At 39.1% G+C, this 72,089-nt stretch overlaps 4 protein-coding genes across 7 annotated transcripts; 1 reads left to right on the top strand and 3 right to left on the bottom strand.

Moving 5' to 3' along the window:
* Positions 1-16,580: 16,580 nt before the first annotated feature.
* Positions 16,581-18,406, bottom strand: LOC145037134 (UDP-glycosyltransferase 83A1-like). Its single transcript, XM_078985719.1, has 2 exons — positions 17,798-18,406; positions 16,581-17,716 (listed from the first exon to the last, which is right to left on the bottom strand). The coding sequence occupies exons 1-2, from the start codon at positions 18,276-18,278 to the stop codon at positions 16,800-16,802; spliced, it is 1,398 nt and encodes a 465-aa protein (XP_078841845.1). The 5' UTR covers positions 18,279-18,406; the 3' UTR covers positions 16,581-16,799.
* A 15,786-nt stretch (positions 18,407-34,192) lies between these two features.
* On the bottom strand, positions 34,193-34,858 carry LOC145035878 (uncharacterized). The gene has a single exon (XM_078984382.1). The coding sequence runs from the start codon at positions 34,856-34,858 to the stop codon at positions 34,193-34,195; it is 666 nt and encodes a 221-aa protein (XP_078840508.1).
* Positions 34,859-39,014: 4,156 nt separating this feature from the next.
* On the top strand, positions 39,015-43,880 carry RIK (RS2-interacting KH protein). 4 transcript variants are annotated; one of them, XM_078985716.1, is made up of 12 exons: positions 39,018-39,186; positions 39,402-39,639; positions 39,705-39,803; positions 39,958-39,992; positions 40,067-40,142; positions 40,248-40,343; positions 40,425-40,511; positions 40,809-40,902; positions 41,000-41,114; positions 42,148-42,532; positions 43,336-43,525; positions 43,603-43,880. In XM_078985716.1, exons 1-12 carry the CDS (start codon positions 39,110-39,112, stop codon positions 43,713-43,715), a joined length of 1,605 nt encoding a protein of 534 aa, XP_078841842.1. In that variant the 5' UTR covers positions 39,018-39,109; the 3' UTR covers positions 43,716-43,880. The 4 variants fall into 4 exon arrangements, with proteins under 4 accessions (XP_078841843.1, XP_078841844.1, XP_078841842.1 ...); XM_078985715.1 differs by having other exon boundaries at positions 40,809-40,905; XM_078985717.1 differs by lacking the exon at positions 43,603-43,880 and having other exon boundaries at positions 39,015-39,186; positions 40,809-40,905; positions 43,121-43,390.
* Positions 43,881-44,291: 411 nt separating this feature from the next.
* On the bottom strand, positions 44,292-46,197 carry LOC145037132 (glycine-rich RNA-binding protein 4, mitochondrial-like). Its single transcript, XM_078985714.1, has 5 exons — positions 46,081-46,197; positions 45,518-45,665; positions 45,362-45,430; positions 45,163-45,269; positions 44,292-44,887 (listed from the first exon to the last, which is right to left on the bottom strand). Exons 2-5 carry the CDS (start codon positions 45,651-45,653, stop codon positions 44,519-44,521), a joined length of 681 nt encoding a protein of 226 aa, XP_078841840.1. The 5' UTR covers positions 45,654-45,665; positions 46,081-46,197; the 3' UTR covers positions 44,292-44,518.
* Between the last annotated feature and the right edge of the window lie 25,892 nt (positions 46,198-72,089).

The raw sequence follows: 72,089 nt of genomic DNA, 5'->3' as shown, positions 1-72,089 counted from the left end.
TTGATAAATACTACAATTTCATCAGCAACATCATTGTTGTTCCTAAAGAACATTACCAATATCAACCTCAAGAACTCATCAACAATCACCAAATGAGCATTTCTTTCCAACAAGGCTTTGTATTGGAAAATGGATGGACTAAGGAAAGTGGTGATTTAGTTAAAGAGCACTGCTTAGATGTAAAGGAGGTCTTGTGTTGTTTTTCATGTTCACATGTAGAGCATAATTTTTCTTTCACAAAACTCACCTTGACGTTTAAATAGGAATGTCTTTTGTGCCGAATTTAATTGAGGGTGGATTGGGATCTAGAAATGAAGCACATCTTCATGGATTTCTCCAATGAAAAAATATCTATGAGTTTGGTGTGTTCTTGAAAGATACTTTTCACTAATGAATCATGAGAAAATATATATCCCTTTAAGTTTGTTTACGCATCCTTATTTTTTTTCACAGTTCTATTAATGATTTGTTGATTACTTGACTCACTAGATTTGACAAAAATAAGATTTATAGCTCTGAACAAGTTCTTGAGAATCAGGTAAACATGGTTCTTCATTAATTTTTCGTATATGTATCATGCCTCATGAATTTATTTCATCAGTTATCTTTATAGCTTGAAATGTTATTTGATCATTTATGATTTTTGTGTCTCTGGTGTGTGAATTTGTCCAATTATTTATGATTTTTTTTATGTTTTCAAAATCCATGACATCTAAATGATTTTCTCAACAATTATTATGTTTAAAAATATTTGATCTTCTACTTTAGCTTGTAGTATTGATATTTCAATAACTTTATCATTTAAGTTAGAAAGCATGTTGTCATGTTTAAAGATCAATATTTTTTTTTTGGTAGGTCTTTTCAAGGTCAATACCCAAATATTAAAACATCATGTTTTTCTCATTGTCAAAGTAATTTACAAATTCTTAAACTTGGTAAATAGAGGATGGATCTCAATCAAGAGAAATGTTATTCTTTTCAGCCTAAGGCAAGTCAGTTTCAAAATAGTGGGAGTGGCTGCTATTCTTTTTCAGCAAAAAGAACCTTTGATTAAAGATAATTCTTCTTCAAACTAGTAACCAAACTATGATATTTTTCCTTTATAAGAAACATCCTTTTTGTTGGGATTGGGGAGTTACGTCATATGGGCTTGTTGTTATAGTTTTGGTTATCCAGTTTGGGTCTATCCAATCGTCATATACGTATTACGGTTAGCGTATATCATATGCATGCATGTATAGTTTTGAGGTTAACGTTTTCATCAATTATGATTGCATTGTAACCCTAAACAACACCTATACAGTCGAAGTTCTTTATCGAGCTATTCTGAGGTGTGAGACATCAATCATTAGACATCTTTTGATCCATTCTCTTGTTCTTTACTTCGTTATTCTTGTTATTCTATTTAGAATCTATCGATTTAATAGCGCAATATACTCAACAATTGGTATCAGCGCGGGAGGCTATGTAATCAATACGCATCTCTTTTGTTTGAAGAATCTTTTAGGGTTTCCGCTTTTATCGAATATAGAGAAGCCGTCATCCTCTAATCGATGGTCTATCGTGTGCTTGATAAAACCCTAAATTCATCTTTACAAGTCTGATTCTAGCAGAGATAAGAAAATAATCATCATGTCTCATGATGACTCTCAATCCAATCCTATCAACATCTCCAATAGCATTGGATCCACTACTAGGATTCTCATTCTCTACACTCAAGACTATGAAGTGTGGGTGCACCACTTTGAAGACTATGTCGTTGGATCTGAAGATAATGGCTACCTTATCTGGGAGGCAATAACAATCGACCCGTTTGTTCACTCTGGAACAAATAGAACAAGCAAGACTCAAAAGGAGCACAATCAACTCTTGATTGACGTAGAAAATATCCCTTGGAACGAAAAAGACAAGGTGATGTGTAATATTAAATCCATGAGGATGATTAGACTTTCTTTGCAGGCCAATACTTTTCGTTTGGTGAGCTTATGCCCTATAGCTAAAGAAATATGGGATAGGTTGAAAGAATTATACTCAACTGATGAAGATCTGGAGCACTCGATTCAAACCTTATTGCTCTCTGAGTTATATGCTTTCGAGCAAAAACCTGAAGAGAAACTCATTCATACATTCGATCGTTTCAACCATCTTCTTAGCAAAATGAGGAAGCGTGGAATTGGAAGGGAGGTGATAGAACAAAAGGTTACCTTTATGAATGGGTTAAGGCCCAAATGGATGGATGTGGTCTCGACTGTAAAGGCACATGAGCAATTCAAGTTCTACTTACTGGCGAAACTAATGGGTATACTTGAATCTCATGAAAGCATGGTGACTAAGGAAGCGAAGATAGTTTCGGGTGTGGGTTCTCTGGCCCTTGTTTCTAAAAGCAAGAACGCAGTTGATGAAGAAGAAGAAGAACCTGATATGTTAGAGTGTGATCTGACTAATGAAGAATATGCAATGATGGTTACAAACCCAAAGAAGTTTGCTCATAAGAAGTTTCCTGCTAATAAGAACCGAAATTCAAGGAAGCTATAGCTCTGAAAAGACGAAGGAGGAGAGCAAGAACACTACTCAGCAGGACGACAAGAAGAATGAGAGCAAGCTTATGGGAGACTTGGGTTATGATTGCAACTTCTGTCATGGCAAGAACAATTTTGTTAAGGATTGCATGCTGAGAAAGATGTCTGAGAAAAGAAAGGGAGAAGATGACGAAGCATACCACATGCAAAAGTTGGAGGAGATAAAGAAGAAGAAAGCAACTAACGTTTCTATGAATGCTTTAATTGTGCAGGAACATGTTGTTGATGAAGAATTTAGTGGAGTAGAGGTCTGGTCTATAGACTCTGAGGATGACAAGGTACGCAGACCCTCGCATGGAAGAGATTATGTTGCAAGAGAAGGAGTTTCTAAGCCGACTGGGAGATGTTTAATGGTGAGAATGGGAGAGTCAACTGAAGGAAAGCATGAGGAAGCGAAACTTAAGGAAGACAAATGTTTCACTGCCAAGCTTGTGAGTGAAAAGATCAGCAATTGCGATCAATTGATCAAAAAGGTATAATCCATCCTTGAATCACATAAGATACCTGTGTCAAACTATGAAACTGAATTAAACGAATTAAAACTCAAGTTTTCTAACTTAAGTGGTAGTCTTATGCAAAATCACTTAGGAAATTCTAACCTAGCCGACCAACTCAGCAGGGAGTCTTCCAAGAGTGAGGAAAGAAGGATATGGGTACAACAAAAGGAGTTAGAGTTAGTAAGGGCTAGGGATGAACTGATTTATGTGCAACGAGACAATTTGAAGTTTTTAAAAGAAATGTTTTATGTTTGATTGCTAAATATTTGTACATTAATATCACCCAGTTGCATCTAGATTATGAGATAGGTAAAAAGATTCACAAAATGATTTTGCCCTTCCTTGAATATAAGGATAACAAAGTTATTACTGAATGTGAATCTATAATATCCTCATATGAGATTTATGTCACCTATAAATATGGACTGGACAAAATTGAATCTTTCATTGAGTCCAAAGAACACAAATGCATGTTAAAGAATTTGCTGGACGAAAATGATAAATTAAAAATAAAGACCGAGACCATATAAAAATTTGACTCATCACATGCCAACTTAAGTTCACAACATAAGATGAACATAGAGAACAGTTCTGAATTTGATGATGACAGTGAGATGAGCGAAATCTCAGAAGAAGATGAGTTCGATTATTCTGAATTTCTTAAAAGCGAAACTAAGTGAATGAAACCACTCATTTCAGAAAATTCTATTGAGTTCGCAAGAACGTCCAAGGACAAGTCCAAAGTTTTCAAAGAAAAGGCGTTTGTCTATCAAAAAGTGCAAACAATACCGAACCAAGTATATGTTGTTACAGGTGTAACAAAGAAACAAACAGTAGAATTAACTTCTTTGGTCGATGAAGACAATGTTGAAGGTTGTGATAACTACTTCTGGTCTGCACCTATCTACAATGCAGACGAAACGGTTAGCATGTTAGAGCGAACCTCACGGAGAGTCAAGGGAAGATACATTGCTGAACCCATAAACAAACCTTCAAGTTTTGATAAGCCAAGTACAAGTAGCACAAAAGAAATACCAAACGACCCAATGGAAGCATTTGGCTCATCTTCAACCTCCACCAAAGCCGCAGAAGAGAAATCAAAACCAAGAGCAAACATCCACAAATCTCATAAATAACTTGCAGAACAGAAAAGCAAGTGGAACAAGAAAGTTAGTGGACATGTGTAGACTCGCCGAGTCGCCTAAGTGCACTAGACAAGTCAGGTCAAAGTTTGACCGTTGCTTTGTGGACTTTTAGGGATTGGTCAACAATGGGATCTTTGAGTCAAGAGAGGGGTAAAATGGTCTTTTACCCATCTGAGGATGCTAAGAGAGGGTTGGGTCTAGTCTCGAGAGTTATATTTATGAGCGTATCTTATTTTATGTGATTAGGCGGAGGCTAGACTATACTGCTATCGAGTCATGGATTTACCGAGACATCTGAGGTGAGTCTTCTCACTATACTTTACCTTGAGTGGTAATTAGAGTTATGTGACAGAGTTATTGTATGCTACTTATGTGTTGTGTTGCACTGCATTATTTCTATGTGATTTATGCCATGTCTATATCAGAGTATATCAGAGATAGAACTGGAAGGTTCACAGAGCTAAGACTAGAGGGTCCACAGAGTTAAGGCCCAAGGGCCCACAGAGTTATAGCCTCGAGTGGCTAGTATGTGTTATGTATGGTGTTTTGGGGAACTTACTAAGCTTTATGCTTACAGTGTTATGTGTTATGTGTTTTAGGTACCAGTGATGATCGCGGGAAGGCACCTGCATGATTCGTACACAGTCATGGGATTTTATGTATTTTGATCTTGGGAAATATTTTGTGAAACGAAGATATGATACAATGAGATTTTGTTAATAAATGTGTTTGAAAATGTGTTTTAAAATGCAAAAAATTTTCATAAATTTTACGGTGTTACAAATACCCAATTAGGTCATTGGATGTGTGCTTTCTGCCTTATTTCCTGTTCCTTGTTTGGTTGTGGGCTTAGGGCAGATTCACCCAATTAATTATCTATTCAATATTAATTTATGTATAGCCAGTATAAACTAAGTAATTATAGAAGTAATCACTGTGGTCACTATTTTACTATAAGAAATAAGAGTTTTCTTAAAGAATCTTTTCATAAAATATAAAGGAACTATTACAACTAACTCCATGAGTAACAAGCGAATACACCAGAGTTATATACAACAAATACCTAACAAACAATGGGATGTGTGCTATCCGCTTTACTTCCTGTTCCTTGTTTGGTTGTGGAATTAGGGCAGAAGCGCACAGTCGATTGTTTGTTTACTCTGAGTTTTATATAACTTGTATTCATTTAGTACTCATAGAAAGGATTGTAGAATCATTTTTATGTATCTTTCATCTAAGTAGTAAATATAGGATTTTCTGGAGGAACAGGCGAACTTTTCTAAACATAATTTACACTTTACATAACTTATAACTTACTACATTTTTCAAATACATTTTACAACTTTCTACAACTTACTTACATCACTAAAATCTTATGAACTCACCAGCTTAATTGCTGACAAACTCTTTTAAATAACTTGTATTCCCAGAAAACTAGTAGATAGGTACTCGCACTGGGAATTCAGAAGATGGAGCAGTATGGCTCCAAGTCTTGTTTTGTTATTTTGCTTATGTACTCTATGTTTTGTGAACACACACATTGTAAACACTTTCTTTCTAATGAAATGGTTATTCATTACTTTGCTTACTATGATGCATGTCTTGTGATACTAAACATGACGTCCTCCAGCCCCGAACGCTTCCGTCGTTCCGGTTATGGGGTGTGACAATATCTTACCATTAGAAGAGATTAGGATGGACGAGGGTAAACATTTATTTGAAGAACCCAAAGAAATCACGGATCATGAAGTCAAGAGTTGATAAGGAAAATGATTGATCTATTTCATGTGTGAAGTAGAAACATTTGACGGGAATAGATATTACGTGGAACATGGAAGATGTGATGAGCAAAAGATACTAGCAATTGACGGGAATAGGGATGTCAAAAAGTCTCGCTAGACCCCGATCCCGCAGGGCCCCCGTCCCATGTGGGAGCATTTGATGAAAATAACCGGGAACGGAGGTGAGGGCGAGGGCAATGTTAACCCCCGTTTTAATTTCGGGGGTGGAGGCGGGGGTAGGTAGTCTCGTCCCGATACCCACGTGGGGTCCTATTAATTAATTATATAAATTGACATATATTAACTATATAAATATAATAAACAATAAAATGATTTTTACATACGAAAATTCAACAAAAAAATATGTTTTTAAGTTATTTGTAACATGTAAAATTAAGTTATAAATATCTATTTGTTACCCAAAATATAGTTTCTTTTAGTCCAAACAAGAACTTCTTTTAGCCTAAATAAGGTAGCCCAAAATCGATCGGGGTGGGGGTTAGAAAGGGAATTCAGGGGTGGGGGGCGGGGTGGAAAGGATGGAGATTTCGTAATTTTAAGCCTTATTTTGATGTATGGATGTTATGTTAAACTTTTATTTTTTTTAGAAACCGCAATTTTAGTCGCATCTAGCTAAGGACTAACACAGCAAGAAGCAAAATTACAAGACATTACATGCATAAATGAGCCAATCAAACAACGTCTATTTTATCAGATGTCCCCGAAGGGACAATAAAATAGGCGTTGTTTGATTGGCTCATTTATGCATGTAATGTCTTCTAATTTTGCTTCTTGCTGTGCTAGTCCCTAGCTAGATGCGACTAAAATTGCGGTTTCTAAAAAAATAAAAGTTTAACATAACATCCATACATCAAAATAAGGCTTAAAATTACGAAATTGGAAAAAATAAGACGTACTTTTCTGTGGGGCGGTTGTGATGATAGAAAGAAAATTCATTGGGTATGCTGGGACAAAGTCCTTGTAGCCATACAAGCCTTAAACATTGGTTTGCTCGCGAAATGGTGGTGGAGGCTGAATAATGAAACTCATTCTTTGTGGGCTAGTGTAATATATGGTATCCATAACTTGTCGAATAAACCGATCGAGTATTTATCCAGACAAAGGTACAGCGGAGTCTGGAATAATATTGCCAGCACCAAAAATATTCTGTGTGATCTTGGACTGGAGATCCATGATATTTTTAATATTAAAATTATGTCAGGGAACAAAACTCTATTTTGGTATGATTATTGGCTAGGTTCTGGCAGTTTAAAGTCAAAATACCCCAACTTATTCGAATTGGAATCAAAGAAAAGGTGCATTGTGTTGGATTAGTGTCTAAGTCCATAACTGTTTTGGTATGTACTTGACCCGATTATGAGCATAGTCCTTTTGGGTTGCCTTCACCATAGCAATATGTAGGATGATTTAAGGAGAGAAAGGTTTAAATATGATTTATTAATATATTATGAGAATAATATATTAAAGGAGAAATCATGTTGTTTAATTAATATTGGTCAAGAATTAATTGATAATTAATTTTGTGGCTAAAAGAGATCAATTAAATTTAGGGGGCTGGACTGCAATTATTGGATAATTGAGTTATTGGGCTAAGGAATGCTAAAGGAATAAGGGGTGAACGAAATTATGATGGAAGCCCATCATATTTTCGTCCATGGCCTTATCCAGAAGGTTCCATGGGCTGCTTAGAGTTTAAGCTGTCCATTAGGGTTTTGACTGAAACCCTAGCAGCCCACACTAGTATATAAAGGACCCCTTAGGCCCCAAAAACGTGGACAACTGATTCTTTAGGGTTTCTAGTCGTTTTTGGGCAGCCTCTTTTCTTCTCCTCTTCATCCAAGTTGCATATGGTGTTTGTGACTCCATTAGAGGTACTACACTTGTGGTACTTGCTTTCAAGAGCTAAGGAAATTCAAGGAACTAGTTGTTATTGCTATATAACAACAAAAGGTATGTATTCTAGCTTTATATATGAATTTCGAAAATTATAGTAGCATACCAGGTTTCTTTTGGTGTTCATAAAGCTGTATAACTAATAGTGAAAACATAGATCCAATACTAGGGTTGCATGCACACATAGGATTGTTTGTATAAAATCCATCAGTGGTATCAGAGCCATTGGTTTTTGTTTTCAATTAGATTTTATTCAAATTTGTGAACTTGACATATTAGGGTTTATGGCTAATAAACCCTAAAGGCTAGGTAATTTTCGCAATTAGGGTTGCAAAACCCTAGATGGCGATTTTTGCTAGGGTTTCCCAAATCCGTTCCTTAGCCTCCAAGATTTTGAAATCTAGGGTTATCCAACCCTTGGATTTCGAAATTACCTCCTTCCCCAAGGTTAGATCCTAAATTTTAGGGATTTGGATAATCCCATATCTTGTAATTATCTTTTAATTGTTAAATATGGTAATTAAAGATCTTGAATTATCCCATCCCTTATTTTCGAGATTTAGAGAGGGGTTCAAGGGATTAGGATATCTTAGATGTATAATTGTTAATTATCCTCATGATCTAGATAATCCCTTGTGATTTAATAATTTAAATTAATTGTTTAATTTATGGTAATTATTAAATCAAGAGTTTTAATATTTAAAATTTTAATTTAAATGTCTTAAATTCGAAAATTTTAAGTGTGATTAAAACCTAATTGTTTTGAAGAGTTTCAAAACTTGCCCTCAAGTTTTGGAATTTAAATTGTTGATTAAAAGTTAATTTTGAAAGTCTAAATTCCAAAACCCTGATTTTGAAAAGTTCAAATTAAACCCTTATGGTTTTATTAAATTAATTAAGTGTATAATTAAAAGAGATTTAATAAATCCATAATGATTTTGGTTAATTAAAAGTATAATTTAAACCACCTAGTATTTTAAAAGTGTAAAATACACCCTTATACTATATATAACATTAAAAGTTTAATATTATATATGTATAACTAAAAATTCAGTCTTACCGTTAGTAGGCCTCATTCACGAAGCTAGTCTATAAGGGGTGTTTAAGGAAATTGCCTATAAAATGGCGATTGAATGGGTATCCACTCTTACCCACCGCACTCTTGACTAGTGGAGGGTCGTTAGCCGAACGGGTAGGATAGGACAGAAACCTTCCATTATAAGTATAATGAAGTACAAAGTAACTAAATGCTTTTTCAAATTCCCAAATCATAGTTACTTTAGGCAAAATGTGAAATTGTATGCTAACCCATGGAATTACACTTCGTACCCTTGTCAAACGTTAGTGGAGCGTGTGTGGTTAACCGGCACACTAATTTGGGGATGACATTGGTGGCAAAGGGTGGCTCGATGCTTATCATAGATCAATGGAGCGTGTGTGGCTAACCGGCACATTGATTAGGTGATAGTAGCATTGGGTGCACCACGTGATTCGTATGGTTATTTACACCTTGTTTGTGATCCTCGGCATCCCAGTCACGAATAGTAGGGCATAATCGAGATTAAACATGCCATTGAAGAGTTCAATGAGTCTCAAAAGATCTAGGAGTTTCAATTCATTTAAAACTTAAACTTCTTTTTCGTTTTTCATGGTGGAAATTGGTAAATCGTCATTTACCTACCTTCAAATATTCTGCAACTAGATTACGGCATCCCTCTTCTAGGTTGTAGAGTATTGTGTTGGATCCTAGCTTGATGTTTCATTTGGGTGTTGCATCAAGAATTCTAATCAACTTAACTTGAATTTTCTCCCGTTTTGTAGATATCTGAATCTTACAATGGTCTTCCCAAATCCTTTGGAACAAGCTTTCCAAATGAAGATGACGTTCCGAGATACGATCAAGAAAATGAGAGTCATGCTTCACTTCCTCCACCTCCTCCAATTATTCTCCCTGACCCACAAGTTCAAAGGCTTGAAAAGTACAAGCTCACTCAAGCCCTTTTGGCAAGTAAACACGAAGATGGGAAACCTGTGTGTGCGCACGTCTTAGAGATGAAGTCATACATTGATAGGTTAAACATGTTGGGTGTCGAGATTTCAAGTGAGTTGGCTGTTGACTGGGTTCTTCAGTCACTTCCTGAATCATATAGTGAGTTCGTTAGAGAGTACTATATGATGGACCACGACGTGACCCTAATTGATCTCACCTATTTGCTTATAGCTGTTGAATCAGCAATGATTTGGCGTGCTGGTCAAGCAAATTTGTCTAGTGAATCAAACTCCCAAACTTCAATGGACACTGGCAACATTGGAAGTCCAGAAAGAACTAAGTCTGTGATTGTCCGATGTGTTGTGCCAAAGGAGTCTATTTGCTTTTATTGCCAAGAGAAGGGGCATTGGAGACGAAGCTGCCCTAATTACCTGAGAGATCTAAGAGATGGGAGAGTCAAGACGTATGGCTCTGCTTCAGGTAAAATCCATTAACTAACTCTTTTAAGTTCCTATTCTAGATTCTTAATACATGATGTGATAATATTACATTTTGATGTTTTGTAGGATCGAAGAAAAGAGAGGAAGCTTGAGAAAAGAAGTGAGCTGAATCTGATCATGAAGAAATGGATTTCGATCGCATTACTTGAAGAATGGATTCTTGAGCTACAACTTGGAGTTAGAATAGATTGTTAACATAGTTTTTCAGTTGAATTGCATTGTAAGGACAAGTTTTTTCCGCAATAAAATAAATTTTGATTTTGTCTTATTTATTTATCCTTACAATGAAATATATGAAAAATTGATGTTCATGTACTTCTATTATTAGCAAAATGGATTTGATTCTTAATTATGGAAATGTCAAAAGTGTACCAAATAGGGAGACTTTCTCATCGCCCAAGTTTCAATTGGACAGAAACTTGGAATCATGCAATGTGTATTGTATGATGAATGGAAAACTTTCACATTTGGGAAACTTAGACTAATTCTTTGGCAAAGTGTCAGTTGAAGGACTAGGAGATCAAGTACACTAGGTTGTGCGTTGATCAAGTCCACCACAAGAGTGACAAAGATATTCGTCATGATTTACTAAAGTTTAGTAAATGTGATTATACTTATAAGATTAAGTGTAATTCTGAGATTGATTGAAAGAGTTTCAATGAATAGTAGAACGAATAAAGAAGAATCGAGTAGGCAGAAAGATAAAAGTTTCTCTTTTCTAAGAAGAAGGGAAAGTACCTTTTATTGTGTTTTATGATAAGTCTTAAAGATTAAGAACCATGTCTCAATAGATCCTCTAAGTGAGTCTTAGTGCAATTGCATGTCTAAGAAGAGGAATCAAGTATTGTAGAAATGGTTAAATCAAGAAGTCAATCATACTTCGTTCCTATATCAAGTCTTAAAGTCAAGATTGTGACATTGAGTGAAAAGTTTTAAGTAGGTTTATAACACTCATCAAATATGGAACTTGGAAAAGTTTTCTTATCCTCGTACATTTGAAATTGGTAAGTTGTGCCGTCTTGGATAAGACAAAGACCAACTAGGACCAATTGTGTGAAGTGTTTTGTCTTGATAAATGCTTCACTAACTCTTGAATATTTGTTTGTCAAGAAATGTTTCTTGACAAGAGAATCTTATATGTCAAGAAGTCAGTGGGAGTCTTAATGGTCTTGAAAAGTTTCAAGAACAAATCAAGAATAAACCTTATCGATCATCACTAGCACACGACTTGAGGTTTACAACCTATCGTGTTGACATTATTTTGATTCTGTGCCAATCCAATCGAGTTAATTATGCATGTGAGTTCTATGAATTCTCATTTGAATGCATAAAAAGCAAGGACCTTGATCAATGAAAGTACATTGATAAGAAAGGGTGAGCTGCTTAACTACTTGGATGACGTGGTGGGCAGCTGTGCTACCATAAGGCAAGAAATCAAGATTAAGAAAGGTTAGTCCATATGAGTTTGAATTTATCATAAACTTTGGTTTTAACAAATTCACATGGATAGGAACAAATACACCATTTAAATCTAAGTGTCATAAGATTTCCTCCTTCATGAAAATGATTGTGAGGAAATGCTTTCACTGAGAAAGATTTTAAGAAGATAGTATTGTAAAATTGCATTCTCGAATTCGATCATGGTTACGGTATCCCTTTCCATAATTTGAATTGTGAGGTTTGGCAATTAGTCTTAATTGTTAAGACACATATATGAACTATCTAAGGCAAAGGTGTATAAGTTCAAGAAGCCTTGATAAAAGATTATCAAAGCACTAAGTATTAGAAACATGGACTTAAGAAATTCAATAGTTATTGTCTTTCTGAAAGTTAAGATGTTTATGAATACATGTCGAAGCTAGTGGGAGCATAAGTGTTATGTTTTATAGTAATCATCATGATAGTGGGAGCATAAAAGTTATGATTGTATGATTATTATGGAAAGTATTGCAAGTTAGCAATATTAATTATAGAAAAACAAAGATTCAATTTGCAAAGTTGCATGGGTTGAAAAGTTGTTTTGCTATAATTAAGGGAGAGAATATTATACTCCGTTTCAAAATCTAAAGCTTAGATTAAGAAATTTTAATATTTTCAGTCAAAGGATACATTGTGTGTTCTTAAAACGATTATGATTACGGCATCCCTCTTCATAGTTCGAATTATGAGAACATGACACATAAAATATTATGGCAAAAGATTGGTAAAGTATCATATCTTTATGTAGGACATTATGCATCGTGTCCCATACGCTTCGGGTATAGGATCGATTGCAAATGCTATAGTATTTTACCATTCTAAAATTTTCCAAATGTCTAGCGCATTTAGAGGGAAAAAAGGGACTAGAATTGGTTTTGACTAAAATAATTAAACAACTATCAAAGGACAATCCAAAGTTCGACGAGGATTGGTCGCTTGTGAGTAGTTGGAAGTATAGTATTGAAAAAAATATGTAAATGTTTCCATATTGGATGGACCATATCGACATCATTACAAATAGAAAAGATTCTATTAAGAATGGGTTGTCATGAGGGTAATATGGAAGCGTGTTCATATTAGGAAGTAAATATTGAAAATCTAGATTAGAAACTTTTATGCAAAAGGATGTTCAAAGGAATGTACTTTGAGTGAGAGACATCATATCTAAGGAATTGTCTTGTAACAATCTCCGATAGAAGACTTTGTAATATCATTGGCAATAGTGCAATGACATTATGAAGGGATCGTTGCATAAAGTGTTAAGATCTAGCATATTCTATAAGTAGCGAGAATTTGATATTCTTACACTTATGAAAATGGATTTGGAGTTGTGAAATGAGAATGATTGGAAATGTGTTCAATTGATCTATTTCACAAAGCATGGACCATAGGAAACACGGTGTGCATGCTTAGAGCATGGGACAATTGTTGTTGTAATTCAAGCAATGAGTTGATTATCCGAAACATTAAATGATAAATAATGAGTAATCAATATGGTGGATAAATAGAAGGGTTTTATTTACTCTCACAAGTTTGGGGCCATATAGGATTAAGTATTGTTGTTATGTTTCAATTTGCATGTTTTGACTTCCAGAATAACTAGGTTATTCAAACATCCACAGTTGGTCATACGTTGGGAGTAGGTATGAATAAAGACTGTCATGAATCTGTCTGTAGATTGTCTGAAGTGTTTAGACATGGCACAAGTTTGCTGCAGAGTTCGTGAGTGCTTTGATAAGATTAAAGTATTGGATTAAACCCACGCTCACTTGGATCACTTCACGGTTTTATCACGAGTGATTAGTGAGACGATAATATTGTATATTCTTGAAACCGAGACGTGTGAGTTGTTATTTGTTGGTCAGTTACACATTGATAATAAGTAAACGCACCAGTAACTTGGTGTTATAAAACTTATTGTTGTGTGTGATTCGATCAGTAAATGCAAGCGAGCATTTGAGTCGAAGTTTATCCATTCCTTTTACCCAAAAGTGGGATAAAAGCGATATATGTGGGCCTCTCGATGATTTAGTGATGACACCTAAGCGCTTGGCCAAGCCGGGACTAAGTTGATGTGTTCAATTGTAGTCTGTTATCAGTCGTCATGAATCGGAAGTCGGGAAATAGTATAGAGAGAATGATTGAAATTCATGTCTTTTGTCTATACGATATCTTGAGAATGGAAGAATATATAATCCCTTATCTAGAGGACACGCTATCTGATAAGATCAGAGTCGACAGCGGCTTTTGAAAGCTACGATTGCTGATCAGGTTCTGAAGTCATACGGAAAATAGTTATTAGACTTATCCAAGTGGGAGACTGTTGGATTAGTGTCTAAGTCCATAACTGTTTTGGTATGTACTTGACCCGATTATGAGCATGGTCCTTTTGGGTTGCCTTCACCATAGCAATATGTAGGATGATTTAAGGAGAGAAAGGTTTAAATATGATTTATTAATATATTATGAGAATAATATATTAAAGGAGAAATCATGTTGTTTAATTAATATTGGTCAAGAATTAATTGATAATTAATTTTGTGGCTAAAAAAGATCAATTAAATTTAGGGAGCTGGACTGCAATTATTGGATAATTGAGTTATTGGGCTAAGGAATGCTAAAGGAATAAGGGGTGAACGAAATTATGATGGAAGCCCATCATATTTTCGTCCATGGCCTTATCCAGAAGGTTCCATGGGCTGCTTAGAGTTTAAGCTGTCCATTAGGGTTTTGACTGAAACCCTAGCAGCCCACACTAGTATATAAAGGACCCCTTAGGCCCCAAAAACGTGGACAACTGATTCTTTAGGGTTTCTAGTCGTTTTTTGGGCAGCCTCTTTTCTTCTCCTCTTCATCCAAGTTGCATATGGTGTTTGTGACTCCATTAGAGGTACTACACTTGTGGTACTTGCTTTCAAGAGCTAAGGAAATTCAAGGAACTAGTTGTTATTGCTATATAACAACAAAAGGTATGTATTATAGCTTTATATATGAATTTCGAAAATTATAGTAGCATACCAGGTTTCTTTTGGTGTTCATAAAGCTGTATAACTAATAGTGAAAACATAGATCCAATACTAGGGTTGCATGCACACATAGGATTGTTTGTATAAAATCCATCACACTGTAGCTGACAGAATTGGTGGCTTGAATCAAAATTGGATGTGGAAATCTAGACCTGCTGCTCGGGGGCTTGAATCTGAAGTAAATGATCTAATTAATGAAGTTTCTAACATTCAACTAAACTCGGGAAGGGACCATTGGAGATGTAAACTCTCGTCGGATGGCATGTTTTCTATTGCATCTATTAGGCGGCTTATTGACAAGCTGAAAGTTAGTACCCCAGTTGCTCCTGTGATTATATGAAGTAAAGTGGTACCGATTAAGGTGTTATGTTTTGTATGGAGAGCAGTACAAAATCGAATCCCAACAGTTATTGCCTTGGAGCGGAGGGGTATTATGGTCAACTCAACATTATGCAGTTCATGCATCGGAAGGCCGGAGTGCACGGATCACATGCTGATTGATTATCTGTTCGCTGCCCGGATAAGGAGTTGCATTTGGAGTTGGTGTGGCATTACAAGTGAGCATGTGCCATTAAAAACCATCATCGACCTGATGCATTTCGCTAGCAATTGAGGGAGTAATCAAGCGAAAAGGAAAAGGTTTGTCGTGATTTGTTATGGCATGTTTTGGAACTTATGGCGATTTAGGAACAAAAGATTATTTCACATGGAGGGTATTTCAATCCATAATGGATCGAAATGCATTAAGTCTATGATCTTTTATTGGTTAAAGTATAGGGGTAATAATGGTATATGTAGTTGGGAGGAGTGGTTGATCTCTCCATTTTCTGGATTGTAATTTTGCACTTAATTATATTTCTTTCTTGTTATGACCCCTCTTCTAGTTCCTTGCTAGTGGAGGGTTACCTTTTTTTAATAAATTTGTGGTTTCCAAAAAAAAAAAACAACGCCTATTTCTATGTGTGATGGCATCAAAATTAAGCTTGTTGCACCTACCAGGGATCTCCCAATGTCAACAACTTCAGAGGAGATCTATAATCACAATCAGAGAAAGGAAAACGACATCAGTGGTTTCCGGAGAGGAGGTCCCAGAAGGATGCTTCCACTTAGCTTCTTAGGGATACGTTATGATCACACACTATTCTTCAACTAATTAGCTTCTTGCACCTTCTTGTAGATATCTTTAATCCGGGCCCGACAACCTGTAAAATCTATCCTCCACCATTCACCGATATTTGTCCATATATGTTAAACTTCTATTATATTATAAAAATTTATTGGAATATTATGTCATATATATATGTCAAAAAATCACTGCATGCTCTTTAGAACATCAACGTACTTTTGTTTTATTACTAGAAACATCAATATATTCGCCCAAATTATACTTTTGTTTTATTACTAGAAATATCAATATATTGGCCGGGATTTTTCTATAGATTTCCCATAATATATTTATATATTTATATTTCTTCCCAAAACATATATCAATCCAAAACATATATTTTTGGAGCGCGAAGTAGCATATATGTATTTTGTATAAAAGACATCAACCTTTGTAGACATGAATGACAACCTAGACAAGAGGGAAAGGCTGTGGAGGATCCATGTTAAGCAGTATCGGTGATGGAGCGCAAAGCAAGAGAAGTAGGATTATTATTAACAAACATGATAGTAAATTTAAGTTGTTTGCATAAAATAAGTTGAACCAATTTTTCATATGCTCCCTTAAATGAGTAAATGGAAACAAAGCAAAGGAAATGAAGCCTCCTTGCATAGATAATATAAATCAACCCATCTCCCCAAATATAATTATACTTTAGAACATCAAACTTGAAATTTAGCTACTAAATTCCCTGCCAACTCCTTTATAGATAATAATATATTGTCAAGTTGAATATTCTTGGGTATCTGTAGATTCCTCTTGTATCCACTCAATGAAATTGCTAAGATTTTTGTGTGAGCCTCCTCCTTTTGCAATAGCGCTTGTAACTTTTTCTTTAGTATCCATGGCCTTCACTCTGAATGTATTGTCTCCAAGCAGCTTCTCTACCTTACTTTTAATTTCTCCACGTGTGATAATACCTCCTTCATCTTTATTAAACCCCAGTCCAGTTTTCCATATGTGACGAATGTAAGTTTCATTATGAAACTGATCCGCAAAATATGGCCAGCACAAGAAAGGGAGTCCATTTGTAACACCCTCTAAAGTAGAATTCCAACCACAATGACTCACAAAACAAGCCACAGAAGGATGAGCTAATACTTTCTGTTGAGGCGCCCAACTCACAATTCTTCCACGAGAGCCTACTCTTTCCACATACCCATCTGGGAAAGAAGCCGTAGTCTCCTTCGTCATGCCTGGTCGCACAACCCACAAGAATGGTCTGTTGCTAAGTTCAAGACCAAGTGCCAATTCCTCAAACTGCGTTTGGTTGAAAATGGTGAAGCTCCCAAACGCTATATAAATGACTGAACATGGTTTCTGTTGATCGAGCCATTCTAAACAGGTGGAGTCTTCTTGCCAAAAGTGACCCGCTTGATCACCAAGTCGGTTGCTTGCGAGCAACGGGCCAATCTGCAACAGTTGTGGATAGAGGCTAAATGCTGCAACTTCCAGCTCAGTTGTTGAGTTGCATATATACCATTTCGTCAATCTACTTGCTTCAACAGCTTCTCTTACAACTTGAAAAACAGCTTCTACAGTTGGCGAATCCTCAAAACACGCCCAGGAGAGGTCAGCAGCTTTTATAGGTGGCATGGTTTCTGAGAGCTGAATCATCTGATCATGGTTTAGAGGCATGCCTGACATAAAAGATTCAACATAATCTTATGTAATAATGTATATATAATTATATATATAACCATGCATGTGTATTGTCTCACCATTGTTGTTAATGATTCCATCATCGATCAATTTCTGATAGCTCAGCACGGAGGCCAGTGTACAAACCGAGGCTGGCCAGAAGGCTGCTCTACTAATTCGCATCTTCTTTGCGACTTTTATGGCCCATCCCATGCAACCATCAGCAATAATACATGTGACTTTATTGTTGTTTTCTTCATTAATCGTGTCTATAAGTTCCTCCAGCTTGTGAGGCATGGTTCTTAATACGGATTTGCTCAACTTACAAAGGTCAGTTCTGTCCTCCCATGGTTCTAATCCATCGGGGATGGAAACCATCTGCATTAGACCTCCAAACGCATCTTTCTCTAGAGAGTTGCTTTTCACAAGCTTGTGAGTGACATCTGTGTTGACAAATGTAACTTTGATACCTTGCATGACTAGGCGTTGAGCAAGCTCCATTATAGGGATTACATGGCCTTGTGCGGGATAAGGTATGACTAGAACGTGAGGTTTTGTCATGATTAATTTCCCAGTGAAGTGTTATTGTGAGCTTCTAGTCAGCGCAGTTTTATAGACAGAAATGACTGAGATTTCAAGGCATTTTTGATTGCAGCTTTGTGCATCATAATACATGTGTTTTCTTGGTGTTTTATGTACTACCTCTCACGTATGTTTTGGCCTTTACTTTAATGAATAGAGATTAGAAACTTCAGGACAGCAGGCAACAAGCAATGACAGCCGTGTTTCTGATTCATTTCCGACTTGACAGGATATGGTTGGCCACTTGTTTGAGTACCAAATAATTGTATTAATGATAGCAAAATACTTCAAATGATAACAAAATGTAACATTATATTCAAATGTAACATTATATGCATTATATGCAAATGTAACATTATATGCATTATATGCAAATGTAACATTATATGCAGCAAAAGGTATTCTCTTCTCTTGGTTTAAAATTTGAAATTTTTAATGGTCACCTCCTTAGTCTTTTGTAGTGAATAATATATATATATATATATATATATATATATATATATATATATATATATATATATATATATACAAAGTGTAATTAATACAACTATATACCAACCCCTAAAACATTTAATAGACTATAAGTTTCTTTTATCGGCTAAATTTTAAATAATAGTTACATATTGTGTTGAGGTATATCAAAAGATACCGTGACCCAAAAACCTATGGGGGTCACCTCTTGATAGTATCTATCGGGTTTCAACCTTAACCTATATAAACCAACTTGGGTAAAACGTGTTATGTAGTTTACCATTGGTTACAAAGAGAAGTGGACAATCTTCTCTTTTCATTGTGGATATTATGTCTGCTGTTTATGTTAGAGTACATGCATAAAAAGTTAGGATGTAACGCTCGATAGAATCTTTAGAATGATGTTCCCTAGTTAAGGCTTCATAAGAACCAGGTTTATCTCCATGTCCTGACTCCTGATGTCAATTGGCAGAACCGTTTGTTTCGTACCCTCTTCACAGGACAATTTAGTCTTGCCGGCCACTCTGCATTTTTCTAGATTTGTTTAATTGTTAACCATTTTTCATCTTTTTCTATTCTAGTGTAGGTAACAAGATGGTTGTTTGCTTGTTTTAATAAAATACGCAATCTTGTTTCATTCAATAACCAAAATATGCAAATATTTTACACGAATATATAACACATGTGTTATGATTGCAAAGCCAATTTAAAGATGTAAGCTTAGCTCATCACCATTATATTATTCATACAATTTTATTCATTAAAACCATTACAAAAAAAATAATAATAATAAAATAACAAAAAAAAGACAACAACAACAACATAAAAAAAAAAAAAAAAAAAAAACAAAATAGTGACATGTATCACCGATAAAAATAAGTGGCAGCTTATCGTCGCTAATGATATGTCACTATTACTCACAAAATCGCCGATTGCATGTCACTGCTAATAAGTTAGTCGTTAGTGATACACCCATCGCAGCTAATAGTGCCGCTGCTATTACGCCTCCTGGCAATTTGAGGCACAAATATAAAAATTTGTGAGAAACACAACACGATATGAATATATCTTGAAAAATGAGATAAAGCTTAATTATTCATCTTTGTGTGTTCATGCCGTGTCAAATTTCTTTATGACACAATAAAACGACACAAATACATGAATTGCCGGTACAATCACCGATCATACATTTATTTATTTATTTATTTTAGAAAAAAGCTCCTTGCATATGCAAAAAAAATCGATACAAAATATTAAAAACATGAAAGATTAATTAAAAAAAACTAATCCAAACATTAAAAAGTTAAGAGTACAACCTAACAAATTAAGTACCAAAAGTGTTCTATAGGTATATGTTATACAAAGTCCAACAAAACATTAAATAAATCATAAACTAATCAGACTTGTAATCATCTTAGTTCCCCTCATTTCATCTAGCATTACTTGGTGGTGGCAACCAAGGAAGTCATGCTTGTAGTGTTGCAGTACACTTCGGGTCGCAAAGCATTGCTTGAATTAACCAACTATCAAACTAACAATAATCAATATATCAAACTATCAACATAAACCAAACTACTAAACTACCACACTAACAAAATAAAAAACAATTACATAATATCAAACTATCAACTTAAACCAAAACTATTAAACTAATAACTACCAAACTATAAGCAAACTATAAATTGCCAACATAAACAAAACCATACACTATAATCAAACTAATAATTACCACAATGTAAGTAAACTACAAATTATCAAACTAATTATTACCTTAATGTAACTAAACTAAAATTTACCAAACTAATTATTACCTTAATGTAACTAAACTAAAAATTACCAAACTAACAAAGTATTTAACATATTCTAAATTGTCAAAATAAGTATTAACAAAGTTCAAAATACCAAAAAACTTATTATCAAAGATTTTAACAAATAATCAACATAAATTAAAACTACCAAACTAACATGATGAGTGTCTCTAATACTCAATCGACGTAAAAGTGGGAGGTTCACGTAGGATGTCTTTAATATAGTCACGTTGAGCATCTAATACTTTTTCAAAGTGGCTCTTTCTTCATTTGGTGTCAGAGTTCTTTCTTTATTTATGCCTTGAGTTTGTTCAATATTAACTCATGATGTATTTTCCAAAAATGATTAATACTATGATATAAATAAACACTTATATGATAAAACTATAATTAAATACTTATGTAATTTTGCTTGGCCAAAAGGATGCCAAATACCCCGTTCTTATCGGTGTGAGATTCATAGAACATATGTACTCTACTCTTGTTATGTTTAACATTAAAAATTAGATTGCATTTTAAATAAACAATTACATATATCGTAACTTAGCTCTTTATAACAAGCAATGTTGTATGAACTTGTCCCCCCACTGTTTGAGTATTTTTGTTGTGTGTGAACTTTTATGCTTACCTCCGAAAGCATTTTAAGTTGGTCTATTTGGAAATACGTAATCGCTTTCTCCCAATTATTTGAATTTGTAACTTTAGGGGGCTGGATAGTGCTCCCAGAATATCATTATGCCCTTCGATTGTCTTAAAGGTTTTTTGCATCATTTTTATGGTCTCTGGAACGTTTTCTTAGAGACTCCTCAAGGTCCTTCAACAACTAGCAATATGTGGATCCAGGGAAACGCGATCCAAACTGAACTTTTGTCTACAAATACAAAAAATAAAAGTTAGTTAAGTAAAAACTAGTCATAATTAAACATATAAAATATTCTTATATAGGTAAATTACATTCATATGTTTGATTGTGGCATCCTTTATGGCGAGGGGAAACATTTTCCCTACTTTTTTTTATCGAAAGGTACGCTCAGCCACATATGTCCTCTCTCACAGAACAAACATATATTTAGGTAGTCCTACCGGGTCAATTGTAAGATCCATATCAAACTCCAAAACTAAAGGATTCCCCCTCCCTCCCCCTCATTTTTTGGTAGTTCATTTGAGAGGTTAAGATTTTTCACCATTCTTCTCGTTATCCGTGGAGGAACTGTAACACCTGTTCCACGTATTACTTAATTTATTTAAGATCTAAGGTTTTAGTGTGTAGACTTGGCGAGTTGGGAGTCCAACTCGTCGAGTAGAGAACATTTCAAGAACGCGGGATCTACACCCTACTCGACGAGTTGGAAGGCCGACTCGACGAGTAGGCGCTATAATGATAAAACTCTAATTTTAAGGTTTGCACCATATATAATCTCCTTATTAGCCTTGAGGCTGACCTCCCATCAGCCTCCAAACCCTAAGAACATATGTGCTAACCCTAATCCCCATTCTCTTCCATTTTGTGAGCTAGAGTGACCTTTGAAGCTTAAGAATAAGGAGATAGTGAGAAGATCCAGCAAACCAAGCACCCATCCTTGAGCTTAGTCATCTTGTGGACTATTGTAAGTCTTCAAGACTCGATTTTTATCAAATAATATGGCTAGATCTTGAGTTTACTCTTCATTTCCTACCCTTCTTGTTGAATGCATTCATGGGATTCATAAGGTTTGCAACTTTATGAATCTCCAGAGCAAAATGGTCCCAAGGCGGGCTAGATCTGTGTAACGACGTAAATTTTCAAAACAAAATTTTCATTTCTTAAACATGTTTTCCTCCAAATCAAGTCATAAAAATCCAATATATCATATCGTCATACAAAACATATAAATCCCAAGATCATAAAATATATCCTCCGCTAGTGTGTACAGATCACGCCGGCGCCTTCCCACGGTCCTCGCTAGGACCTGAAACACATAACACAACAACTGTAAGCATAATTGCTTAGTGAGTTCCCCAAAATACTACTTACACACACATACGCCCTTCCAGGCCCTGATCTTCTGGTCCATGTGTCTCAGGGGACTTCCGTCCCAACCCGGTAAACCTTCCGGTCCTACCAGCGTCAACCTTCCGGTCCTCATCACAATGCCTTCCGGCCCATAACATAACGCCTTTCGGCCCACATCAAGCATAGCATACATAGCACATACAACAGTTAACTTAATCACATACAATGCATACTTCTCATAACATATCCGACCTTCCGGTCACACGTAAATACTCTTCCGAGTACGGTATAGTGAGAAGACTCACCTCAGATATCTCGGTAACTCACTGACTCGGTGGGAAATGCGATCTAGCCTCCGCCTAAACACATAAGGCAAATATTCCCATAACTATGATCGTACTCTATCCTTTTTTAACATCCTCAGAAGGGTAAAAGACCATTTTACCCCTCTTTTGACTCAAAGGCCTCGCTGCTGACCAAACCCTAAAAGCCAACCAAAGTCAGTAGTCAACTTTGACCCGACTCGGCCAGTGCACTTGGGTAACTCAGCGAGTCCACCTGTCTCCACTCAACCCCTTAGTCCAATTAACACATCGAGTCCTTCCTTTTACTCGACGAGTCCCCAGGCATGAATCGCGGGGCTACCTTGACTCAACTCGCCGAATCCCAAGAACAACTCGGCGAGTACATGCCATGCACAGATTCTTTTGACCTCCTAAGGTCAGATCCGTTCCACCATTCCATAGATCTGACCTTTCCAATCAATATAATCACGTAAAGCTCGGAACTTGATGCTTATAAACATACATAATGGCATCAAATGGAGATTTAGTCCCATAAATGGCAACCTAAGTTCAATCACCCCTCAAGGACCCATAAAGCATACTGGATTGAAGCCTCTGAACCTTTTTGAGTCCAGATCCAAAGCATAGACTCGATAATGGACCAATTGCTCCACATAAACATCCTCACAAAAGGTTAGAAAACCCTAATCTCTAGGTTCAATACCAAAACTGAAGAAAAGTCGAATGAATACCTCAAGTTGGAATCTCTGGACTCTGAAACCACTTGAACCACACCTCCTTCAGCCTCCTCTTGCTCTTGATCACCTCCTCTTTTCCAAACCAAGGAAAGAAAGATCAATAAAGGCTTCTCCTTCCTTCCAAACGATATAGATCACTAAGGGAGCTCTCAAGGGACTGGTAGCCGCAATGGGAGGCTAAGAGTACCCTTAAATAGGCTCCAACCTCGGAGGATTTAGGGTTTCATTAAACAGCGTGGACTTGCCGAGTCCACTCATGGACTCGCCGAGTCCAAAGTGAATCCGGATGAACAATCACGACCCTACTCGGCGAGTCTATGCATCAACTCGCCGAGTTCCTTCTCATAATTCAAAAAAATAAATATTAAATATTGTACCTGGGATTCTGGATGTTACAATTCTCCCCCACCAGAATCAGACTTTGCCCTCGAAGTCTCATTCTACAAACAATTTCGGATGCTGCTCCCGCATCTCGCGCTCTGGCTCCCAAGTCAGCTCTGACCCCTTCCTGTGCTGCCACTGTACTTGCACCAAAGGCACTTCCTTGTTCCTTAGAACCTTGATCTTCCAATCCCTAATTGCCACTGGTCTCTCCACATAGTTCAGGCCTGCATCCACCTAAATGTCCTCCAATGGTACTACCGCCGACTCATCAGTAATACACTTCCTCAACTACGACACATGAAAGGTGTCGTGAATCTAACCCAGCTCCGCAGGTAGATCCAAACGGTACGCTACCCTGCCTACTCTCGCGATTACCCTAAAAGGTCCAATATATCGAGGCCCCAACCTGCCCCTCTTCCTGAATCGGATCACTCCTTTCCAAGGAGAGACCTTTAAGAGTACAAGGTCACCAACCTGAAACTCGAGCTCGGACCGGCGCCTGTCCGCATAACTCTTCTGGTGACTCTGAGCGGTCAACAATCTCTACCTGACTTGCTGTATCTGCTCTGTCGTCTGAAGCCCAATCTCCATACTACCCATTACCCGTTGCCCCACCTCTCCCCAGCAAATGGGGGTCCGGTACCTCCTCCCATACAACAGCTCAAAGGGTGGCATACTAATGCTCGAGTGATGGCTGTTGTTGTATGAAAACTCAGCCAAGGGTAGATAGGTGTCCCAGCTCCCTCCAAAATCCAAAACACAAGCTCGAAGCATATCCTCGAGCATCTGAATCGTCCGCTCACTCTGCCCGTCTGTCTGTGAGTGGTATGCGGTACTAAAATGCAGTCTCGTTCCCAACTCCTCGTGAAACTTATTCCAAAATCTAGAAGTAAATCGTACGTCCCGATTTGAAACAATCGACATCGGGACCCCGTGCCGCAATACCACCTCCCTCACATATAACTCTGCCAACCTCCGCAGAATAGCTCTCACTGATAGCAAGAAAATGAGCGCTCTTCGTCAATCTATCCACAATCACCCAAATTGCATCGACCCCCCTCGCAGTCCTTGGCAATTTGGTGATAAAATCCATGGTGATATGTTCCCACTTCCACTCAGGAATCTCCAGCGGCTGCAACTTACCATGCGGACGCTGGTGCTCGGCCTTAACCTGGCGACAAGTCAGGAACCTCTCGATGAACCACGCAACATCCCTCTTCATACAGGGCCACCAATACTCCTTCTTCAGATCCAAATACATCTTAGTAGCCCCGGGATGGATCGAGAACTTCGATCGGTGTGCTTCTTCCATCAAAATGGTACACGTCCCGCCCACAAAACGGTACCCAAATCCGTCCCTGAAATGTCATAAGTCCTCGACTATCAGTAACGAACTTCGATACCTGCCCGACAACCCGCTCCCTCTTTCGGTTTTCTGGTCTCGCAACCTCAGCATGACCCCTCGGATGGTCTCCAATACCAGAGTCATCACCGTCAACCTCATACAAACGTCTCGGATCGGGGCGCTCTTCGCCCTACGGCTCAACGCATCGGCTACGACATTAGCCTTGCCCGGGTGGTATAGGATCTCACAATCATAATCCTTCACCACATCCAACCATCTCCTCTGGCGCATATTCAGGTTTGGCTGATCCATCAAGTACTTCAGACTCTTGTGGTCCGTGTATATGGTACACCGAACCCCATACAGATAGTACTGCCAGATCTTGAGGGCAAACACCACAGCCCCAGCTCCAGATCGTGGGTGGTATATCTCGACTCATGAGGCTTCAGATGCCTCGACGCATATGCTATAACGTGCCCCCTCTGCATAAGCACTACCCCTAACCCAGATATTGATGCATCACAATATACCACAAAATCCTCAATCCCTTCCAGGAATGCGAGCACCAGGGCTTCGCACAACTTCTGGCGAAGTGTCTCAAATGAGGATTGCTGCTCCGGACCCCAAGAAAATGCAACACCCTTCTGGGTCATCTTGGTAAGTGGCACAGCGATCTTAGAGAAATCCCTAATAAACCTCCAATAATAGCCGACCAATCCCAGAAAACTCCTGATCTCAGTGGGTGATCTTGGCACCTCCCATCTCATCACCGCCTCGATTTTGGCCAGATCGACAAATATCCCTTCCTGATAACAAGATGCCCTAGGAACTGGACCTCTCGTAACCAAAAATCGCACTTGGAGAATTTTGCATACAGCATCTCCAATCTCAGAACTCCAAGGATTTCCCTCAAATGCTCCTCGTGCTGCTCTCTAGACCTCGAATATACCAAAATATCATCAATGAATACGATCATCGACCGATCCAACATCGGCCTGCACACCCTGTTCATGAGATCCATGAACTCAGCTGGGGAATTGGTGAGCCGAAAAGGCATCACCACAAACTCGTAATGTCCATAATGAGTTCTAAATGCAGTCTTCTGGATATCTTCATCCCGAACCCTCATCTGATGATAACCCGACCTCAAGTCTATCTTGGAGAACCAAGATGCCCCTTGCAATTGATCGAACAGATCATTGATCCTAGGTAATAAATATCGGTTCTTTACCGTCAACTTCTTCAACTCCCGGTAATCAATGCACATCCGGTATGAACCATCCTTCTTCTTGACAAAAAGAATCGGCGCTCCCCAAGGTGAGCTACTCGGTCGAATAAACCCCTTTCCCAACAGCTCCTGAAGCTGCGAGGATAACTCTTGCATCTCTGGTTGAGCAAGGCGATAAGGCGCCTTGGCGATAGGTGCTGCTCCCGGAACCAGATCGATACGAAACTCCACTTGCCTTTCCGGAGGCACGCCCGGCAGCTCCTTAGGAAACACATCCGGAAACTCGCACACTACCGGTACCTCGTCGACCGAACTTGGCCTCCCCGCGGCCACTCGTGTGTCCATCACATATGCTATGAATCCACTGCAACCCTGCTGTAAACTCTGTCTCGCCCTGGCAGCCGAACAAAACACTGACCCACATCGGGTCCCCTCACCACACACAGTAACCACTCCCCTACAAGGGTCTCGTATGGTCACCAACTGTCTCTTGCAGTCAATGACCGCTCCAAACTTACTCAACCAGTCCATGCCCACGATGAAACAAACATCTCCCATCGCAATACGAACTAGGTCTATAGGGAACTTGACACCAAAAATCTCGAGTACGCATCCTCGAATCACCTCGGTGGCATATACCGCTTTCTCATCAGCTATGGAAACCCTCAGGGGTCGACTCATCACCTCCCAATCAATACCGATGTGCTGACTAAAAGCCAAAAATACAAAAGACCGACTCGCACCCGAGTCAAATAATACCAAGGCAGGTACAGAATTCACAAGAAAAGTACCTACCCATATCATAATATAAGCACAATATCTCAACATGAAAGTAAATACATGAAAGAATACATACCAGCCACAACATTGGGCGTCGCACGGACCTCCTCCACAGTCAACTGAAAAGCTCTCCCACGAGCCTTCGGAGCCTCGGCCTTCGCCGGTCGAATCTCGGTAACCCTAGCAGCAGGCGCAGATCCCTGTGCTGATCCCTGGTAAAGCTGAGGACACTCGGCCTTCCGATGGTCGGTCTGGTTGCAATGAAAGCAAACCATAAATCCTTTGGGGCAATCCCTGGCGATGTGCCCCTCCTTGCCACATTTGTAGCAAGCACCAGATCGACAGGCCCCCTCATGACCCTTACCGCACTTTCCACAAGTGGGCCCTTCTGACCCCCGTCCTTGAATCAGCGGACTTGGTCTGCTTGGCTGCCGGCTGGGGCTGAGCCGGCCGCCGATCCACCTTCTGAGACTCGGCCTCCTCCCTGGCCTGAGTCTCCAACTCGGTCTCCCTATTCCGGGTATTTTCCTGGAGCTCGGCAAATGTCTGGTATGTCGAGTTCGATACGAAATCCCGAATATCCCTCCTCAGAATACCCAAATATTGGCTCATCTGTGCCTGCTCAGAAGACACCTGCTCAGGGCAGAACATCGCCCTCTCATGAAACTTCCGGGTGACCACAGCAACTGAATCATTACCCTGCTTGAGGGTCAAGAACTCCTGAATCAACCTTTCCCTCTCCACCGGGGGAACATACTCGTCTCTGAACATGGTAGTGAATTTCTCCCAAGTCACTGCTGAAATCTCTGCAACAGTGAAGTTCGCCGTTACGAACTTCCACCAATCATTCGCCCCTAGGCGGAGCTGATTCAAAGCAAACCGTACCCTCAGATGCTCCGGACATGAACACGTATAGAAGCATCACTTAATGTCAGAAATCCATCTCATCGCAGCGATCGGATCCTGCATCCCATCAAACTCGGGCGGCTTCGTGTTGCTGAACTCCCGGAATAGCAATGAGTCACCTCCCTGAGGTCTGGCAGCAGCCACAGCTTCCGTAGCTACAACGGCTGCGGCTTCAATCACTGCGGCGTACCGCTCATCGAAAGTCTCCATCAGTGTGGTCTTGATAGACCCAAACATCTCTGGAATCTCGGCCCGGATTGCCGCAGCCACCTCATCGTGGATCATCTGACGAAGCTCCTCGTCACTCACACCGCTCGTCCCAGGTCTGTGGCGTGTCCCAACCATAATGCCTCTGAAATACAACATAATAATGTCAGAGACTCAATCGAGCATACTCGCACTCGATAACGCAACCCTACTCGGCCTCCGATACCCAAAGGATTCTTACTTGGGTTGCCCACTGATCCGGTGTCTTCAGTAGTATGGGCCCTATACTACTGACTACACCGCATCAACATTCACCCCAAGTCCTCCTCCTTGGACCCCAAATCACGAGTACTCTATTCTTGCTATGCACTGGCTACCTACACGCTCCCAAGGCATCTCCTAGCAGCAGGTTTCCCCTAGACTAAGGCATCATGAATCAGGCCACTCTATTCCTAATATGAATACCTAGTCTACTCTAGCATGCATAACATATCATAACATATCTCATAACACATATTGTAAGGGTATTTTGGGGATTTTACCGTTCGGGCGCTGGCTGACCGTACACACTGCTTCTTCTTTGGTTATTACAAAATCTCTTATAAAATTTTATGCTTTTATTATTGAAATTTTATTCTCAAATCCTCGGCTTGAGTTCAGTTACGCCTGAAGGTGTACCCGAATCCCTGAAACCAAGGCTATGATACCAACTTGTAACGATGTAAAATTTCAAAACAAAATTTTCATTTCTTAAACATGTTTTCCTCCAAATCAAGTCATAAAAATCCAATATATCATATCATCATACAAAACATATAAATCCCAAGATCATAAAATATATCCTCCGCTAGTGTGTACAGATCACGTCGGCGCCATCCCACGGTCCTCGCTAGGACCTGAAACACATAACACAACAACTGTAAGCATAATTGCTTAGTGAGTTCCCCAAAATACTACTTACATACACATACGCCCTTCCAGGCCTTGATCTTCCGGTCCATGTGTCTCAGGGGACTTCCGTCCCAACCCGGTAAACCTTCCAGTCCTACCAGCGTCGACCTACCGATCCTCATCACAATGCCTTCCGGCCCATAACATAACGCCTTCCGGCCCACATCAAGCATAGCATACATAGCTCATATAACAGTTAACTTAATCACATACAATGCATACTTCTCATAACATATCCGACCTTCCGGTCACACATAAATACTCTTCCGAGTACAATATAGTGAGAAGACTCACCTCAGATATCTCGGTAACTCACTGACTCGGTGGGAAATGCGATATAGACTCCGCCTAAACACATAAGGCAAATATTCCCATACATATGACCGTACTCTATCCTTTCTTAACATCCTCAGAAGGGTAAAAGACCATTTTACCCCTATTTTGACTCAAAGGCCTCGCTGCTGACCAAACCCTAAAAGCCAACCAAAGTTAACGGTCAACTTCGACCCGACTCGGCCAGTGCACTTGGGTAACTCAGCGAGTCCACCTGTCTCCACTCAACTCCTTAGTCCAATTAACACGTCGAGTCCTTCCCTTTACTCGACGAGTCCCCAGGCATGAATCGCGGGGCTACCTTGACTCAACTCGCCGAGTCCCAAGAACAACTCGGCGAGTACATGCCATGTACAGATTCTTTTGACCTCCTCAGGTCAGCTCCGTTCCACTATTCCATAGATCTGACCTTTCCAATCAATATAATCACGTAAAGCTCGGAACTTGATGCTTATAAACATACATAATGGCATCAAATGGAGATTTAGTCCCATAAATGGCAACCTAAGTTCAGTCACCCCTCAAGGACCCATAAAGCATACTGGATTGAAGCCTCTGAACCTCTTTAAGTCCAGATCCAAAGCATAGACTCGATAAGGTACCAATTGCTCCACATAAACATCCTCACAAAAGGTTAGAAAACCCTAATCTCTAGGTTCAATACCAAAACTGAAGAAAAGTCGAATGAATACCTCAAGTTGGAATCTATGGACTCTGAAACCACTTGAACCACACCTCCTTCGGTCTCCTGTTGCTCTTGATCACCTCCTCTTTGCCATACCAAGGAAAGAAAGATCAATAAAGGCTTCTCCTTCCTTCCAAACGATATAGATCACTAAGGGAGCTCTCAAGGGACTGGTAGCCGCAATGGGAGGCTAAGAGTACCCTTAAATAGGCTCCAACCGCGGAGAATTTAGGGTTTCATTAAACAGCGTGGACTCGTCGAGTCCACTCATGGACTCGCCGAGTCCAAAGTGAATCCGGATGAAGAATCATGACCCTACTCGGCGAGTCTACACATCAACTCGCCGAGTTCCTTCTCATAATTCAAAAAAATAAATATTAAATAATATACCTGGGATTCCGGATGTTACAATCTGGCCTTTGGTTGAGCAAGGACACCATGCAAGGGTTTTAGGGCATATTTCCCTCTTTTTGGCCATTATGACCTAGGGACATGCATTGGACATGCATGTCCATAAAGCCTCCATCTTTGGAACATTTTAAGGACTAGAAACCTTTCTGGAAAGGAGGTATTTCAGATCCTTAGAGTTTTAGACCATATGGCAAAGCTTTGGAGCTTTCCAACCTTTGTTAAGGGCCTTGGAGCATTTAGAACGGTTCTAGAAGGTAAAGTTGGAAACTTTATCCTTCTAGACACCTTAGGGCTTTAGATCTAAGCCCTGGAGTCCCTGGAGTCCCTGGATTCGATGAATCATCACAACAAGCAAAAAGGAAGGGGGAATCGACGAGTTTCTCTAGGAACTCAACGAGTCGAATCGAGTTTCCCCACCTTTTGAATATCAAGTAAACTCGTCGAGTTGATGAAACAACTCGGCGAGTTGGCTAAGGTTTGATCAGGTTGTCTGGACTCGGTAGGAACTCGACGAGTGGCTAGATGCACCCGACGAGTTGAGGTCAAAATGGATTGTTGACTTTGACTTTGACCAGGGTTGACCTTGAGGGTAATTTTGGGATTTTAACAAGTCCGTATTATGATGCTTACAGGCAGTTGAGTCAGAGCAACACGTGGGAGTCTTCTCACTATACCAATAGGTCTAAGGCACCAAGGCCAGCCCATTTTGTGTTATGTGGTACACTAGTGTTTGTAGAGATATGTGGTATATTAGTGATTGTATGTTATTGCATGGAAGACCCCAAGGGGAGCCCGTTGTAATTGGATATAAGACCATGTGGGGTAGCCCATGGCATTCCCAGGTAAAGACAATGTGGGGTTGCCCATGGCACGATGGTGTATCACCATGGGGGGAGACCATGGCATCCTTATAGGTTTATGTATGTGTATATAGTATGTTAGATACTTCTGTGATATAATATGCTAGGTTGCTTATGTATGTTATTGCATGAAAGACCTCAGGGGGAGCCCGTGGCAGTTGGATATAAGACCATGTGGGGTATCCTATGGCATTCCTAGGTAAAGACCATGTAGGGTAGCCCATGACACGAAGATGTAAGACCCTGTGGGGAGCCCACAACATCCTTACAAGTTTATGTATCCATAGCTTATGTGGTGTGTGTAGCTTTATAGCTAATATGATATGTGTATATTGGATTGTGTGCGAGGTATGCTTTGGGCAACTCAGTAAACATTAGCTTACAGGTTGTGGATTTGTTTCAGGTACATTGGATCCCAAGGGCAAGGGCAAGGCGTGATGGCGCGGCGTGCACTCTCACACGTGCACTTTACGGGACACTCTAATATTCATAATACAGTTGTAATGAACGTGGATTTGAAAGCAATTGTTTTGGAATTTCATGGTTTATGGAAATGTATTGGATTAAATAAAATTGAAAATTTTCTTTTGAAAATTGGGTCATTACAAGTTGGTATCAGATCCTTGGTTTGAGGGATTCGGGCACACTCTTGGGTGTGTCAGGACTCAAACAAAGGAAATGGTAAAATTGTTTTAAAAAAATAAAATGAAAAAAACTTTTAAAGAAAGGAAAAGATAAGAGTGCAATGCACGTGATTATCCGAGCCAAGTAAGTAGTTCCCCAATGTGTTAGCCATGTTATACTGATGTTCGAGATTTGTTAATCATATGGAACTTGCTATATGCATGCTTTTAAAATTGTATACGGTTAGGAGCTAATAGCCTCAGAATGATTGTTTTGGCCTTATTTCCTGTTCCTTGTTTGGTTATGGTCCTAGGGTAGAATATTTTATTCGAAATTCTATTTGATCCTTTTCTGTGTATAATTTGCATGCATAAAGGAAACCGGTTATGATTGGTATGGGTAGAGCAAATCTTAGGACAGCCTAGGATTTGAGAGGTGCGGTAGTCTGTGGAATGTGATTTATTTGGAACGAATTAAAGTTGTTAGGTAGAGCATTGGGAAAGGTACATGTAGGTGTGGAAGGTAGTATTGGGCCCGTACTACTAAAAGCATAGGACCTATACCCGAACTAATGTTAGATCTGACGACTCCAAGGAGTACCAGCGTGGGAAGATCCCATGTATAAGTATCATGATTGTTATGATTTATGACATTTTGAGCTCAACATGGTGGTGACATGATTTGGAGCAAGAGGATCAGGATCGGGATCTGGATCCGAGGCTGGATCAGGCGACACGACCAATGTCATCGATGAGAGGTTGCGCGAGCTTATTACAGTCGAGGTTACTAGGGGCATCCTTGACGCTACCCTAGTCATCTTTAGGACGGTCAAGGAGGGTATGGTGGAAATTATGGAGGAGAGGCTCAGGGCATTCAGAGCCGAGATTGTTGTAGGCTAGGTTGGGGCCCAAACTCCCTCATTTTGGGAGTTCAAGGTATGCGGGGTGCTGGAGTTTTTCGGGGTTTGGGACCCCATTGTTAGCCGATATTGGGTGGCAGATATCGAGAACGCCCAACCCACGAGTTCTTGTCTGGATGCGGAAAATGGGATTTTCTTCTTGCATGCTGAGAGACAAAGTCTGAGATATGTCGGGCGAGGTTACTAGCCAGGTGGAAGCAGCCAGTGTGGCTGGGATAACATTGGTTGAGTTTGTTCGGTGATTTGATTTGGATTTTGCACCAACCACTGATGTGCAGAGGATGGTAAGGGAGTTCTAGGAACTCCAGTAGACCACCAAGATTGTGGTGGAAATCACCTCCAAGTTTCGTGAGCAAGCATTGTTGATCCCACGGAATGCTACCGATGAGGATATGCGGAGGACAAGATATCATTCCATGCTGAGGGATGATATCCAAGAGTTTGTGAGCTTTACAGGGTGCAAAACCCTGAATGAGATGGTGGAGAAGGCCCGGGAACGGGAAATGGAGTTAGACTTCCACACCAAGCGGAAGCCAGAGCAGACACAGGCAGTGGTGGGTCAGGCTAAGAAGCCTAAGACTTCAGACACTTCCAGCAGGGCTGGGGCCGATGTTCCAGGTGCGGTAAATCACACAGTGGAGCATATCAGACAACAAAGATATCAAGATGTTACTCTTGTGGTCAGCAGGGCCATTTGAGTAGGTGCGGTAAATCACACAGTGGGGCTTATTGGTTTTGTAATTGCTAAAATACTTTCAACATCTTCCCAGAGCTCTTCACTTCTTATGGTGTCAACAATTGTGGCTCCAGTAACTCTAGTGTTTTCATTTACATTTTTTACCTAATCTCTCCAAGAATTTAAGGCAATGATTGTAGCAAGAGCCTCTATAAAATCCATTAAACTTTTCAATAAAATGTAATGGGACGCAAATCTTGTCTTGGCCACTCATAACAATTCTAACTGTGAGTTGTCTCTAAAAATGGTCAAAGCTTGATTGTGGTTTAGGAAATAGTTAACAATCACTTTTCCTCTCCTATATGTGTTGAACAACCAATAAAACTCTTTGGCAAGGTCTTTAAAAATCAAGTTTAATGTATGAACACAACAAGGAGACCAGAAAATGTGCTTGTGTACCTTTTCAATTTCCCTTCCAGCAGCTTTGCAATTCGCTACATTATCTGTAACAACTTGAAGGGCATTGTTTGGTCCTACTTTTTCAATAGCACTAAGCAAGTATTCTGCTATCGCCACACCTATTTTTTCCAGACCAGAGAAATCCTCTGCATACATGAACATTGCCCCACGACTGTTCACTGCAAGAACATTAATAAGAGGTTTGTGTTTCATATTTGTCCACCCATCGGATACAATGGAAATACCTTGGGAATACCATGTGTCCTTGATTGGAGTTAAATCTTTTTCAACATCTCTGCGGCATTCATCAAGCAAAACAGTCCTTGCTTTTTCACTTGATGGTGGTTTGTAACCAGAGGGTGCTTTGTTGATTGCTCTAACCATCTCAAGAAATTGCGAATTTCCTAAAATATTGAAAGGAATGCCATTAGCACATAATCCTCTCATAATCTTCAGGTCCACCATGTTTCTTTCCATTTTGCCAAATGATTCTTCAATGAGTTTCTTAGGCAGTGTTAGTTTTTTGTCTGCAGATCTACATGGCCTCTTCTGTCTACGCCGCGCAGACCACGCGCAGACATTATCCTTTGCAGACTGTTTGTTTTTTGAAGACTGTTGACCTAAAAATGTCTGCGCGCTCTCTTCTTGACGCAAATGTGGACCAGAGTCTTCTAACATCTTCTAGCCTAAAAAATATATATATCTTAATTTTTTTAAAGTTTTATTTTTTAATTTATAATTTTTCTAACTTTATTAATGATAAACAATTTGAAAATATTTTTACAAAACTTAAAAAAAAGCGTTCGACGATACAAACATGATATTTTTGACACATTTATAAATAAAGATTTATTACAATAATAGTCGTTGAAGTTGTTTATATAAATATGAAAAAAAAATCATAATATATTCTTTTTTTTTTTTTGCCAAATTTTATAAAACATTATTTAATACAATATCGTCAATTTCTCGAGAAAATATTTATGGTATGTTTTTAATGAATTTAATTGAAAAAATCGAAGTTTATTTCCATCCATTTATGTATCAAATTCTTTGATCACTAATTATAATGTTTAGTTATAACTTTGCAACCAAAGTTGTTGGTTTTTATCAAATGTATACGTTAATTCACACAATTTTTTATTTTATTTTTTGTACAATAGTACATAAAAGTTGACCTCGATTCGTTAATTATTTATAACAAAGTCATAAAAATATTAAAAAGTCACTTTGAAGTTTCAAAAAATCAGTTTATTTAGATTTCAGTTTATTTTAGTAGCCCACAAATGTTAAAAAACAAACAGTCTTTTTTTTTTGGTCCACCTCTTCTACTGCAGAGGTCTACATATGTGGTCCGCAGACTGCAGACATTTTGTCTAAGAAAAAACAAACAACACCTTTGACAAAGAAGAAGATGCAGTCTTGTTACTGAATACATAACTTTTCAAAGCACGAGAAACACCTACCTTTTCAGCAACTTTCAATTTATTCATCAACCTTTGATACTTCTCCCGATCTTTTAATATTGCACTGCACCTTTTAATCTGTGCTTTTTTCCCATCAGTAGCACCAAAAAAGTGAACATAAATTCTGGTGTAAGAACTTGTAAACTTTTGCTTGCAATGCTCAGATTCCCAAACCTTTGAACCCCTTGCATTTTTGCTATCTGCAGATTTAGTTATGGTGACTTCTTGCATAAGTGGTTTGTCATCATTCATTTCTTTGTTATGAACTTCATTTTATCCTCTACAAATGTGTCTTCTTCGATGCTATCTTCATTCTCAGACAACACAATGTGGTCTGTTGTAGCATGTGCATTGTTTTGAGCAGAAGTAGACCCCCTTTTACCAAAAGCCATTATTACAATAATAGAGTATTATGTTACTGTAAAGAGAGAATGAAGAAAATTGTGTATTGGTGTTATTGTGAAAGAGAAGAGTGAATTGTGAAGTTTATCGTGGGTGTAATGTTGTATATATAAGTATAGGAATTCACACTATTATGATTTATGAAATCAATTAAATCAATGTGAAATCATATAATTGATCCACCGATATCAATTAAATCAATTACAGAATGTGAGAATAGCTACTTAAATAAAAAAAACATAATCAATTGAAAATCCATCGTATCACATAAATAGAAAAAATCGGGATGTCAATTATACCAGTTGGAGACCCAATTGATTTCCTTCTCGTACCAACGATCGATCCCAATACACCAATTCGCGCTCCCAATTTCATCAATTCGTGTTCCATCGACGATTAATTCGCGATCATATTGAAGCAGATACTGTAACACCGTAAATTTTCAAACCAAAATTTTCAATTCAAAATTTACAAACATCAGATATAATAACTTTCAAAATCTGAAGTGTCGATTTCAATCGAGTCGCCGCCTTCCCCACAATCCTGATAAGAACCTGAAACACATAACATATAACACGGTAAGCACGAAGCTTAGTGAGTTCCTCAAAATACCACATACACATACTAGCCACTCGAGGCTATAACTCTGTAGGACCCTCCGGTCCAATGTGTCTCAGCAGGACCCTCCAGTCCCATAGCTCGTTGGACCCTCTAGTCTGGTCTAGCTTGTTGGACCCTCCAGTTCGGTCTGGTTGAGGACCCTCTGGCCTCATAAATCGTTGGACCCTCTGGTCTGGTCTGTAGAACTCTGCATGGCATAAGTCACAAAGAAATATTGCACAACATAAAACATAAGGCAGGATAACATAATACTCAATGTAAATACATAAGACCTTCCGGTCACACATAAATACCACTCAAGGTAAAGTATAGTGAGAAGACTCACATCGGATGAAGAATGGCTCCTATAACTGCTGTCACTGCACACCAGCCTCTAACATTGTGCCAAACCTACAGTTAACTCAATTAGGATATAAGACCATACCTTTACTCATCAGGTTTGAAAAAGGGTCCACCAACTCGGTCCACAAATAACCCAAACCCATTGGGCCCAACGAAGCCCAAAACTAAGTGGGCCCACCCAAGGCCCAACTCGTAACTCAAGTCAAGAAGGCAAACCCAACACAAGGGCCCACTAATAGCCCAATCTTCCCAATTGGGCCCAACCTTAAATGGACCTAACCCTCAAGCCCAATAATCCTTTACTAAATCCCAGGAGGGTGAAAAGACCATTTTGCCCCTTAATATTCACATTTGCTCGAAACACTAAAAAGTCACTGAAAGTCAGCACTTGCCACGTACACTGGGCGTACGTCTTTCTACGTTGGGCGTACGCTTAGCCATGCACGCAACGGGGCGACTCGGTGCTACGTTGAGTGTAGCTGGGAGTACATTCGGCGTACGTCCCAGACTTGCTTATCCCACTCAAGTGGTCTTAACCCGTTAAGACAAAGGTTACCATCTCAGATCTCGATCAAATGAAGTCTCTTATAACATAAAGTTGGTGACTTTAAGCTCTATCAAGGCTGAACAAGTCAAGATCTCATAAACTCTCACTTTTTCCATCATAAAATCCACATATCTCATATATTGGGAGATCTTGACCACCAAGACTCCATTTTTATGAACTTATACCATCTAAAGACATCAAAGGGGATAAGTACAAGGTTCTTGGGTTGACCAACTCAAAAAGCTTCAAGCTTTGGGGACATAAACCCTAAAATGGACCATTAAATGAACCATGCAAAAGAAGAGAAAACTTTTGAGCTTGATACCTCTGAATGATGCTCCATCCTCCAGTAAACTCAGATCCAAGAGCTCGAATGACAACTCTTCTTCCTTCAAAGTTCTTTCTTCTCAAAAGAATCCCCCAAGATCACTTTATAAACCTCCAATGCTCACATAAGCCAAGAAACAAGATTTAGGGTTTTGTAGGAAGTAAGATGCTAAAATGGTGGATGAACATGAGGGCATATTGTTCCTTAAATAGGGATACTCCAAGACATTAGGGTTTTCTTCCAGGACCTAGTACGTTGGGCGTACTACGTGGCCTTCGCGTTTCTTCCACGCATATGAGTATGCCGAGCGTATACATAATTACGCCCTACATACTCGATTGCCACACATCTCAAAATAAAGACTTAACTTGCCAAATCTTCAAACTTTCATTGCTTCCTCGACATAACCCCGATTCCCATGAACCTCTTACCCTCGGATAGGTGACGAGATGCCCTAAGCTCCTAGCAGCTCGTCACAACCCTGAGAATCCATCATGCCCAGATGTAGCCCATGAACCCTAATCATGGATGATTAGAAACAAAGATGTTACAAATATGAAATCAGGATCGACCAATATGACGATCCAGGTCGCGATCCAATTGCGTTCGGTACGAAAGTGTACCACGAACCGGAACGCACGACCCAAAACGAAAATCAAAGGCAATTTGACGTTCCTGGTAACTATGGAGGAACAGACGAATGCCACAACGACGAAATCCTACCGGCTCCAAACCACTTGGTATTTGAGCCGACTCCAAACTTGTTCCTATTCATAATCCGCAACAGCTTTTAAAATGTATAATAATCACCTTAAAAAAGACACTTATCATCAACTTATCTTCTGTTGCTTTTGGGGTTCCTAGTGTACGTTCTAAAAATATGGGGAGGATTTGTGTAAATTTAACGGAAAGACATTAATCTAACCGTAAAAGCCAATGGGTACCCAGTGTTCAGAATCTCTTCGTATCGGAGTCTGTGAAACCCCAAAAGATAAAGCAAACCTCAATCAAGCCACGACAGCATGACAGAAGACGATTGCGCTAGGGTTTCGATGCCTGACTCCACGCCTGCGTCCGATTCATCCAACACGAAGCAAAGGTGTCAGATTTCCTACATTATAAACCCTAGTTTTATGCATTCTTAATCGTCTAATTTCTCAAAATTTTCCATCAAAAGCTTGTTTTCTTATCTTACTAATAGAATTACATCTAATTCCGATTGTTTATGCTCGTCATTTATCCTAATTGGTAAATTTGTGATAGCGATTTAGGGTTTACATCATGTTTATGGTTTTGCAAATTACTTTTTTTCAGGAAAAAGAGGAAATGGGATCAGCCAGCTGAGTCCTTGGTGACAGCCGGAGTAGCAGTCCCTGGAGTCCTTCCTTTGCTCAACATGGGATCATTTGTTGGGATCACACATCCTGGTGTTCCTCCAGCTTCTGGCGCTTCTTTGATAAATCCTCTTACTTCTAGTTATGGACATTTACAGCAGCTTTTTCCAGCACCCTCAATGCAGCAGCATGCTACTGCATTGGCCCAAAAGATTCAAGTAAGATACCATGGAGACATTTGATTTTTGTTCTTTTTGTCATTAACTGCACATCCTTCTTGTAGCCAAAGATTCAAGAGGAGTTAATAGCTAGAGAAATTGTCATAAATGATGCAGAGTCTTCCATACGTTACAAGCTTACAAAACGCCAAACGCAAGAAGAGGTGAATTAAACTCCACATTCTTCTATCTCTTTAGTTATTAATGTCCAAGAAAGCAGCTGAGATACACATAAGACATGTTGTTTTTTGGGGTAGAAGTGAATTTTAAAGTTTGTTGCTTAACATTAATAGGGTGTTGGTGTTCTAACTTTTGCAGATTCAGAAATGCACTGGTGCCATAGTGATAACTAGGCAAGTAGCTCACCTCAGATCTCATGCCTTTTTCCTTATTGTTGCTTTATAAAGATACTGAAGGAATTCTGTAGGGGTAAATATCGTCCTCCAAACGCACCTTCTGATGGTGAAAAACCATTATATCTTCATGTTTCAGCTGGCACCCATGTAAGTTTCTTTGTGCTTTCTGTATCAAAGAATTCATACATTTAACCTATGATGATAACTCTGATGAAAACATGTAAAAAATACTTATTTTCTTTTCTGCTGTAGTTGGAAACAACAGCAGACAGGATAAAAGCAGTTGATCAAGCAGCTGCCATGATAGAGGAAATCATGAAGCAAGGTGTTTTAACCAATGGATTGAAGGTGAAAAATGTGAAATGCCAATTAATCAAATTTTGAAATTTTCCCAAATTATAACATTCGGAAACTTTTAATTTTGATCAGGTGGTTCACCCTTTTAGCACATGTGTGTTCTTGGGCTTTGAACCAGATCCATCTTTGAACATTATTGCCCGTATTCGTGGACCAAATGTGAGCTTCTCTCTCTCTCTCTCTCTCTCTCTCTCTCTCTCTCTCTCTCACACACACACACACACACACACACACAGTATAGGATTAATATCAAGGAATGAGAACCAAGTATCCATTTTTTTCTACTCTAGATCAATAAACTTGTAATCCATTTTTTTGAATGTGTTGAGTGTAATTTAATAATGTTAGCATTACTGATGAAGATGAAAGATTCTAATTTCTAAGCTTTCCCTAACATCTCCATACGATTGGGGGAGTTCTTTTTGTGTTGCTTGTGGTTGGGTTTTGAAAATGCAGGATCAGTATGTAAATCACATTATGAATGAAACAGGATCAACAGTTTTACTAAAAGGGCGTGGTTCAGGAAACCCTGGAATTTCTAATTCCGAAGGTAGTAGTATATTATGTAACTCTATATATGTTGATTGTGTAATATCTTTTTGTGTTTCTACTTTTTAAATTGTAAATTTCGTATTTTTTGCTTGCAGAACAACAATCACTACATCTTTTTTTGTCAAGTAGTAATCCAAAAAGCCTTGAACATGCAAAGCTTCTGGCTGAGAATCTTCTGGATACAATATGTGCAGAATGTGGTGCCTCTAGGTAACATTCCATCATGTATTCATGTATTTGGATTTTGGTGGAATTGGAATTCGTGATTCCATTCCGTGGTGTGTTTGGTTGCCAAATGGAAGGACTTTAGTTTAGTTGGAATCTTGGATTCCATAGTTGATGGATTCTTCCATTCCTAAGGGAGGGTGGAAGGAGTTTAATTTCATTCTTCTTTTTTGTCAAAAGACCAAAATACCCTCATGTATAATGACATAAAAGCCCTTAAGTTTGGTAGAAATGTTCAGTTTTACCTTTTTGCATATTTCTGGTTCATTAAAGCCGGAGGTTTGAATTTTATTTAATTTTATTTTTTAATTTTGATTTTAATTTTTTGAATTTTACCCTTTTTGAAGGTTTACCCGGTAAAACCAAACATGTCTGCCTAACTTAAGGGATTTAATGAGCCAGAATTACTCAAAAGGGTAAAATTGGAAAAAAATTGCAAACTTGCGGCTTTTAATGAACCAAACATTTCTGCCAAACCTAAGGGCTTTAATGAACTAGAAATACGCAAAAGGGTAAAATTGGAATTTTTTTTTGCAAACTTCCGGCTTTAATGAACCAGAATTATTCAAAAAGGTAAAATTGGAAGAAAAAAAATTGCGAATTTCTGGCTTTAATGAACCAGAAATACTTAAAAGGATAAAACTGAACGTTTCTGCCAAACTTAAGGGCTTTAATGAACCAGAAATACGCAATAGGGTAAAATTGGAAAAAAAAAAAAAAAAAAAGGTGCAGACTTCCGGCTTTAATGGATATCAAAAGGGTAAAATTGGGAAAAAAAAAGTTGCAAACTTCCAGCTTTAATGAACCAGAAATACGCAAAAGGATAAAACCAAACATTTCTGCCAAACTTAAGGCCAATTATGGCATTAGGCCTTTTCACAATTCATAGGATTCTTCTCTTTTTACTAAAAGACCAAAATACCCTTGTGTTATATATATATATATATATATATATATATATATATATATATACACACAAAAAGGAGTTATTTCTGATCACACCATTTTGCTTTCGTAGGGTATCATCATGTAAGGTTTATGGTGCTGTTCCACCACCTCCGCCATTGTTGACCAGAGTCCAGAGTGAGTTAGAATCAGCTTCTTCTGTTACTACTACCCCTGAGGGCAAAACAGTCATTTCACATATAACTCCTCCTCCACCACCTCCTCCTGGTACGAGCTACAATGGGTATGGTGGGATATACCCACAAGCTACCCCTTTGCAACAAGTTGCCTTAGCCCTTAAGCAATCTACATCTCCCATTATATCTGGAAATGCAAATTTAGAGATGGAAAAAGAAAAACGATCCCCTCACACTCACACTCACACTCACAAACGCAAGTTTCAAGAACTGCCCGTCACTGCTCTCGGGCAGCCCGGGCAGCAGCTCAAAACACACCAGGTATCTCTGCCCTGTGCTCTAGTGACTAGTCTCAACCCTTAATTATCTTTATTGGTGATTATTATTTGGTGTCTAAAGCAAAAAAGAAAAATAATTTAAAAGAAAAAAAAAACACCGAAAGAGTCGATTGGCACATGGCAGGTTTTTGTTTTTTCTATTTAATAAAGTTTTTATCCATATAAAAATTAGAGTTCATTTTTATTTATAAAAAAAAATACACCCAATTTGTGATTTTTTTTTCCACTATAGACCACCATTAACATATTTTCATATAATTCGTAATTTTAGTTTTTATTTTTTGGGTTGCGCTTATATCTAAAAATATATACTTTCGTTTGTTTTGCAATGAAATATTTTGTAGTTTTTTATGATCTTAGTTAGAATAAAACTTAATTTACAAATAATATAATTTTTTTTATCCGACTCTTAAAAAGAATTAGATAATGATAAAACAGAAACACGTTACTTAAAAGTCAGATAATCACTTTTTAAAAAAGAAAAAAGGATAATTTCTTTGATTAATTAATTAGTTAATTAATTCTTTACATTATATTTTGGTGTTCTGACTTTTATTACTTAATATTACAGGTATTTTCTCTGACCTTACAGCTGATACTGGACCTGTCTGTTGGACATTTGTATTTTCACAGGGTTTTTAACGCAAGCTGGTGCTGATGTGGTGCTTTTTGACTGGGACCCGGACCCACTCTGCAGTCATTCCAAGTTTAATTACTTTCGAGGGCTAATTTCGTCTTTTTTTGACTTTTGACTTTTATATATTGTGTGGTTATAATTTGTTTCAGGCATCGGGAATCTTGAAGCAAAGTAAAGTGAAATCTGAGAGTAGGACAAGGATGGAAATGGAATCATCTATTCCGGTTCTGGTGACCAATGGAATGATGCCACCTCCTCCACGACCCCCAAAATTTAATTCAACAGCAAAGGTGGTCGAGGGCAATATCGTAAAAACGCCAGAAACCAAATCCGTACCTGGTAAGTTTACAAACTCAATAATTGATGTGTACTTTGAATATATTTTTTTCTTATGTTATTTTTTTTATTATTTTTAGAAACTTTAATCAGTCTTATGGAATATGGAGATGAAGAAGATGATGACATTGAGGAAACTAATGAAGAATCTCTAACAAATAATTCAAAATCAAAACCTTTTTGGGCAGTGTGAAAACAGGTTAAATGACCATTTTATCCATGGTTTAAATTTGTTGTTTTTCAAGGTAAGTTGCATGTAGAAGGAAAATATAGTTATGGTCGATGTATACTTTCAAATACAATGTAAAAGGGTGATTTCTGATTAATTAAGTTATTACTTGGATATAAGTTTATAACATAGACTTCTAACATAATTGGATTTTAATTTTTAATATATCATATTCCATTTTCGGATAACATCATTCATCCAAGATAGGATATAAGTTCTTGATACTTTAATTCCTTCAAACTCCAGCAGTTCGATAGATTTCATTAGAACTACTCTGTGAACTTGTCGATGTTGTTAGGAATTGGAAGTATTAAAAATATCAAATACAATTTTTGGATGGGATTGTGATAATTTTTTGTCAAGAAAATTTCGACTAATAATTTTTTACATATTATGATCATAAATGGGGTTATCAATTTAGAAGATATGATTTGTACATGTAGAAAGTAGCAGTGCTTCATCTTTCAGCTCCCTTATAAATGGGAATAGTCACACATTTGTAAAAAGACTTTAAAAAGTGGTTATCTTTTTTTCCATCCATGTTATTAACTGATTATATTCACTTGATTGAACAAAAACAGAACACTTCAGTTTTCCAATCAAAACAATGAAAACATCAACACAAGTCACCAAAAAACATCCCCTGTACTATTTCTCCACCGGAAAACCACCACTACCGCCATAATCACCGCCTTTATTCACCACAGGGGTATAATAGTCCAACAGTTTCTAACCACTAGTAGAGTCATATTCACATCTTCACATCTTCACTTATTAGAAGTATTTGCATAATCATCATCATTCTCCTCTACATCATCCTCACCAAAATGGTTCAGACTCTCATCACCACCACCTTCATTGCCGCCAGGTGACACTCCCGCATCACCGCCACCACCACCTAAAACCCCACTGAAAAGATCATTCCTGCCACCAGCATTTTGATTCCCACCGCCATACCCACCTATATTACTGCCGCCACCACCATATCCACCACCCCTATAACCACCCGCTCCTCCATATCCGCCACCACCACCAGCTCCATATCCACCGCCACCAGGGCCGCCATAACCGCCACCAAATGATGGGCGGGGCCTCTCTTGGGCGACACTCACTCTAATCCTTCGACCATCAAGTTCCTAAAACTCATTGCCAACAAAAAGACCTTCAGCCTAATTTACAGATTTGGTCCCTGTAACTTGCAATTTTTTGGTCTATGTCCAAAAAATAACCTTTTTTATATAAAACCTCAAAAAAAAACCAAAACTGTTAAAATGTTTCAATTTTTGACAAAAGCATAATAGAACCATGAAATTGGGACCAAAATTGAAAAGAAAATTCTTTTTTTGATGGAAAGTTAAAAAATGGAAACTACAAGGACCAAAATTTTATAAAACTTAAAGATGCACAATACCTTTCCATCCATATCCTGAAGAGCAGAATTAGCTGCATCAGCTGATGTATAACTAACAAATCCAAACCCTCGAGATCTACCAGAATCACGATCAGTGATAACTCTAACTGCAAAAATCAAAACCCTAATGATATCAGTAAAATCTATTTATAGCATTAAAATTCTGATCTTGATAGATTTTATAATTTATATTTTATACCATCTATCACTTCTCCATATTGCTGAAAAGCTTCTTTTAATCCCATTTCATCAGTTGCATAAGCAAGACCTGCATAGGATAATATACAAATTTGTTATTCTGGACACTGATTTGGGAAACATGTATAGATGAGATGAAAAAAACATGATGTTAAACCTCCGATGAAGAGTTTAGCAGATGACATGCTTCTGATTGACTGGAAAAGTGGTGAATTTGAAGAAGATAATCCCATATTGACATGATTGCTTCCTGATTGTTTAAGCAGATTGCCGAATCTACTAAGAAAAGCCATTTTCAGAGGAACCTGATAACAATGGAGAAATCGAAAAAAAAATTAACATATTTGGAACAAATAATGATTTTAAGCCTCTACATCTTCCTTGAAGAGCAGGATCATAGAACAGAGGCAATAAATACAAAGTACGACTGAAACCCTATCATTTCTGCAACTAAATCACATCACGGATGCTCTTTTACTAAACCCTAGAGTCGATACTCCACTCATGTATCGATTCACGAGAAGCAGAGCAAAGAAATATTGGAGTGAAATTCATTCCACACGCGGATTAAGCGAGAGGGGATTTAACACTAGTAAAAAAAAAAAAATCTTTGTTGACCCAAAACCCTAATCGAAACAAGATTTATGAAATACAGATGGAATCAATAATGTAAGACCACATAGTCGATTTATGACTGATGAAAGAGGAATTAAAACTTACGATAATTAGGGTTTACAGTGACGACGAACGTTACCACCGGTGGCGCTGTTGCCACTTCGTGCTTTCACCGCAAGTAAATATACGGAGAGGGATGTTTGCACGTGAAATGCACATCCTACGTCCATTTCTTTTAGAAAGAAGACATTTATTTTTGGGAAATTGTTATAAAAGATATTTTTAATAAAAATAATTAAGGCCATAAATGAATTAAACGTTCAAAGAATTGTTCATGAACTGTTCCGCGGGAAGTTCATTTATTTAATAAATGAACGAACATGAATATAAATTCGCGTTCGTTTAGTTAAACGAACGAACATGAACAATGATTTCGTTCGTTTAATTATGTTTGTTAATGTTCGTTTACGTTTGTTCATATAAGTTTTTTTTTTATCTTCGTATATGTTTAATTGTGTTTCATTATATTACTATATTTTATGTTCATATATGTTTGTTTATCTTTGTTCGTTTATGTTCGTTTAGCATGTTCACGAACATAAACGAATGAGCATGAACAATATAATTTGTCAAACAAACGAACATAAATAAGAAAACCCGTTCGTTTAACCATTCGTGTTCGTTCATTTGTTTGGTTAACGGCGCAGCTTGTTGCCCATTTGCCTTCGATCGATATGTATTAAACTTTTGGTATTACAAAAAAAAAATGGTTAACTTAAACAAACGAACATGAACAATCCTCGTTCGTGTTCGTTCGGTTCGTTTACAACCCTAAAAATAACCAATGTTTTTAAAATTTGGAAAAATAACCATAAGGATATCCAGAAAAACACTATTCATTTCGGACGCGGTAGGTAGGCCGTGAGATTCGATTTGAGAACATGTGTGCGTATATTTTCGGACTAACATGGTCAATTTCAGACCACCCTAGTCATAACCGTACATATAGCTCTAACAGTCTACATTGCATATCGTATCCCGGACATTCTGGAAAACAAAAGCTAGATTTTCCTTCAATATATAACATGTGTATTCCAACTTTAGAACCAAATTTTGTAATTGTGTTGTTTTATAATTGATTTCAAGATAAGTTTCTCAAACAATGTTTACGAAGAAAGTTCGTCCAACTTGCATGTTTACATGCATAACTTTGGGAGGACAAACCCCCATAGTTCTGCAACATAAAACTGATGTTATTGATCATTTTCAATTTTGTATTGTGGCTATTAGATGTGTAGTAAAATAACTTTATTCCAAATTTTAATTGTTTATTAATATTTTGAATGTTTTTACAATTAGTTGTTTTATTTTGCCATAAAAAATCAACTTCATATATTCATAGGTTGTGTGTTGTTTGTCATATTTATAGGTAATGTCCCTCTAATATGGGAATACCTACAAACAATGTCATAACAGTTACTATTGAAGAAAACAACCAAACCTTGCTTATATCGTTTTGTGTAGGTGTGATAAATATTGCCGACTCTTGTATCTTGTTTCTAATGAGGTTGAAGAAAGGTCTCAGGGATGTTGGGAAGTATCGTTCATAACCAATATAAACAATGTGATAACTTCTTCCCTAGGCCATGTATTCTATGATTCTTATTATGGGTATTGTTGTAAGAGTATGGCATTGGAGACGCGCTCAAGATTTGTTCAAAATAGAACATTTGAAACTTTGCTTTGGCATACATGCAAATTATATACTATGTGTGATTTGGAAGAAACATTTTGTTGGCTACCCCTTTGGCCGCGTTTGATTTGCTTGACAACATCGGTCATGCAAAATGGGCAAGACACTATTTACCTCATATTCGTTGGAATGTACTCAACATTGATATTCCATAATTCATCCAAATATTATTTGTTCATGAATGCGGTTTACTAATAACAACACTCATTGAGGGAACCCGAGAGTACATTTAACAAAAATAATTCCAACATGGTGATATGGGAGTTAAAATATTGTATAAATATTAAAATGTTATTTATTTGCAAAATGACCAAAATCATAATGTTTATTTAGGGGGTTTATTGGCGTACTCACTCTGTATGCTTTCCAAGCTCTAAGGTTTGGGTGTAACCCATTAGAGGCATCATACTTTTGGTGCTTGCTTTCCAAGATCTACAAAGGAAGGGATTGAAGCAATTGTTTACTATAACAATTCAAAGGTATGTAACCCTAAACCTTGCATTTTCGATTACAGTAGGGTTCATATTAGTTTTGTTATTCATTGTATGTTGCCTTCAAAATGTTATGACATATATCCTTATAAGTTTCATGTGCCCTTAAATGTTAAGTAATTTTCCGCATTCACATGTTTTTATACCATTCCCATTCCTTCACCATCCTCTGTTTTTGTTACATTAACTCCGATGATTAAAAAAAAAACCAACACCATTGATATATTCAACACAACACCATCAGCACTACAAGTTGAATTAGATTTGTAAAACAAAAATCATTTGATTTCAAATCCATAAAAAAGAAAACCGATTCCAAAATACAAAAACAATTTCCAAATATTCCAACCCTTTTTGCATTCGTGAGGTCCGACTTCAGTTTTGGTTTCATTAAAAAAGAAATCGAATGTGTGGGGTTGACTTTAGTTCCAATTTTAATAGGAGATTTTGAGCCAGATTGTGGAGATGGTATCGTTGGAGGTGTCCATCTTCAAATTTTACACGTCGAAATTTCATCGAAGGTGAAGATGAAGGTGTTGTCAGTGTCATGTACTTGAGGTGGGTTGTGCGTGTTGTCGGTTGAGAGGAGAAAAGAGACAAATGATGGTTAGATTATTTGCAGGTTTAGGCTAAAAGGGGGAAGATGATCGAAAGGAGGATTGGGCAACGTCTTTCCCCTGAACGCAATCATCGAACAATGTTGTGAAGGTTTTGGTCGTCAGTAGCGGCGATTTCGATAGAATTAGGGAGGTGCACCGGAGAGAGAGAGAGAGAGAGAGAGAGAGAGAGAGAGAGAGAGAGGAAACGAGAGTTGATGTTGGTCCGGTGATTTACGTTTTCTTTTTCATTCTTCACTACAATGATATTATAGAAAGAGTAGGGCCCAGATATGTTTTAAAATTTTCTTTTATAATTTTATTTATTAAGTTGATACAAATAAAAACAACTAAAATAATAGATAAGAGTATATTGATCATTATATGTCGACTAGGTACTAACGACGTAACAAAATTAAGCTATAGGGATGGTCTAAGTTAAAAAAATAAGATAGGGACCAAACATACAAATTACCCCAAACCAAAGGGACCATTCGTGTAATTTACTCTAGAAAAATAATCAAATTTATATTTTTACTATTAAAAATATTAATACTTTCATCTCCACTTATCATTCTTCTTTGGTCGTGATTATATACATTTCCCATTTTGTTCTAAAGTTTCATACTTCGATTTTAAATCGTTGTATCAACACTTCATTTGCCTTTGATCGACTATAAAATTGTTTTCGTTCTTAGTTTCTCCACTACTACCTTCCATGAATTTTCTTCCAAACTACTACCTTCACGATCACTAGCAATTTCATGTATACATGCATCAAGAAAAGTTTTATCGACACCGTCTTGCTTCCAAACTATTATAGGCCTCTCTTGGGACATATCTACATAAATTTAATGATAAAATTATTAAAAAAAAAAACCCTTCAGCATAGAAGTTCAAGAAAACATATTTTATCATACAAGTTTATAATTCAAACATAAAATTTTGATTTCAACTATACTTAGAACATATATGCATTTAATCTGATTTCTAGAACACAAATAACAACTAATAAAGTTCAGATTTTGGATCATATATAGCAAATAACCAGTAATTTCAGCAACAATTCAACATATATGCATGTAATCAGCTCTAGAACACAAATGACAACCGTTGAACTTTTGATTTCATATTATTTATAGCAACAATTCATATCATTCATACCGGTCGACACATCTTATCTGATTTCTAGAAACAAATAGCATTTGATTTCAAGAAACAAATATCATGGTTTCGTTTCATCCAATTCAAAAAACAACAAGAAAAAAACAGTTGCAGACTTAACGTCTTTTGTTTTGGAATTTGTCCCAAAACAAATTATGATAAAGATTTGTCAAAAGCATTTCCGTAGAAATGTATTTCATTAAAAAGATTCGGGATGTGATGTTCGATACAGATCATAAGCATAAACAATACATCATAGGCCTTACTACATTATTCCGTATTTACAGGCCTAAAATCCATTAATCTCTCATCCTAAGACATCACATCTATGCTCATGCGCCACTACATGTAATACAAGAAACTGAGTGGGTCAGGATTGGGAGCCTGGTGAGCACATATGGTTTTCAACCCACAATAAATAAGTTTATTAAATTTATCAAACCAAACAAACCCGATTACCCATTCCCGTTATCCTCACTTTACGTCCCTAATACATCTAACACAAGGGACCTAGTCTAACGACTATCATCGGGATGGACACTACCGCTAAGGGGATTTCTCAGCAATAAATGTCCTTAAATCAACCATGTGGGGGATGGAGTACACCTGGTGAGTACACAGTTCAAATAAACACACAGTTTAAATAAACACCTACAGGTTGTGTCACACCCAAAACCAAGAACGGCGGAAACGTTCCGGGGTGGAGGACGTCATGTACAGTATCACAACAGTGTAAAGTAGTAAATAAGCAACAACATCATCCATTGCATTATAAGTAAAGTTTTAATACATGTGTGTTCTTTCATTGTAATAAGACACCAAAAATATACAATCAAAATAAAAGACGAGACTTGTCTATGCTCCGTCTTCTCAAAACCTAGCCATCGTACCTGTCTACTGGTGACCTAAGAATACAAGTTATTTTGAAAGAGAGTATCAGCTTAAAGCTGGTGAATTCATAAGTATTTAAGTGTCCTTGTCTTGTTTTTGAAAAGCTGTTACGAATGCCATGTAAATCTTTAAATGAAGATTTTGATTTAAGTATGAAAACCCTAGAAAATCCCTTATTTCCTATTAGTATGAGATGTAGTCTCTTGCCAAGACCCAAATGTTTTGTAAGTAAAATGATAGTTTTTCCTTTCCATTGACTAGAAATAAGAGTACTTAGTTTAAATCTTCGTTTATGTGAATATATCACCAAATAAAGTAAATAGGAAAATGTACTAATGTAAGTGTTATCCCGAGGTACTAGGGCTAACACACCATCACATAAAGCGAAATGTATAACCTAATGAACATCTGAAGATTGTCCAATTGTCCTCTGTAGCAGCAGCAGGGCGGAGGAATGGTTAGTCCCGTAAAGGTACTCCTAATATAAGTATTAACCGTAGGCATCCGTAGATGTTCATCAACCTCTGTAGCGAGTAGTAGGCCTAAGGAATGGTTAGTCCCATAAAGGTACTCCTAGTATAAGTAATAACTGTAGGCATCCATAGATGTTCATCAACCACTAGTGCTAATCAGCTGGGATTTGGAATGGTTAGTCCCGTCTAGATATCCCGTTGAACTGGGATAAGCAGGAAAATTTACACAGAAGGTACGAATAAATCTTCCTCATGTATGGTATTCATGTAAGCGTATCCAGGTAAATGTATCTATGTAAACGTACTCATGTATCATGTAAGCGTAGGTAAATGTGTTCATGTATCATGTAAGCATATGTAAATGTGTTCATGTATCATGTAAGCATATGTAAGTGTACTCATGTATCATGTAATGTACTGGTATAGACTCATGAATGAAATGACTCTTGTGTGATTCCTTGTAATAGAAATAATGTTTTGTATCTTCTAACTATCCCTATGATAGTTAACTGGAAGGTAATTGATTGTTTAAGTAGGTACAATGGTTTTGTAAATGTCACACCCCAAAACCGAGAATGGCGGAAACGTTCTAGGGCGGAGGATGTCATGTAAAGTATCACAACACTATAAAAGTAAACAAGCAAACAACATCATCCATTGCATTAAATATATAATTTTAATACAAGCGTGTTCTGTACAGTTATAGACACCAAAAATAATGTAAATCAAAATAATAAGATGAGTCTTGGATGCGCTCCATCTTCTCAAAAGTTGGCCTCGGTACCTGTCTACTGATGACCTAAGAATACAAGTTATTTTGAAAGAATACAAGTTATCAGCATAAAGCTGGTGAGTTCATAAGTATTTTAGTGTCGGTGTTTGTTATCAAAACGATTGAACATGTCTCAAGGGTAAGTTTGTAAAATGTATGTAAATGTTTGTAAGTGTTTGTAAACGTTTGAATCTCTCAGAAAAACCTATATTTTCTATTAAAGTAGCCTTCTACCAAGGCTTAACTGTTTTGTATGTTCGTTTGTTGTGAAAGTGTGTAATTTCCCAAGTGTAACTATCATTAACAAAATATAGTTTGTACATTAATGTTTAAGTGAAATAATCACTAAGTATATGTAATGGGTAAATTATTGTAGTACTGTAGTGTTGCATTATAGGAACTACTGCTGTACTAACTACCTTAAACCGGATTTATATTAAGGTATCATGTGATTAATTGCACCATAGTATTGACTGGTAACAACGACATACGAATGGTCGTAAAACGGAATGACGTTTGGCACCTGCAGACCTGCAGGTCCGGCTGTAGCTAGCAGCAAGGTGTAGGATAGTCAATCCAGTATAGATCTATACGCAAACTCACGCTCTCCCTCCAAGAGAATTCTGGCTACAACTCGGTCCATGACATTTAAGGCATGCTCTGATACAGTGGATCACAATTGTTAACGTATTCATGTATATGTAATGTAATGTTACTTGTTCTAGTATCGTTGTATATGTTCTCTTCCTAGTATAGTTGTATATGTTCTCTTTCTAGTATAGTTGTATATGTTCTCTTTCTAGTATAATTGTATATGTACTCATAGTAATAAGTATTGATTCATGAATGAACTGACTCATTGATCTAGAAATTTTAGTATTATATGATCTTGTGTTACCCCGATGGTAACTTACTAATGACGTAACTAATAAGCATGAATATGAGAGTACTTTTATGTCTAAATATGCATATATGATGTAACATCCCGGAATCGCAAGAGTAGAGTTGAAGGGCTAAAAGTGTAACTTTCAGAGGGTGACTTGGCGAGTCCATGGATAGACTCGGCGAGTCAGGTCGCGACTATGGTCGCGTATCAAGTGGCCTACTCGGCGATCTGGAGTGGTTGTGTGGTATCTTGATGTTTGGGGTATGGATCTGAGGTTGCTACCTCAGATCTGGAGTGGGGAAGATCTTAAGAGCATTAAAGCACCTGTTCTTGTGTTGTTAATGGAGCTATCATGTCCCAAACCTTGGTTCTAAGGTGAATAAGGCCTAGATCTCTTTAGATTCACGTAAAGTTTGCCACTTTACGTGATGGATGGATTGTAGGAGGTTGGATCTATGTTTTGGATCAATTGCATGGCCTGAGATGCTTCTGTATGGATTCAGACCGGTAGTACTCGACGAGTCACATGGGTGGACTCGACGAGTTGCTTGAAGATGGCCTGGAACTTGACGAGTTGGAAGAACAACTCGGCGAGTAGGTTGAAGATAGCCTTGGACTTGACGAGTCCATTTGGACTCGGCGAGTCTTGTCGAGGAAGTCCCAATATTTCTGGTTGAGTCGATGAATCGGTGAGTCAAGGGATGACTCGGTGAGTTGGGTGCGAGTGGACTCAGAGTTGTTGGACTCAACGAGTCTTGGGGTGACTCGGCGAGTTGGGTCGCTAATTGAGGGAAGTTCTGAGCATAAGGACTCGGCGAGTCATCGGGTTGACTCGGCGAGTAGGGTCAGTCAGGGGTTGACTCTGACTTATCCAAGGTTAACCAGTTGTCTTCCAGGGGTATTTTGGTAATTAAGGGTATTTATTGAGTTGTATGTTTTGATGTTCAGTGGAGGAGTTCGTGTCAGAGTCCGGAGCAGCGGGATCTTATCCTTTCAGCCGACAGTTTCGAGGTGAGTTATCCTCACTATATCAACAGGATCTAAGGCACCAAGGCCGGCCCTTTATTGTATTGAGATTCAGATATGGTTATTATGTTATTGTTTGATATGTCTGCATCCTGGTAGCTAGGATGGTTCATGCTAGGAGACCTTGTTAAGGTCAGTTTCCCGATATATATATAAGTGATGCTATGCTAGTGACCGGTTAGGTCGGTAACTTGGGTAGGGTAATGATATGCTATGTGATCTGTTTGTTTGGTTTGTTGGCTATGACTGTTATATGATTGTATGTTTTGTGCACATGGTTGTTTGGACTAGAGATGGGTTGAGGCGGGTCCTGCTTTGTGCTGTAGGCCAAGATACCCAGGCGGACCGGTTATTCCGAAGGCCCAGCGAGCGGTCCGAATAGGCTGTAGGCCCCACGAGGGGGGACCAGACGTGCCGAGGCTCGGAGAGTGGACCAGACCGACTAAAGGCCCGATGCGGGCGAACCAGTCACACTGTAGACTTAGAGAGTGGACCAGGTGGGTTGAAGGCCCGATGCAGGCGGACCAACCCCACTGTAGACTCAAAGGACATGACTAGACCTGGAGGATGGATCCGGTGGACTGAAGGGCCGATACGGCGGACCAGTCACACAGTAGACCCGATATGCATGGCTGTTCTATGTTCTGTTATGTTATGTATGTTTTATCTGCTTTGAACTGGAAGGTCGTAGCCTGGAAGGGCGTATACGTGGTTGGTATTTTGGGGGTATCTCACTAAGCTTTCGGGCTTACAGTTGTGGTTTAATGTTTTTCAGGTTCTTCAGGAGACCGTGGCAAGGCGAAGGCGCGATCGTACCGCTCCTCACGATTTTGTAGCAATGTGATTCTGGGAATACTCTAATTGATACGTATTAAAAACCTTTTGTAAACATTTTAATGAAAATCGGGTTATTTTGAAAATTTTAAATTGGTCGTATTTTTCGGACGTTACATATGATATATAATTAATATTGAAATGACCCTCGGACGGCTACCTGACATCCCACCAGACCACATCCAAATCGAGGAAAAGGAAATAGGGCGGATGGCCTTCCTAATCCCTTTAAACATTTCTTATATATCTATACATATATGGGCATACAATTTATAAGAAGTATAACAAAGTTTAAATAAAAGTATTTGGTAAGAAAAGAGTTTGTAAAACATTTTGAAGTAAAGCAGTTTGATAAACAGTTTGAACAGTGATAAAATCATTGGTTTTATAGTTATTAATCACATGTGATTGATGTAATAACTATAAGTATTTAACTTGTATCCCCCCCCCATAAAAGTATTTAAAACATTTAAAAGTATTTCAAAGGTTAATTAAAAGGGGTATGAACTCACCTGTGGTGAGTGGATTGGATTGAAGTGTCGGATACTGTGCTAGGTGGCAAACAGAGACTTGTTCACATGCACAAGCCTAGTTATCATATAATGAGCATATATATAACTAATTAGCCAAATAATAATTAATGAAATAAGTTGGGACACTCTAGAACATGTAAACACTTTGTATGAGTGTTATAAGTCCTAAGGGTTGCTTCTAGGTTGTTGTGGGACAAGGCTAAAGGGGTTTAAAGTTCCAAAGGACCTTGCATATGTGTTTACTCTTCAATAAACTCCACATAAGGGGTTTACGGTCGTAAACCCTTGAGTTTACAGCCGTGAACTCCCAAACTTGATGGCATTTGGTGTTTTGAAGTGTTATTTGATTTCTAGAATAAGTTCTACTTGGTGGTTTAGTTCTTTGGGTGGTTTAGGGCATAGAAACACTCCTTTGAGGAGTTTACGGTCCTAAGGCCAATTCCTTTGGAGTTTACAACTGTAAACTCCCTTGGAATGATGTCTTTGATGCTTTCAAGTCCCATACTCACTTAGGATATGTTCTAGGCAATTGTTTAAGGTAAATGAAGACCCTAGGCACACTTTGGTGCCCTTTATTGATGTTCACGGCCCAAGAATATTACTAGGGCCGTAAACTCATTTTGGGGAGGTGTCTTTGATGTTTTAAAGTCCACAAATTAGCTAGGATCAAATAGGGTTTAATGTCCAAGGCTTTAGGAGTGATTAACACACTCTTTGGCCCTTGATTTTGGAGTTCACGGTCCAAGAACTTCTTGGGCTGTGAACACCCTAATCTTGGTGTTTTTTATTTTTTTCTAGTCCTAAATACACTTACAAATAAGCCTAAGTCTGTCACTTATCATGGGGAAAAGACTAGGTGGCATTTAAGCCTCATATTGGAGTTTACTCTCCAAGAATGTTCTTGGGCGGTAAACTCCCGAATCTCACAGATTTGATATGTAAAATAAGTTATTAAGCACATAATAAGCATTATAAGACAACTAGAGAAGTGTACTCACGATTTGGGGCGAAAACCCGAAGATCCGTGAGAGAAAAAATGGCTTTTCTCTAGTAGGAAATGTGAATAATGAATGAATTTGGTTCAAAAATCTATTTATAGTCCTGAGATATTTTTTGGCAGAAAATATTTTTATTTCGGAAATGAACTCTAACATTATGAAGTTTTGAAATACTCGAGTTTCACTAACCCATGTGCATCCACTCTCCTGATATCTCCTTAAACGTAAACCCTTGTATACTCAAACTTATTCGGAAAAGTCTGAAATTCACTGTAACTAGTCTAGCTTCTATTGAATTGATAATGTTCGTACAAAATGGAAATTTTGGGTTGTCACATCATCCCCCCGTTAGAAGGAATTTCATCCCGAAATTAGAATTTAAGCAAATAAGAAGTTACAAACAACTAAGCGAAAAGATGAGGGTATTTCAGTTTCATCTGATCCTCGCGTTCCAAGTGAATTCTGGTCCTTGCTTGGCGTTCCAGTGAACCTTCACAATCGGGATACGGCTTTGCTTCGTCTGCTTGACCTCACGGTCCATGATCTCTACCGGTTCTTCCACGAAGTTGAGGCTCTCGTTGATCTCGATCTCGTCGAGTGGGATTACAAGATTCTCGTCGGACAGACACTTTTTCAAGTTAGATACGTGGAATGTAGAATGTACGTTACGAAGTGTGTCAGGTAGGTCGAGTTTGTAAGCTACGGGGCCGACTCTTGCGAGAATCTCGAAAGGCCCTATGTACCTCGGATTAAGCTTCCCACGCTTACCGAAGCGTATCAAGCCTTTCTAGGGTGAGACTTTGAGAAGGACTCGGTCTCCCACCTGAAATTCCAAAGGTTTTCTTCGCTTATCAGCGTAGCTCTTCTGTCGGTCTCTAGAGGATTTCAATCGTTCACGGATCTGAACGATTTTCTCTGTCTTTTCCTGAATGATCTCTGGACCAGTGAGAGTACTGTCAGAAGCCTGCCCCTGGCTAATTGGGTATCACCCACCTCAGCCCAGCACAGAGGGGATCTACACTTTCAGCCGTAGAGGGCTTCAAATGGAGCAGCCTTGATGCTCGTGTGATAACTGTTATTATAAGAAAACTCGACAAGGGGTAAATGAGTATCCCATACCTTTCCAAAGTCAATCACACAGGCTCTCAACATATCTTCCAGTGTTTGGATGGTCCTCTCACTTTGTCCGTCGGTCTGTGGATGGTAGGCTATGCTTATGTCCAGCCTTGTTCCCAGGGAATGTTGTAGTGATTGCCAGAATCTTAAGGTGAACCTACTATCTCTATCGGAGATAATGGACATAGGTACGCCATGTAGCCGTACGATTTCCCGAATGTATGTTCTCGTAAGTTTCTCCATCTTGTCGGTTTCTTTGATAGGCAGGAAGTGTGCAGACTTGGTCAATCTATCGACGATGACCCATATGGTATCAAGTCCACCCGTTGTCTTGGGAAACTTGGTTATGAAATCCATAGTGATCCGCTCCCACTTTCATTCTGGAATCTCTGGTTGTTGCAGTAAACCGGAGGGCTTCTGGTACTCGACCTTAACCTTTACGCAACTAAGGCATTTACTTACGAAGGTAGCAATCTCTGCTTTCATATTAGGCCACCAGTATAGATTTTTAAGATCCAGATACATCTTATCTGAACCTGGGTGGACGGAATACCGAGTGTTGTGCGCCTCGGTCATGACCAAGTCTCGGAAACCACCGTGTTTCGGTGTCCAGATCCGGTTCATGAAATATAAGGCTCCGTCACCCTTGGCTTCTAAATTCTTGTCCATTCCTCTAAGGGATTCACTCGTCACATTTTCAGGTTTCATGGCTTCAAGTTGGGCCGCCTGAATTTGTTTAGACAAGTGTGAATGGATGGTTATTGACAACGACTTGACCCTGCGACCAGAATATTCCTTCCGACTTAGGGCGTCTGCTACTACGTTGGCTTTACCCGGATGATAACGAATATCGCATTCGTAGTCACTGAGTAGCTCGACCCACCATCGTTGTCTCATGTTGAGCTCCTTCTGATCGAATATGTGTTGTAAACTCTTGTGGTCGGTAAAAATAGTGCTTTTCGTCCCGTACAAGTAATGTCAGAGCAAACACCACTGCTCCTAGTTCAAGATCATGGGTCGTGTAGTTAACTTCGTGTGTCTTCAACTGTTTGGAGGCGTAGGCGATGACCTTACCTCGTTGCATCAGAACACACCCGAGCCCTTGATTCGATGCATCGCAATAGACTACGAAGTCCTCTATCCCTTCGGGGAGAGATAGTATTGGTGCGGTGCACAAGGCTCGCTTGAGCGTTTGGAACGCTCTTTCTTGTTTCTCTTCCCAGTCAAAGGCCACGTCTTTCTGGCTCAGGGTTGTAAGAGGTTTCGCTATTCGGGAAAAGTTATGTATGAACCTGCGGTAGTAGCCCGCGAGGCCTAGAAATTGACGAATTTTTGTAGGCATCGTCGGTGCTAATCAGTTCTCAATGGCCTTAATTTTGGATGGGTCCACGTGGATTCCCTCTTTGCTTACCACGTGTCCTAAGAATTCGACTCTTCGGATCCAAAATTTGCATTTAGAGAACTTCGCATAGAGCTTCTCCATTCGTAAAGTCCTTAGGACTTGTCGCAGGTGATCACCATGCTCTTCCTTACTTCGGGAGTAGATCAGGATGTCGTCAATGAAAACGATGACGAACTGATCCAAATAAGGTCGACATACTTTATTCATCAGATCCATGAAAACTGCGGGCACATTGGTCAATCCGAATGGCATCACCACGAACTCGTAGTGTCCGTAATGAGTTCGGAAGGCTGTCTTCGGAACATCCTCCTCTAGCACTCGTAACTGGTGATATCCGGATCTCAGATCAATTTTGGAGAAGTAACTCGCCCCTTGCAGTTGGTCAAATAGATCGTCTATGCGAGGCAGAGGGTATCGATTCTTGACCGTCAGTTTGTTGAGTTCCCTGTAGTCGATACACATACGGAATGATCCGTCTTTCTTCTTAACAAACAAGACCGGTACTCCCCAAGGTGAGAAGCTTGGTCTTATGAAGCCCTTGCTGAGCAGTTCGTTAAGTTGACCAGATATTCCTGCATCTCTGCTGGTGCTAATCGGTAGGGAGACTTGGCTACTGGGATAGCTCCTGGGACTAAGTCGATTATGAACTCGACCTGTCGTTGCGGAGGTAATCCTGGTAGCCCTTCTGGGAAAATGTCGGGGAAGTCACTCACTACTGGAATGTTCTTTAGTTCTTTCGTTTCGAGGTTCGTGTCGACGATGTCAGCAAGGAATGCATGGTATTCTTTACGCAGATACTTCTGTGCTTGAATACTTGATATAATACGAAGACTCGCATCAGGTTTGTCGCCGTAGATGATGAGAGTTTCATTAGATGGGAGGTTTAGACGGACTACTTTCTCGTAGCACATGATGTCGGCGCGATGAAGACTCAACCAATCCATGCCGATGATAATGTCGAAGCTTTTAATCGAGACTGACATAAGGTCAATTGGGAATGAATGGTTATCTAGAGTTAGGGTACATCCTAAGTATATGCTATTTGTACTTTCTGTTTTTCCATTAGCCATTTCTACCGTGAATAGTTCCTTAAGTGCGTGTGGTTGTTGTTTAAGCATGCGAGCAAATTTATGGTTCACGAAGCTTCGCTCCGCTCCACTATCGAACAGAATGCATGCATAGGAGTTATCGAGGAGGAATGTACCAGTTACCACTGTCGGGTTAGCAACTGCTTCCCCATGGCCTATTTCCAGTACCCTCCCTGCTCCGCAAACATTCTTCGCTTTAGGGCAGTCCCTCTTATAGTGGCCTGCTTCACCACATCCATAGCAGGTCGGGCTCGCGCCAGAGCTGGGGACTTGGGTGATCGGCCTCGTCGGGGATTTACAGAAACGAATGGTGTGTCCTTTCCTGTTGCAGTTAGAACACTGCATTTCACGACAGGGGCCGTTGTGGTGGAAGTTGCATTTGTTGCACTTAGGCAAACTTCCAGCATACTGCCTCACCGGAGCAGTAGCAGCAGCAGGGGTTATCGCGGCATGCACAGCCACAACTTGCTGCTTTTTGGCAGCTCGCTGTTTCTTCTTGTCTTCCCAGAACTTCCGCTTAGTGTCAGCGGGTTTGGAGGGTTCCGGGATGGCTAGGGTGGTTGTTGTTGCAAGGGTTTTGACTCCATGGTCAATGAGTCGTTGTGCCAATCGCTTGGCACTGTCGAAGGTAGCAGGGTTTGATGATAGGACATTCCCCTGATACGGAGGCACTAACCCCCATATGTACCTTTCGATCCTTTTCCCTTCAGTGGGAACCATATTGGGGCAAAGGGCCACTAGTTCGCTGAATCTGGCGGTATATGCGACAATGTTGGTGCCCTTCATGGTTAGGCTCCAAAGCTCTTGTTCCAATTTTTGGATTTCGCCCCTCGGGCAGTATTCCTCAATCATGAGGTCTTTCATGGTTTCCCATCACATGTCGTTCGCCACCACGAGAGTTAGTGCTTTAATGTGGCCGTTCCACCACGTTAGGGCCTTTCCTTCAAATCTGCATGCGGCATATTTGACTTTGCTCGCCACAGGGCATGAACAGATTTCGAAGACTGATTCAATCTTCTCGAACCATTGCGAGAGGGCAATGACTCCACCGGTGCCATGGAAGGACATCGGCTTACAGTTGGTGAAATCCTTGTAGGAGCACTCTCTCGAGCGCACAGGAGTTTCCACCGGAATAGAGTTAACAGAGGTTCCACCTCTTTTGGCATCAGTAGAGTGATACTGTGCCATGGCAGTTGCCACTGCTGCAGCTACGGCAGCATTCAGGGCTGCAATATCGATGACCAGAGGAGGAGGTGGTGGTGCAGGATTATTCCTAGGAGATTTGCATGGAGGCATCTTTCAGCTATAAGTTTATAAAGATAAACACAAAGGTAAGAATCAATTGTAAAAGAGGTAAGAGTGACACACGGACTAACTAACCATAGCCCAACAGTTGAATGAGTGTTTGAGATCATAACAAGGAAGATTAGTAGGAAAACACAAGTGTACTGATTTTTCCCAGAGAGTAGGTAGTTGCCAAAAATACTGGTATTACTTGATGTAATGAGTTCAAGGAAAATCGACCTAACAGTAGGTCTGACATCATACCATACAGAAAATTTGATAGTTCCTAGACTCCTAGTTAGAGTACTAAAAGTTAGGAATATTTTACAGACAAGTGCTACTTAGAGCGCAGATACTAAAGACTAATCCTTAACCCAAAAGATAAAGATGTACTATACATCTTCTAACGGCGATGAGTATTCCTCGGGAGAACCCTGAGGTCTCTCATTCGACGGATCACCTCTTGAAGGTGTCGTCCATGAGCCCTTTGACGAGCTCGAAGTTCCATGACTTCGGCTTGAGAGGCAACCAGATGTTGCTGCAGGGTCTCATTGGTTCTCCTGGTCCTTTCCATTTCTTCTTCAAGACGGCGGATGCGGACTGTGTTGACACCAGAGTTGGCATCAATCTCCATGACCCGGTCGATGGCTGCTCGACCTTGCTCAACATTACGAGCTATTCTGTGGATAATGATGGGCAGAGCTCAGTCAGCAGAACCACCTTCGCTGACGTTGTAAAAGATTCAGTCCCCAAAGTATGGTAAGGGTTGACCCTGTTCGTCACTCCAACGATTCAAGTTGGTTGCCCACAAAGGTGTAGGACCTGGAAAAGGTGGTCGGGGGTTGTTGTTCGGGGCTTGACCTACTAACGGTAGGTTGTTGACTTCAGGCTCGGAGTCAGATCCATCAGAAAAGCCTTCTGCGAGGTGATCATCCAAAGGGATTGGATGCTCATCTTCGGGCTCCTCTTCGATCCACCCGGCATTGCCTTCATTTGGAAAGTACGGGTCGTCATGATGGAATCCAACTATTTAAATCTACGAGAGAAGAGAGGTATAAGGATATAGTATATATGTAGCTAGTAGTACAAAATACACCTATAGTATTTTAAGTTTAGGTTCTACTGATCTTCTTGTGGTATTGTTGGTAAGTTTTTAGACTTGTTAACATATCACAACCATTCTAGGGCATATGCTAATCACTCCTCGGAACAGCATAGTTGATCAGGCTATGTCATTCCCAGGACTGACCATACATCCCCGAGCTCACTTATGATATTTGACAATCGTAATACTTTTGTTCTTGTCATTGTGACACTGATTTTAGTATGAATGCAGACTAGTATACTTAATTAAATATTTTAAATATTTAAAGTATAGACTCTTGGTCAGAGTGCTTTAATCCGTAATGGGTTTATAGTTTAGTATATCTTTTATGGGTTGATATACTTGATTCACTATAAACAATGCTCTGATACCAATCTGTCACACCCTAAAACCGAGAATGGCGGAAATGTTCTGGGGCGGAGGACGTCATGTAAAGTATCACAACACAGTACAAGTAAACAAGCAAACAACATCATCCATTGCATTAAATATATAATTTTGGGAACTTGTCCCCTAGCTAACTGGGTATCACCCACCTCAGCCCAGCACAGAGGGGATCTGCACTTTTGGCCATAGAGGGCCTTGAATGGAGCTGTCTTTATGCTCGTATGATAGCTGTTGTTGTAGGAAAATTTGATGAGGGGTAAATGGGTATCCCAAGCTTTTCCAAAGTCAATCACATAGGCTCGCAACATATCTTCTAAGGTTTGGATACTTCTCTCACTTTGTCCGTCGGTCTGTGGATGGTAGGTTGTACTCATGTCCAGCCTAGTTCCTAGGGAACTTTGTAACGACTGCCAGAACCTCGAAGTGAATCTACTATCTCTGTCCGAGATAATGAATAAGGGAACACCGTGCAATCTTACAATCTCCCTAATTTAAGTTCTTGTAAGTTTCTCCATCTTGTCCGTTTCTTTGATCGGCAGGAAGTGTGCAGACTTGGTCAGTCTATCGACGATGACCCATATGGAATCAAGTCCACCCGTTGTCTTGGGCAACTTGGTTATGAATTCCATAGTAATCCGCTCCCACTTCCATTCTGGTATCTCCGGCTGTTGTAAAAGACCGGAGGGTTTCTGGTATTCGACCTTAACCTTTGCGCAAGTAAGGCATTTACTCACGAAGGTAGCAATATCTGCTTTCATGTTAGGCCACCAGTATAACTTTTTAAGATCCAGATACATCTTATATGAACCCGGGTGGACGGAATAACGAGTGTTGTGAGCTTCGGTCATGACCAAGTCTCTGAAGCCACCGTGTTTCGGTGTCCAGATCCGATCCATGAGATATAAGGCTCCGCCACCCTTGACTTCCAAGTTCTTATCCATCCCTCTAAGGGATTTACCAGCCACGTTTTCAGGTTTCAAAGCGTCGAGCTGAGCCTCCTTAATTTGCGTGGACAAGTGTGAATGGATAGTTAGAGTCAAAGATTTGACTCTACGACAAGTATATTCTTTCCAACTCAGGGTGTCGGCTACTACATTGGCTTTACCCGGATGATAACGAATTTCGCACTCGTAATCACTGAGTAGCTCTACCCATCGTCGTTGTCTCATGTTGAGCTCTTTCTGGTCGAAGATGTGTTGTAGACTCTTGTGGTCTGTAAAGATCATGCTTTTTGTAGCATACAGGTAGTGTCTCCAGATCTTTAGAGCAAATACGACTGCTCCTAGTTCAAGATCATGGGTGGTGTAGTTAATCTCATGTGTCTTTAGCTGTCTCGAGGCATAGGCTATGACTTTACCTCGTTGCATCAGAATACATCCGAGTCCTTGGTTTGATGCATCGCAATAGACAACGAAGTCTTCTATCCCTTTAGGGAGGGATAGTATTGGTGCGGTGCACAAGGCTCGCTTGAGCGTTTGGAACGCTTTTTCCTGTTTCTCTTCCCAGTCAAAGGCCACACCTTTCTGGGTCAGGGTTGTAAGAGGTTTCGCTATGCGGGAGAAGTTCTGAATGAACCTGCGATAGTAGCCAGCTAGACCTAGAAATTGACAAATTTCTGTAGGTGTCTTCGGTGCTGACCAACTCTCAATGGCCTTGATTTTGGAGGGGTCCACGTGTATTCCCTCTTCGCTAACAGCATGGCCCAAAAATTCGACTCGTTGAATCCAAAATTCGCACTTGGAGAACTTCGCATAGAGCTTCTCCGCTCGCAATGTTTCTAAGACTCTACGGAGATGTTGACTATGTTCCTCCTTACTTCGAGAGTAGATAAGTATGTCATCTATGAAGACAATGACGAACTGATCCAAGTAAGGACGACACACCCTATTCATCAAATTCATGAATACTGCGGGCGCGTTGGTTAATCCGAATGGCATCACCACAAACTCATAGTGCCCATAACGAGTTTGGAAGGCTGTCTTGGGAATATCCTCCTCTAACACTCGTAGTTGGTGATATCCGGATCGTAGATCTATCTTCGAGAAGTAGTTGGCTCCTTGAAGTTGATCAAATAAATCGTCAATGCGGGGCAAAGTATAACGATTTTTAATGGTAAGCTTGTTGAGTTCTCTATAGTCGATGCACATGCGAAACGATCCATCTTTCTTCTTGACGAACAAGACCGGTGCTCCCCATGGTGAGAAGCTTGGCCTAATGAATCCCTTCTTGAGAAGTTCGTTAAGTTGATTGGAAAGTTCCTGCATCTCGATCGGTGCCAAATCATATGGAGATTTGGCTACTGGAGTAGCTCCTGGCACTAAGTCGATTCTGAACTCGACTTGGTGTTGTGGTGGTAAACCGGAAAGTTCTTCTGGGAAGATGTCGGGAAAGTCGCGTACTTCTGGGATATTCTGAATGTCTTTCATTTCTTGACTCGTATCGACGACATGTGCGAGGAATGCATGATATTCCTTTCGCAAGAACTTCTGGGCTTGAATGCACGAAATGATGCGAAGACTCGTACTAGGTTTGTCGCCGTAGATAACTAATGTTTCGTTGTTAGGAAGGTTAAGACGAACTGCTTTTTCAAAGAACATGATGTCGGCGCGAAGAAGACTCAACCAATCCATGCCGATGATGACGTCGAAACATTTAATTGGGACCGGCATGAGGTCTATCTTGAAAGTGTGGCCATCTAAAGTTAAAGTACAAACTATGTAGATGCAATTAGTACTCTCCGTTTTCCCGTTAGTCATTTCCACCGTGAATGTGTTATCTAATGTACATGGTTTTTGTTTAAGCAGGTGTGAAAATTTGTGACTTACGAAACTTTTCTCTGCTCCAATGTCGAAAAGTATGCAAGCATATGAGTTATTGAGGAGAAACATACCAGTAACTATCGTAGGATCAGCTACCGCTTCCTCGTGGCCCAGGGCCATAACTCTTCCTACTCCTCCCGCCATCCCCGCTTTAGGGCAGTTTCTCTTGTAGTGGCCCACTTCGCCACAACTACAGCAAGCTTGGCCCATACCGGTGTTAGGAACCTGGGCGGCCGGAGCTGTTAGCATCCTGCAGAAACGGACTGTGTGCTCCTTCCTGTTGCAGTTAGATCATTGCATCTCCTTGCAAGGTCCGTGGTGGTGGAAGCTACACTTGGTGCACTTCGGGAGAGTTCCAGCATAAGTTTTTGCTGGTAAGGGGTTCGTAGGGACAATGGGAGTTACCGTGGTGGAATTGATTGCCACAAGTTGTTGTATTTTGGAGGATTCTTGCGAAGCCCCTCTTTTCCTCTTAGACCACCCTTTCTTGTTGTCGTTGATCTTTTGTGGTACAGGTGCAGGGATTGTTGGGTTCTGAGGTTTCCTGTGATCAATGAGAGATTGTGCCAGCTCTTTGGCACTATCAAAAGTGACAGGCTTGGAAGCTAACACACTTGACTGGATCTGGGGCGACAGTCCCCAAATGTATCTCTCTATTTTCTTGCTCTCGAGAGCAACCATTTCAGGGCATAGGATTGCCAGATCGCAGAACCTATTTGTGTAGGTTGAGATGTCGGATCCAACCATTTGCAGGCTCCAGAGTTCCTGCTCGAGCTTTTGTATTTCTCCCCGAGGACAATACTCTCTCATCAGCATGTCCTTCAAGTGTTCCCAGCTGATGGAATATGACACCACCAGAGTCATATATTTAACATGGTCGTTCCACCATGTTAGTGCTCTGTCAGAGAAGGTACAAGCTGCAAACTTGACCTTGTTGCCTTCCTGGCAAGCGCAAATTACAAAGACGGATTCCATCTTTTCAATCCATTGTCTCAACACCATAACACCCCCAGTTCCATTGAAGCTGCGGGGTTTGGCGTTCGTGAAGTCCTTGTAGGTGCATTCCCGAGGGTGTCCATGGCTTTCGCTGTGGTTTGAGGGAGGTGCACCTGTTCCCGATCCACTAGGGACAGGAGTATTGATGACTGACACAGTAGCTGCTACTGCTGCTGTGAAGGCTGCCTGGAACATAGTGGCATCGAAAGGAAAAGAGTGGTTGAGGAGGTTGAGGTGGTGGTATCGGTGTTTCGTTGTTAGGGTTACGCCTGGGATTCCTGCGTGTCGGCATCTTTAACTATACGTTTAAAAGATGACGATATGGATAAGAATAAATGAATAATGAATGTGTCTCATGGACTAACTCCCCATAGTCCAACAACAAAATGAATAGTATGACTAAATGAAGATGATAGCATTTGGATAATAATTTCCATATGATTAGATATCTGTCAATAATACTAGGATTACAGATGTAACAAGTTCAGGAAAATGGCCTACAAGTAGGCCTTACATCAACCAAGATAGGAAAATTTTTGACAGAACTATGACTAGATCAAGACCTAACAGGTCTAAGGTTTACAAAGATAGGAAATTAGACCAATATTTTTAGATAAACTAGGTTATATTCAAAAGATGAGTCGACAAGATTCTATCGGCGACGAGAACTACTAGCATGAGTCCCTGATCCTAATAGTAGACGTTCCATGTCCCTCATACGCCTGTCAGCTCTTGCTTGCTGAGCTCGAAGTTCCCTAACTTCAACTTGAGTTTCAGCAAGTTCCCTCTGCAGAGCTACATTACGGACTAGAGTCCTTTCATGAGCAGACTCTAGTTGGCGAATGCGGACTGTGTTAACGCCAAAGTTGGCATCAATCTCCAAGACTCGATTGATAGTTGATTGACCTAGTATTGTGTTCCGAGAAATCCTACGAACCATGATGGGTAGGATCCTGTCAACAGAACCTCCTTCAGTGAGGTTGTAGAAACTTCTGTCTCCATTGTAGGGGATAGGTTGACCCTGTTCCTGACTCCATGTATTTAAGTTTGTGGCCCACAGAGGTGTGGGTCCTTGAAATACGGGATGGAGGTTCAGGTTTGGGTTTTGGCAGCTGGGGGTAGGTTGTTGACTTCAGGCTCCGGGTCAGAACTATCGTAAAAACCCTCAACATGGTGATCGTCCAAAGGGATTTGGTGATCATCTTCTGGTTCTGCCTCTAGCCAACGAGCATTGCCTTGGTTTGGGAAGTACGAATCGCCATAGTGAAATCCAACCATTTTAATCTACACGAGAAAGGGGATATAAGAAATAGCTAAATAGATGAACTAACTAAGATAATTACAGTAAGACCAAATACCCCTATGGTATTTCGTTATGGTTGTGTTGGTAAGTTCTTAGACCTATTGCCACATCACAACCATTCTTGGGCATATGCTAATCACTCCTTGGACCAACATAGTTGATCAGGCTATGCCATTCCCAAGACTGACCATACTGCCCCAGGCTTACTTGTGATATTCAACAATTGTAATACTTTTGTTCTTGTCATTGTGACACTGGTTTTAGTATGAATGCAGGTACGTATACTTACTTAAATATTTTATTATTTATAACTATAACTCTTAGACAGAGTGTTTTAATCCCAATGTATTTATAGTTAGTATATCTTTTATGGGTTGATATACTATATTCACTATAAACAATGCTCTGATACCAATCTGTCACACCCTAAAACCAAGAACGGCAGAAATGTTCCGGGGTGGAGGACGTCATGTACAATATCACAACAGTGTAAAGTAGTAAATAAGAAACAACATCATCCATTGCATTATAAGTAAAGTTTTAATACATGTGTGTTCTTTCATTGTAATAAGACACCAAAAATATACAATCAAAATAAAAGACAAGACTTGTCTGTGCTCCGTCTTCTCAAAACATGGCCATCGTACCTGTCTACTGGTGACCTGAGAATACAAGTTATTTTGAAAGAGAGTATCAGCTTAAAGATGGTGAATTCATAAGTATTTAAGTGTCCTTGTCTTGTTTTTGAAAAACTGTTATGAATGCCATGTAAATCTTTAAATGAAGATTTTGATTTAAGTATGAAAACCCTAGAAAAGCCCTTATTTCCTATTAGTATGAGATGTAGTCTCTTGCCAAGACCCAAATGTTTTGTAAGTAAAATGATAGTTTTTCCTTTCCATTGACTAGTATTAAGAGTACTTAGTCTAAATCTTCATTTATGTGAATATATCACCAAATAAAGTAAATAGGAAAATGTACTAATGTAAGTGTTACCCCGAGGTCCTAGGGCTAACACGTCATCGCGTAAAGCGAAATGTATAACCTAATGAACATCCGAAGATTGTCAAATTGTCCTCTGTAGCAGCAGCAGGGCGGAGGAATGGTTAGTCCCGTAAAGGTACTACTAATATAAGTATTAACCGTAGGCATCCGTAGATGTTCATCAACCTCTGTAGCGAACACTAGGCCCAAGGAATGGTTAGTCTCGTAAAGGTACTCCTAGTATAAGTAATAACCGTGGGCATCCGTAGATGTTCATCAACCACTGGTGCTAATCAGCTGGGATTCGGAATGGTTAGTGCCGTCTAGATATCACGTTGAACTAGGATAAGCAGGAAAATTTACACAGAAGGTACGAATAAATCTTCTTCATATATGGTACTCGTGTAAGCGTATTCAGGTAAATGTATCTATGTAAACGTACTCGTGTATCATGTGAGCCTAGGTAAATGTGTTCATGTATCATGTAAGCATGGGTAAATGTGTTCATGTATCATGTAAGCATATGTAAGTGTACTCATGTATCATGTAATGTACTGGTATAGACTCATGAATGAACTGACTCTTGTGTGATTCCTTGTAATAGGAATAATGTTTTGTATCTTCTAACTATCCCTATGATAGTTAATTGGAAGGTAATTGATTGTTCAACTAGGTAAAATGGTTTTGTGAAACCTCTAAGAGTTTTGAACAGTAGGTAACAATGGCTTGATGTCATATAAATAAACATTTCAAAAGTTAATACATTTGATAACAAAGTATTTTTAAGATAGAAACCATTTCATTCATCACATTTTGTAGTATGTGAGATCTGCTGAATGAAAACACAGTTATAAAATACATATGAATGATTTAATAACATGCTGTTTTCTACTTGTATTCCCCCCTCCCCCCCTCATTAAAGCATTTAAAATCATTTAAAACATTGATTAAGGGGTATGAACTCACATGTAGATGGTGGTTTGGATGAACTGAATGATGTAGGATAGCTAGGTGACAAGTGAAGACTTGTTCACACTCAATGATCCTAGTTAACATATAATCACACATATATGTATCCAATTAGACTTTAAACCACTAATTGACAAAGTTAAGACATCATAAGGCATGTAAACACCTTATTTAAGTGCTACAAGCCATAATGATTTCATCTAAGTGCTAAAGGACCTTGCTATTGTGTTTGGGGTTCAAGGGTAAACTCCCTTGGAGTTTACAGTTTTGATGGTCAAGACCTAGGGAGTTTACGACAGTAAACTCTAGTCTTAAGGTCCAAGTGTTGTTTTGTGGTTTAGCAAGCCTTTTGAAGCAATTCTACTAAGTGGTTTGGCCTTTGGAAGGGACTAGGGTAACAAAACACCTCCTTTGAGGAGTTTACGGCCTAATGGCATTTTCCTTTTGGTTTTACTACTGCAAACCCTTATGGAGAAGTGTATTGCCATGTTTTTAAGTCCCTAACACAAGTAGGTAAATGTATGTGCTAGTTTCTAAGCCTAAGGAAGAAAAATGACCAACTTAAACCCACTTTAGGGTGTTTACAGTTTTGGGAGATCCCCAAACCGTAAACACCTATATTTGATGGTCTTTGATGTTTTTCTAGGCTTAAACACAATAAGGAATGGTTTAAACACGTCAAGGAAGGTTTAAACATCAACTAGGGCTTAGTTTTGAGGCTTAGACACACTTTGGTGTCATTTATGGTGTTTACGGCCCAAGAACCTTCTTGGACCGTGAACACCTTGTACCATGAGTTCATGGCATATTTTCTTGATGTTAACTTGTAATACTAACTCAATAAGACTCAAGGATTGAAGTACTTACTATAAGGAAGCTTGAAATATGCTAAAAGTCCAAGAACACTTAGTGTGTGTTCTTGGTGTTTTTGGAAATCTAATCAAAAACACAAAAGTGAATGGATGAATAGATGCACAAACACTAGATTAAGTGTTTAATCAACTTGGAATGGATAGAACACTTACAAGTTTGATCTTGAATTGTTTCTAGTTTGCTACTTGAGAGGTTTTCTTGAGTTTACTCTTTTGGGGTGAAAAGTGTAAAGTGATTACTTGGGGAGTAAACTCATGTATAAGCATGAGTTCACGATTTTTGGAAGTTTTTCCGACTCAAACGTAAAAGTTTGGCCGTGAACTTCTAAGACACGAGATGTTTGCGGTTTTTAAATTTCAAAACCCGAGACGACACTTTCTCTCACCCAATCGTTTAAAGAATAATATTTTAATAATCAAACGAACCCTAAATTTGTTAAAATCAGAAATAATGACATTAACTCATAATAAGAAGTGCTTGACTTCTAAGGTTTGATCGAATGAAAATTCTGGGTTGTCATAGGTTGCGTGTAACGCCTGTGTTTTTGGGCTTGCCATTTTTAGCAATGTAATAGTCTAGGTTAACCTTTGTAACCAAGTTTGAAATAATAAGAACGTATTATTTGAGTATTATGTGTTTCGTGCTTAATTGCTTAATTATGTGATATTATTAATTAAGAATAAAATGAGTGTCAAAATTTAAGTGTAAAATAAAGTTGATATCTATGGATAATGTTGTAGTAGTTGAAATTAGGTTTCCGAATATATAAAGAATGCCGAAATCCGAGTTATAACGAAGAAGTTATGACCTGTCGAAGTTTCGCGTCAGAACCGGCAACGCTGAACGACGTAGAAAGTGAAATTTACGTTAGAGCGATATTTAGCCTTAAAAATCTAACCGAAAGTCGTAGAGTTCGTTAAACCGAGAGCGTGCATAAAAAGAACGCCCAAATCGGACTTCGTATGAGGAAGTTATGATTTTTCGAAGTTTCGACTTAGCAGTATGCAGCCCGAATACTCGATTTGAGATCGAGCTGTTTTTAGCCGAAACAATCTAAACGAAAATCGAAAATCTCGTTGTTAGTAGCAAAACGATGAAAAGTTTGGTGAGAACGGACGTCGGACGAAAAAGTTATGAATTTATAATGAAGTTTTCCTGTCCTGGCCTACTAAAAATAAATAATAAAAAATAAATTCAAAATTAGCCGACGGAGTCTAAATGAAAGTTGTAGAGCGTAGTCTGACCTACGCGTGGATATAAAGAACATCGAAAATGGAGTTCGTATGAAGAAGATATGGATTTCCAAAGTTTTTAAATGATTAATATTTATTAATTAATCTTTAATTCGGATGTATATCCGAAGGAGTCACC

Source organism: Lactuca saligna, chromosome 3, assembly GCF_052625555.1.
Source record: "Lactuca saligna cultivar CGN05327 chromosome 3, ASM5262555v1, whole genome shotgun sequence".
Lineage (NCBI taxonomy): Eukaryota > Viridiplantae > Streptophyta > Magnoliopsida > Asterales > Asteraceae > Lactuca > Lactuca saligna.
The sequence above is the reverse complement of the archived record's forward strand: the minus strand, read 5'-3'. Positions and strand labels throughout refer to the sequence as shown.

Excerpts from the sequence above, each read along its gene's own strand:
- LOC145035878 (XM_078984382.1), bottom strand. The coding sequence starts at position 34,858 with ATGGAAAGAAACATGGTGGACCTGAAGATTATGAGAGGATTATGTGCT.
- RIK (XM_078985715.1), top strand. The coding sequence starts at position 39,110 with ATGACAGAAGACGATTGCGCTAGGGTTTCGATGCCTGACTCCACGCCT. Across the intron at positions 40,143-40,247 it reads ATGTTTCAGCTGGCACCCAT|TTGGAAACAACAGCAGACAG; the intron begins GTAAGTTTCTTT and ends TTTCTGCTGTAG. Across the intron at positions 40,344-40,424 it reads TTTTAACCAATGGATTGAAG|GTGGTTCACCCTTTTAGCAC; the intron begins GTGAAAAATGTG and ends AATTTTGATCAG.
- LOC145037134 (XM_078985719.1), bottom strand. The coding sequence starts at position 18,278 with ATGACAAAACCTCACGTTCTAGTCATACCTTATCCCGCACAAGGCCAT. Across the intron at positions 17,717-17,797 it reads TGGAATCATTAACAACAATG|GCATGCCTCTAAACCATGAT; the intron begins GTGAGACAATAC and ends CTTTTATGTCAG.
- LOC145037132 (XM_078985714.1), bottom strand. The coding sequence starts at position 45,653 with ATGGCTTTTCTTAGTAGATTCGGCAATCTGCTTAAACAATCAGGAAGC. Across the intron at positions 45,431-45,517 it reads TGCTAAACTCTTCATCGGAG|GTCTTGCTTATGCAACTGAT; the intron begins GTTTAACATCAT and ends TATCCTATGCAG. Across the intron at positions 45,270-45,361 it reads ATATGGAGAAGTGATAGATG|TTAGAGTTATCACTGATCGT; the intron begins GTATAAAATATA and ends TGATTTTTGCAG.